The 72,089-nt window shown below is 45.9% G+C and overlaps 1 protein-coding gene across 2 annotated transcripts; it reads left to right on the top strand.

Moving 5' to 3' along the window:
- The first annotated feature begins 48,961 nt into the window (after nt 1-48,961).
- On the top strand, nt 48,962-66,205 carry LOC144766855 (uncharacterized). 2 transcript variants are annotated; one of them, XM_078650570.1, is made up of 5 exons: nt 48,962-49,198; nt 54,452-54,487; nt 60,691-61,128; nt 65,224-65,439; nt 65,889-66,205. In XM_078650570.1, the coding sequence occupies exons 3-5, from the start codon at nt 60,691-60,693 to the stop codon at nt 66,171-66,173; spliced, it is 939 nt and encodes a 312-aa protein (XP_078506696.1). In that variant the 5' UTR covers nt 48,962-49,198; nt 54,452-54,487; the 3' UTR covers nt 66,174-66,205. The 2 variants fall into 2 exon arrangements, with proteins under 2 accessions (XP_078506696.1, XP_078506695.1); XM_078650569.1 differs by lacking the exons at nt 48,962-49,198; nt 54,452-54,487 and having other exon boundaries at nt 60,509-61,128.
- The last annotated feature ends 5,884 nt before the right edge of the window (nt 66,206-72,089 follow it).

The raw sequence follows: 72,089 nt of genomic DNA, 5'->3' as shown, positions 1-72,089 counted from the left end.
AGGAGGGGTGTGGCTAACAGAGGTGCGTAAACGTATCTCGGGTTGGGTTGGGAGGAAGGGTAGAGGCACCGCGTGAATCCCCCCTAGGCCCCTGGTAACCACTGCCCTTCACTTCCCTATTAACCCGGAGCACTTTGGTTTCCCTCACTCCCCTTCCGATTACAGTTACCTGAGTAAAGTGTGTGGACTGACACCCCCCCTCTCTTGTGTTTCCCCCACCGGCGGAGCCTGTTCCACAACGGAGTCTGAAGAAGGAAAGCGGAGGAGGAGTCCGACTCGCAGAAAGGAGGAGGGAATCCTGAGAAAGTGCCGAACGGAAAGGAGCAGATCCCCTTGGAGAGCCGTACCCCGGAAAACCTGCACAGACTTGTTATATCATCAAATAAAGCCTGCCCTAACAAAGACACGTCTCCTGCCTTTTCCTATCCCGCAAGTTACATTGGTGGAGAATGCGGGCAACCCCTCCATCAGCTTGACAAAGATGGACGAAGTCGTGCAGCAATTGGTAAAGGGCCAGGAGCGGCTGGAATGGGTAATGGAGCAGCAGATCCTGGCGGCAGAGGAAGACCAGGAGATAATGAAGGCTGCCGTGACTGCTCGTACCCTCGACCCTCCCCTAGTGAGTGGGCCTGTGACTGTAGGAGGGGCACCTCAGAGCATCAGTGGGGTCTCCCTTCAGAAGTATCAGCCTGGGGAGGACCCCGATTCTTTTCTATTGAATTTTGAGAGGGCCGCCAGGGCATGTGGGTGGCCCGTGGCCAAGTGGCCCTTCTTCCTCGCACCATTGCTTGTAGGTGAGGCCAAGGCCGCTTATCAAGTGGCTAATCCTACGGGTGACACCTCCTACGCAAACATTAAGAGAATCATTCTGGACCACCTGGGACTGGATCAGGAAGCCTACCACCTCAGGTTCAGAAAAGAAAGAGGCGTCCCAGGGGAGACCCCCAAAACTCTATTCGTAAGGCTAAAAATGGCAGCCGACAAGTGGCTAACCCCTAATCTATGTACCAAAGAAGAAATAATGGACCGGGTTTACCTGGAACAGTTCTTGGAGGCCCTTCCTTTTGCGACACAAAGGTGGTTGAGACAGCACCATAATCTCACCACCTCCCAGGCAGCGGACATAGCCACAATGTTCTCCCGTGTTCAGCCACGACCCCCCCCCCTGGGAGACAGAGACAAAGAACAGCCAGCAAACCCGAGAAGAAACCCTTGAAAGCCCTAGAGCCGGTAAAAGCTAAGCCATGGAGACCTGAACCCCCTGCACACAGCGGCCCGCAATGCTTCGACTGTGGTAACTGGGGCCACATAGCCCGGATGTGCCCCAGAAGGAAACCGGCCGAAGAGCCAATGGAGGTCTGATACCTTCCAAGGACTGTATTGTATTCAGCAGAAATGGGACAAGCTTTCAGAGTGAGTGTAAGGGTAAACGGGTCCCCCGTACAAGCCCTCTTAGATTCCGGCTGCCGACAGTCGGTGGTTCAAACCCAACACGTGAGGCCCACCCAAGTTCTCCCCCACGAAAGAGTGAATATCAGGTGTGTACACGGAGATGTTAAACCGTATCCGGTGGCTGACCTTCCCATAGTCCCTCTGAAGGGAGCACCACATACAATCAGAGTAGGTGTGCTGTCATCTCTCCCTGAGGACCTCATAATAGGGACCGATAATCCGGCGTTTTTGGAAATGTTTAGCCAGAGCCTGGGGCCCAACAGAACACTGGCTAAAGAATGTAAGAACAACCGGCCTATACCGGCTTTTGTGACCCCTGATCCGTGGGTGTTGGACCGTAGTTTCCGTTTCTCTCAGGCAAACGACGCCACTCTGTTCAACGCCTGGGAGAGCGCGTATCAGAATCAAGGCCAAGCACCCCAGCAATACCCACGCTTCTTCGTGAAAAACAACCTTCTTTATAGACAGGGACAGAAGGACGATCCGGAACAGCTCCTGGTTCCAGCTCCGTTTCGTGAACAAGTGCTCTTCTACTTACATGCACACTTGGTAGCAGGCCACACCGGAGCAGAAAAAACCACCCAAAACATCCTGAGACATTTTTATTGGCCAGGGATCTATAAAGACACCATGCCGTACTGTCAGGAATGCGAGGTATGCCAGAAGCGGAACATGACCCGACCCCCAGCTGTCCCTCTACAACCTCTACCCATAATAGGGGTTCCATTTGAGAGAGTCGGGATGGATCTTATCGGACCCCTACCGAAGACCAGAAAAGGGCACCAATACGTCCTTGTGATGGTGGACTATTCTACGAGGTTTCCGGAGGCTTTTTCGTTGACCACCACCACGACCAAATAAGTGGCTGACAAGATGCCGGAGCTCTTTTCCAGGGTGGGATTCCCCAAGGAGGTCCTCACGGATCAGGGAACCCCATTCGTGTCAAGGCTGATGAAGGAGGTCTGTCAGCTCTTGAACATCCATCAGATAAGAACCGCGGTATACCACCCCCAGACTGATGGGCTCGTGGAGAGATACAATCGGACCCTAAAGACCACTCTCCGGAAGATGTTGGAGATTAACGAAGCCGAATGGGACCAGGTCCTGCCGCTGGCATTGTATGTTATCTGAGGACAAAAACAGAGTAGCCTAGGCTTCTCGTCGTTCGAGTTATTATATGGGAGACAACCCCGCTCGCTCCTGGACATGATAAAAGAAGCCTGGGAGAACGAGACACCCAAAGAGACCATGAAAACCCTAGAGTATGCCCGGAACCTACGATCCAAGTTAGGAAAGTTGAGAGACCTGGTATACACCAATCTGGAAAGGAGCCAACTGAAGCAGAAAACCATATACGACAAAGGAAAGAAATGGAGAAGGCTACAGAAGGACGATTGGGCCTTAGTTCTGCTGCCCTCCTCTACTCAGATGTTCAAAGCAGAATGGGGGGGCCCCTATCGGATAGTGTCAACCATAGGTAACACCAGTTATAAGCTGCAAATCCACCCAGAAAGACCCAAGTATATCATATCAACATGTTAAAGAAGTGGCTGGGTCCCCCGCCCTCAGGGGTCCATCTTACAACCGCCAAGCCCCCAGAGTCATCGACCACAATAGACTGGCTCGTGATCAACGAGGACCTACGGGCCAAGGAGAAACAAGAGCTGCTGGAAACCCTACATGGACACGCCACAGTTTCCTTGGACCAACCAGGAAGAACCACCATCACGGAACACCGAATACAGACCCAACCAGGGAAGGTTGTCAAAATACGACCGTATTGTATACCAGAATCTCGTCGACGCGATATTCGACAGGAAGTTAACGACATGCTGAAGCTCGGCCTCATACAACCCTCCCGAAGCAATTGGTCAAGCCCCATTGTAATAATTCCGAAGCTCGACGGTACCCGCAGATTCTGCATGGATTTTCGAGCCCTCAATGAGATCTCGTCGTTCGACGCTTACCCTATCCCACGGATGGACAAACTGATCGAGAAGCTAGGGGAAGCCGGATACATTAGTACAATAGATCTAACAAAGGGGTACTGGCAAGTACCCCTTAGAGAAGAAGACCGACACAAGACCGCCTTTTCCACAGAGGGCGGCCACTTCAAGTTTACGGTGTTGCCGTTTGGGCTCCGTGGGGCCCCGGCCACTTTTCAAATCATGTACTGAAGGACCTTGCTACCTTCACTTCCGCGTATTTGGATGACATCGTCGTCTTCAGCCCGGACTGGAAGACCCATCTGACCCATCTACATCGGGTCTTCGATACGCTAGAAAAAGCCGGTCTGAAAATCAACGCAAAAAAATCCCGCATGGCCTTCCAGAAGGTGAAATATTTAGGATATGTCCTCGGACATGGCCTTATCGAACCACAAATGGAGAAGGTCCGAGCCATAGCCGAGACAAAGTTCCCCAGTACAAAAAAAGAGATGAGAGCGTTTCTGGGGCTCATCGGTTACTATAGACGCTTCATCCCTCAGTTCGCTCAGCTAGCAGCCCCCCTCTCTGACACCCTTAAAACCAAAGTCAAACAAACAGACCTCTCCTCCCCTACGGCCGAGATGCAGGAAGCCTTCACTGCCCTAAAGCGCATGATCACATCCACCCCCATTTTGACTTCTCCTGACTTCTCTCGTCCCTTCTCCCTTCACACGGATGCATCCGAATACGGGATAGGGGCTGTGCTATCCCAGACAGGGGCGGACGGATTAGATCATCCTATCCTGTACATTAGAAGGAAGTTATTCCCGAGGGACTCAGGTACCCCACGGTGGAAAAAGAGTGTTTGGCCATAAGGTGGGCGGTGGACAAGTTGGCGTATTATTTGGAGGGCCGCCCGTTTACCCTTTATACTGACCACGCTCCCCTCCAATGGATGGCCCGCAACAGATCTAACAATGCCCGAGTGATGCATTGGTTCTTGACGTTACAGCCGTATACATTCAAAGTCTGCCACAAGAAGGGCATCGACAATACAGGGGCTGACTACCTGTCCAGACATCCACTTCCCGAACGGAAATGTCCAGGGGGGATGGTGTGTAACGTGGACGGGTTGCCTCCGCACCCTAAACCCCGATGTGAGCATTCAACCTGTGACCCCTCCCTCTTGTTTCCACAGCCACCAATGCCCCCTGTGTGGAACATACCCGATGAACGGTACAGTTGTGATAAGGAAGAAGAAGGTACCGGGCCCTTTAATTGGACAAGCATGAGCACTGAGGAGGAGGAGTCTAGTCCTGCCTTAAATGTCGTCAGCGAGAGAGCCCAGGTGTGTCTATACACCGGAGGAGTGGACAGCGTGTGGAGAGGAGCGGTGTGGAGCAAGAGAGAAGACAAGAGCAGACTCGAGAGAACGATATCGGAGGCAGAGGAGACGCGAGGATCATCGGAGGCGGAGGAGACGCGAGGAACATCGGAGGCAGAGGAGACGCAAGGAACATCGGAGGCGGAGGAGACGCGAGGAACAGCTGAGGCGAGGCGAGGAACATCGGAGGCGGAGAACAGAAGAGACCCTTTGGAGGCGCAGGAGCCAGGAGGCCAACGACACTACAGGTCGCCCAGCCACACGCCAGGAGGGGTGTGGCTAACAGAGGTGCGTAAATGTATCTCGGGTTGGGTTGGGAGGAAGGGTAGAGGCACCCCGTGAATCCTCCCTAGGCCCCTGGTAACCACTGCCCTTCACTTCCCTATTAACCCGGAGCACTTTGGTTTCCCTCACTCCCCTTCCGATTACAGTTACCTGAGTAAAGTGTGTGGACTGACACCCCCCCTCTCTTGTGTTTCCCCCACCGGCGGAGCCTGTTTCACAACGGAGTCTGAAGAAGGAAAGCGGAGGAGGAGTCCGACTCGCAGAAAGGAGGAGGGAATCCTGAGAAAGTGCCGAACGGAAAGGAGCAGATCCCCTCGTAGAGCCGTACCCCGGAAAACCTGTACAAACTTGTTATATCATCAAATAAAGCTTGCCCTAACAAAGACACGTCTCCTGCCTTTTCCTACCCCGCAAGTTACAATCTGAGAGATAGAAATTCGCATATCCGAGCAACCACTGGACTTCTTTAACCGACCTGAGACTAGACCAATGAACCAAGGCTTCAATCTTTTGAGGGTCCATTTGAATACCTTAAGGAGAAATAATAAACCCCAGAAAATCAATTTGAGTGGTAAGAAATGTACTTTTATCCAGTTTAGCAAATAATTGGTGTTCCTGTAATTTGCTCAGAATTTTCTTAACATGAATGACATGTTCCTTTTCCAACTGAGAATATATCAGAATATCATCTATATACACTATGACGAAAATATCCAGATATTCTCTAAAGATGTCATTGATGAAATATTGAAACGCAGCTGGCGCATTGCATAAGCCAAATGGCATTACGCAGTACTCATATAATCCAAATTTTGTCCTAAACGCTGTTTTCCATTCATCCCCCTGTTTGACACTGATGAGATGATATGCCCCTCTAAGATCGATTTTTGTAAAGATCTTGGCCCCTCTCACTTGGTCTAAAAGAACCGGAATGAGAGGGAGTGGATACTTGTTCTTGATAGTAACTTTGTTTAGAGCGCGATAATCCAGGCATGCTCTCAAACCTCCTTCCCTCTTGTCTATAAAAAATAAAGGCGAGGATACAGGGGTGGTGGAATGTCTGATGAATCCATTCTTTAACATGTCATCCAAATATGCTTTTAGATACTCTGTTTCTGAGGGGGTGAGAGCATATACTCTGCTGCAAGGTAGGTCTGCCCCGGGTATCAAGTCTATTCTACAATCGTGGCTGCGGTGGGGTGGCAGTCTCGTGGCTTCGATTTCATTAAAAACAGACATAAATTCCTCATATATTTGTGGGAGACATGAAGTGGCAGCACCTATCTGCCCCGCACAATACAATGGAAGAACGTCTTCTCTAGCTTCGTAATAACAATGAATCATACAATACTGGGAGTTTAAAGTTACTGTTCTGGCAATCCAATCTATCTGGGGATTATGAGTCTGCAGCCATGGGTCTCCTAGAATGGCCCCAAAATTCGGGGCATCAATAAGATCAAACGTAATGTGCTCTGAATGCCCATTATCAAACACCAAAACCAATGGGGAGGTTTGATAGGTTATTAATACAGATGATAATTCAGAGCCATCTACAGCTCTGAACGGTTCCTGATGTTCTTTGGGGAGGAAAGGCAATCCTAGCCATTTTGTCAATTGAATATCAAAAAGGTTTCCGGTAGCCCCGGAATCTAACAGTAGAGACATGGTTTGTCTCCCTGTTGCAGAGCATATCAAAGTGACAGTCAAGGTAAAGTGTTTTACTACTCTTGGTTCATTGTTCTTAAGTTTTGAGATCTGAAATGTTCTTGTACTTGAAGAATCGATCACATCTTTCTTCAAGCCATCTAGTTTTCCTGATTCAAGGACCCACTAGCCACTGTCCTTGTAGATACACGCGGACGGACAGGGCAATCTTTTGCATAATGCCCTCCTTTCCCACAGTATAAGCACAAATTGTGTTTTCTTCTCTTATCGTTTTCCTCCAAAGACAGGGGTCCTCTTAACCCTCCTATTTGCATGGGTTCAGAACTATCCTAGAGTTCTTTTTTCTCAGATCGCATCAGTACATATTTGGGAGATCAAAGTCGCGTTTTTTCTCCCTTTCTTTCATGTAAGCGATGATCCAATTTGACTGTCAACTCGATAAAGGAGGGGCAGTCATCAGGAGGATTCACAATCTGGGATAAAAGATCTTTTAATTTGTCGCAAAGTCCTCGATAGAATAAGGAAGTTCTTTTATCCTCTGGCCAATGCGTTTCTGCCACTAACCTGTTAAAGCTAGTGATATATGAGAGGAGATCCTTGGATCCTTGTTTCAAGCTGAGATGGGCATTATCACTAGCCTGCATATGTGTATGTTTTGCAAAGAGACTTTGCATCTTTTCCGAAAACAATGGGAAATTATACAACAATGGATCGTTGTTTTCCACCAGAGGTACTGCCCACTCGGCGGCATTGCCTGCTCAATAGGATATAATAAAGGCCACTTTAGCTGCATCATCCTGAAAAGCAGATGCTTTACACAAAAACTGTAGTTGTCATTGGTTCATAAAAATACTAAATCGTTATCGTTATCTGGGTTTTATATCGCGCCAAATCACCGTCAGGTCTCAAGGCGCTTCTGACAGATACAGCAACAAGAAAGATAGGTTAACAGCGAAACAGATTGTCGGCCTAACTCACAGAGATCCAAAGGCATCTCTGAATAGGAGCGTCTTCAAAGATTTCCTAAAAAGGAGAAGGTTAGTTTCTTTACAAAGGGCCTCAGGTAACCTATTCCACATTTGAGGGGCTTGGATTGAAAAAGATCTCCCGCCTGTGGTTGCCATTTTAAAGCGCGGACATGATAGCAGTTGGGAGTTGGAGGATCTTAAAGCTCGCTTGGGATTATAAACTTCAAGCCTCTCTTTTATATAGGCAGGTGCCTGTCCATAAATTGCCTTATGGGCAATGCATGGGGAAGCATGGGTCTGTCTGGATGATCTGAAAATTAGCTGTGCTGCATCATTCAAAGTGACCTGCAGGCGGTTAATTAGGTTTGTTGGCAGACCTAGATATAATGCATTCCCGTAGTCAATCCTGGAGACTATTGTTGCCGAAACAATGGTTCGGAGCATATTTATAGAAAGTAAGGGGACTAACTTTCGCAACTGCCTAATCAGGTTAGTGCAGGTTCCAACAACGGCGGATACTTGGCTGGTCATTGAGAGCTCCTGGTCGATCTTAATACCAAGGCTCTTTACGCTGGGGCATGGCTTTGGGGTCGGTCCAAGTTCTTGGGGCCAGAACAAATCATTCCAAGGTGAGGTGGCCGTTGAAACTACCAGGACCTCCGTTTTATCGGGATTAATTTTTAGCAGATTCGTCGTCATCCAGCTCACCGTGAACCGTAGTATATTCTGGGCCATGGACTGAGCCGATGTTGTATTGTCGATACTCAGCAACAGCTGAGTATCATCGGCGTAATTAAAGACTTTACAGCCCATGTTCACCAGGGAATCTATCAGTGGCTGCAGGTAAAGATTAAACAGGAGTGGCGAGAGTGCGGACCCTTGCGGGACTCCACACTCCAGAACACCCACCTCAGAGACACGATCTGCTAGTTGGATCCTCTGAGTCCTCTCTAGCAAGAAAGATTTTAACCATTGAAGGGCCTGGTCTTTTATCCCAGCCACAACTAGTCTGTCCAGGAGCAAGGCATGGCTGACAGTATCAAACGCCGCTGAAAGATCTAAAAGTATCAGGGCGCTTGGTTTTTTACTGTCAGCCATGCATCTAAGCTCATCCAGCACCGAGAGCATTACTAACTGGGTGCTATGATGGGCACGAAACCCCGCTTGCCGCTCCTGGAGTAGATGACATGACTCCAGGAAGGGTGACAGTGATTTTAATACATGCTGTTCTAAAATCTTGGGCAGAAACGGTAGCTGGGATATTGGCCTATAGTTCTCAAGCAGGTCGGATCAGCCCCTGTTTTTTTTATCAAGGGTTTGACGCGTGCCTCTTTCAAACTAGCTGGTAATAGGCCTGTGTCTAGTGAGTTGTTTAAAAGGCCTAAGATCTGGTCCTCCAAAACGGGGAGCGCCAGCCGAAAGATTCCAGGGGGGCAAGGGTCTGCAGGGGAGCCTGACTTGGTTGAAATGGCAAGTTGTCTAAGAGTTGTAGAATCTATACTAGGGAATCTAGAGATAGTAGAGGTCGGAGGAATTTGGGGGGCCAGTGAAATATATGGCATATTAGGGATATCCTTCTTAATATCTACCAGAATGGTTGCCACTTTCTCAAGGAAGTAATCTTGGAATGTGTTACAATCTATCACTGTATCTACCCGTTCATCCTTCTTACTTAATTCTTTTAAGATTTTGAAAGTTTCTTTCTGGACATTTATTGCATTTTTTATGCGGGTTTCATAATAGTCCTTTTTAGTTGATACAATACGTTTTTTGTACACCTTCAGAGATGTTTTATAAAGTTCGCGGTCTGTATCATCTTTAGACTTCCTCCAGCATCTCTCAAGGTGACGAAGCTTTCTTTTTTGATCCCTCAAGTTCTGGGTAAGCCAAGGGGCCCCTTTTTCCGCGCCCTTTATTTTCTGTGTCTTTTCCGGGGCTATCTCGTCGATGGACTGTCTTAGACTCGCCACTATGGTGTTATAATTTTGGTCTAAATCTAGATTATTATGTGGGCTCGTTGACTGTTGTACATATTTGGAAAGGGCGTCGGTTAGGGTTACCGAGTCAACTTTTTTCCACTGACGCACTTTTTTAGTTTTTAACGGGAGTTTGGTCTGAGGACTATCCTGTGGGACATCACACAAGAGTAGATGGTGGTCGGACCAAATACATGGTACAATACTCGTGAGGGCCGCCTCCGGAATAGAAGTCCAGATTAGATCAAGGGTGTGGCCTTTTATGTGGGTTGGGGCTTCCACTAATTGTTCAAAGCCTAATGCGGTCATGGAGGTCTGTAACTGGCGTGTTGGCAGGTCTTTGTCTGCCCTGTCCCAATGAACGTTAAAATCACCTGTCACCAGGATTTTCTTGTATCGTGTACATATATCTGATACAATGGGGGAGAAAAGATCATTAAATACTAAAGTACATCGTGGTGGACAATAGACAGTAAGAACAATAAAACAGGAATTATTCAAAGTGATTTTTGCTCCAAGTAGATCTACAGAGTTTATTGTTTCAGCTAAGACTTTAGCCACTGTTAGCTGTTTTTTAAAAATAATTGCTACACCTCCACCTCGAGCATCGTCCGGACGATTATGCCAGATCATATCATATCCACTTGGGAGAGCAGCTATGATGTCGGGGGAGGAGTTTTCGCCCAACTATGTTTCGGTGAGGGTCAATATGTCGATAGTCTCATCCTGTAAGAGAGTGAATATTTCCATATGATGTTTCTGAAGTGACCTAGTGTTTAAGGTGGCAAGCTTCAAAGGAGATAGTTGGCAATTGTCTCTACGACTAGGAACACGTAAGATGTTAAATTCCTTTAGGATGGACAACGTTGTAGAGTTTACAGTACGCCCACCTGAGTCCAGTGATAGAAGGTCATTTGTAGAGTAAGACAAACGCCTACCAGAGTGCCTGGTCCCTGAGCCCGATCCAGCGCGGACGAGCGCAGACGGGCAGGACTCTGGCACGACTCCGGCGCAGGTCCGGCGCGTCCGCTGTACGCGTCCGCTGCGCGGAGTCATCACCGTCTGTTTTTGTAGCGCTGCCAGAGCGCGTCACCAGCCCAGCCCAACCCCAAATGGCCGCCAAAACCGGAGACCCTGCCCTCGGCGTCTACACTCAGCTGAGAGCCGGTCCGGAGGTGAAGGGAGGGGGGAGAAGGAACACAAAGCGCCAGGAAGCGCAGGGGAGTCTACACACTTCTAAAATCAAGTGTGCAAAAACGCCATCAAATATGCAAAGTACGATTTTACACAAATTAAAATGCTGCTGATTAAAAGGAAAGGTAGGAGACCTCCCGGCTTCCGCCTCAGGAGGGGAGAATAGCTGTTGTCAGAATCACTTGCTCCACCGATCTGAGCCCTTTTGTAGCGTTGCCAGAGCGCGTCACCAGCCCAGCCCAACCCCAAATGGCCGCCAAAACCGGAGACCCTGCCCTCGGCGTCTACACTCAGCCGAGAGCCGGTCCGGAGGTGAAGGGAGGGGGGAGAAGGAACACAAAGCGCCAGGAAGCGCAGGGGAGTCTCTACACACTTCTAAAATCAAGTATGCAAAAACGTCATCAAATATGCAAAGTACGATTTTACACAAATTAAAATGCTGCTGATTAAAAGGAAAGGTAGGAGACCTCCCGGCTTCTGCCTCAGGAGGGGAGAATAGCTGTTGTCAGACTAAATTTTGCACTATCTCCTGTAAATCTTTCTGGCATGGTAAGAGGTACCGAACTGGGAGTATGTACCGTAACCTGTACAGGGAGGGGGTTTTCAACATCTTCTCGGGAAGTGGCGTTAGGGTGCGACGAGGGCAATGAAAACCTAGCAGGCTGGATGTAGTTTTTTCGGGTCTTAGGAATAGTACCTGTCTCTCTGATATTTGCTGAGTCTGGGGCATTCAACTGCATCACTTCAGTTTGTAGTCTTTGGTTTTCGCTTCTTAACCTCCCTACTTCTGCCTGTAGATCCAATAAGGCTACTGCTAACTCTTCTACAGTGGGAGTCTGTAAAGCAGAATGGAAACCTCGTTCCAAACTTGCACCAACAGTATTCATCTTCGCTCGGGTGGAGGATAGTTCAGGGGCTTGGCTTTTTGTCAGGTTAGGGAATAGCCAAACTCCACAGGGGCGAAGATAAATCCCCTCAACTTCCAAAAAGCAGCACCCAGAGTGAGCTGTGAAACACACATGCTTAGGAACTGCTCTCCAAAAGTATGAGGGAATAAAAACCAAGGAGTGTCCACCACTCTCCCCATACGTGGTAGAATGGTGTTGATGAAATTAGGTCAGCCAGGAACAGGTGCTGGAAGGAAAAAACAATAACAACACAATTTTCTATTCATATACTCTAACTCTTCTTATACATTGATATGCGTTCAGAGCCTTTTCACTTACCCCACGTCTTTCAGATGCCAAAATATATAGGGGTCTCAGCAGCAGATCCACAGTAGTGTCTTTCAGTGGACAATGTGATCACAGGGGATTATTTAGTATCACAAACTAAATGTACTGATTTTGGGACACTCACACATCATTCATACCAAGAGAACTGTGGTGGAAGATAACAACAAAGAAGAAGTACCACCAACATGGAGATAATGATAGTGGACCTCCTGATAGTACTAAATGATATTCAAGGACAGGGAATAATGGCGACCAATAGACCAGGGGCAGGAATTGAGGTGTTCCGACCGGCTCTACCGACAGGATAGAGCAGAGCAGACACACACTCAAGAGGTGCGCCGTCCGGCTCCGGAATGACAAACGGAGCGGAACAGCAACACACTCAGGTAAGGTTTACGACGAGAGTGGTCCGGCTCTAGAAGGAGGGATAGAGCGGAACAACTCTAACTCTCAAGACGACTTAGGCAGAATCAGTAACAAGGGCTCGAGCAAGGAGTGGCAGCCCTTGATACAAACAGGAAAAGCAGCCCTAACAGGGAAAATATTGCAGCGAGGGAGAAGCGCTGCCAAAAACAAATACCAATCACCAGAACGGGAAATCTTCAGGGTTCGGCATAAGCTGAATCAGGATCGAGCAAGAGGCACAGGCGAGGAGACGCAGAACGCCACTCGGGAAACACAAAGTAAGGAAGGGCGTGGTCACGGACAGGGTCAGTAAGCCAAGCGTCGGCTTACGTGAGAGGCGTCTCCTTACAGGGAATAGGGAGTGTCTGCAAAGTGCAGACACCTTGTGAGCGATCTGGCTCTGAACGCAGTTCAAGGTCTCCCACTTTGCCCCTAAGCCCTAACATAGATTTAATGTACGCGTACCATGCACGTACGGATGACGTATGGTGCAAAGTCTGTAAGTCGTCCCGTAAGCGTACCTAAGCTAGAAAAAATCAATTAAAAAATATATTTTACAGATATCTATCAAGTTTATGTATTTATATGTTGGTTGGTTGTAATGAGACCTTTTCTCTTTATTGGTACTTATAAGTAAGTATTTATGCATCGTCTAAACTTGTTGAGGAGCAGTGTTTTATAGAGTGCTGAAATTTTGACCTCAGTTGACTTTTGCATTATCTATTGGGGGTAGGGTACAAAGTGATGTCAGTTGGAAAGGGTTGAAATATTGAAACCAATAGAAATGTGTGTTTGGTTTTGAATTAATGTGTGAAGGAATTTGATTTGTTATTGCCATGTATATATGTGTAAATTGAGAGGGAAAATATGCCATTCTTTGGTTTTGCTGCAAACACTGAAGTAGAGAGATTCTGTATAAGAGTATCTGCTGTGTGAGTGGCATTCTTCTTAATCTACAAATCAGTTTGAGAGGTGAGTTGATAACTTGTAAGAGATGTACGTGGTGCATTTTATTTTTAGTAAGAGTAATGTGTTTATCCTTCTAAATTTTGTAGAATCATATTCTGAGTTTGTCTGCATTTGGATAACTATTGTGATTAAATTTTTTGGTAAGTTAATGTGTTTAGTGAGTCACTTTTATGCAATAAAGTGCAGTACTAAAAATGTAGAATGTGTGCAGTCACTTTTTTAGTTGTAGAGCAGTTATTAGTGTTGCTTGCTTAGAATTAGACTTGTGTTCTAAATCTACAATTTTGCAGTCAGTATACATACACTGTTGTATACACTCTTGGGCAGATTTACAAGCCCCTTTGTTGTTCTATTGTGTCACTTCTTGGATGTAATGTTGGCAAAAATAATGCAGCAGATTGGAAATGTATTTGCAAAATGAGTCAGGGTTGTCCACTGAAATGTAGTAGTTATATACATGGAATGTGTGCAGTCACTTAAACGTTTTAGTGTAGTAAATGAGTTTTGGTAAAATGTATGGTCTCATATTTTTTGCCTAGAATCACACTGAGCGTCTGTGTACATTAAGGAATTATACTTGCCCCTTTTTCCATAATTTCCCCCCTCTCTCCTCACAGTCTACCTCTCTCTGCTTTTACTTTCCCCTCTCTTCTGATATTCCCCCTTTACTTATTCTTACTTCTCTCTCCTCATAATGCTCCTTGTCCTCATAGCCCCCCTGTCCACATATTTGTCCCGTGTCCTCATTGTCTCCTCTGTCTCCCAATACTCCCCCATCTTTTTATACTCTCTCCTCTGTCCTCTTACTCCTTCCTCTCTCATCATACCTCCCTCTTAACAATTCCCCAGTCAGTATACATACACTGCTGCATACACTCTTGGGCAGATTTACAAGCCCATTGCGCCTCTTTGTTGTTCTATTGTGTCACTTTTTGGATGTAATGTTGGCAAAAATAATGCAGCAGATTGGAAATGTATTTGCAAAATCAGTCAGGGTTGTTCACTGAAATGTAGTAGTTATATACATGGAATGTGTGCAGTCACTTAAACGTTTTAGTGTAGTAAATGTGTTTTGGTAAAATGTATGGTCTCATATTTTTTGCCTAGAATCACACTGAGCATCTGTTTACATTAAGGAATTATACTTGCCCCCTTTTCCATAATCTCCCCCCTCTCTCCTCACAGTCTACCTCTCTCTGCTTATACTGTCCCCTCTCTTCTGGTATTCCCCCTCTTTTCTTATTTTCACTTCTTTCTCCTCATAGTGCTCCTTGTCCCCATAGTCCCCCCTGTCCTCATATTCCTCCCCTGTCCTCATTGTCTCCTCTGTCTCCTAATACTCCCCCTTCTTTTTATACTCCCTTGTTTGTCCTCTTACTCAATCAATCAATCAATCAATCCATTTCTAAAGCACGCTACATACCCGTGAGAGTCTCAAGGCGCAGGGGGGGGGGGTGCTACTGATCGAAGAGCCAGGTCTTGAGAAGTCTTCTGAAGGCCAGCAGGTCCTGGGTCGGTTGTAGGCTAGTGGGAAGAGTGTTCCAGGTCTTGGCGGCGAGGTCGGAGAAGGATCTGCTGCCGGCGGTGGCTTTCCAGATACGAGGAACTGTGGCGAGGGCGAGGTTGGCTGAGCGGAGGCTTCGGGTGGGGGTGTGGAAGCTGAGTCGGTTGCTGAGGTATGTGGGTCCGGTGTTGTGTAGGGCTTTGTGTGCGTGGATGAGGAGTTTGAAGGTGATCCTTTTGCTGATGGGGAGCCAGTGCAGGCCTCTCAGGTGGGGTGTGATGTGGCTGCTTCGGGGGACGTCGAGGATCAGTCGTGCCGAGGCGTTCTGGATTCATTGTAGTCTTCTCAGGAACTTGGTAGTTGTTCCTGAGTAGAGGGCGTTCCCGTAGTCGAGTCTGCTGGTGACGAGGGCCTGGGTGACGGTTTTTCTTGTGTCGGGGGGATCCATTTGAAGATCCTGCAGAGCATTCGGAGGGTGTTGAAGCAGGACGCGGAGACAGCGCTGACTTGCCTGGTCATGGAGAGGGTGGAGTCGAGGATGACTCCCAGGTTGCGTGTGTGGTCTGTGGGTTCCAGGGCTGTGCCTAGCGATGTGGGCCACCAAGAGTCGTCTCAGGCCGATGGGGTGGGTCCGAGAATGAGTACATCCGTCTTGTCTAAATTCAGCTTCAGTCTGCTGTTCTTCATCCAGTCTGCTACGGCCTTCATTCCTTTGTGGAGTTTGGCTTTGGCGGTGTGGGGGTCTTCGGTGAGGGATATGATCAGCTGGGTGTCGTCTGCGTAAGAGATGATGTTGAGGTTATGTTGTCGTGCGAAGTGGGCGAGCGGTGCCATGTAGATATTGAACAGCGTCGGGCTGAAGGAGGATCCTTGTGGGATGCCGCAGATGATCTCGGTGGTTTTTGAGCGGAAGGGTGGGAGGCGTATGCTCTGGGTTCTGCCGGAGAGGAAGGATGTGGTCCAGGCCAGGGCCTTCTCTTGGATTCCGGCGTCATGGAGGCGTGCTGATAGGGTTCGGTGGCAGACTGTGTCAAAGGCTGCTGATAGGTCCAGGAGGATGAGGGCGGCTGTTTCTCCTCTGTCCATCAGGATCCTGATGTCGTCAGTGGCGGCGATGAGGGCGGTCTCGGTGCTGTGGTTGCTGCGAAAACCGGATTGGGAGGGGTCCAGGATGTTGTTTTCTTCGAGGTAGCGGGTTAGCAGTTTGTTGATGATCTTCTCTGTCACCTTTGCCGGGAAAGGGAGCAGGGAGATGGGCTGGAAGTTCTTGAGGTCCTTGGGGTCTGCCTTGGGTTTCTTCTGGAGGGCGTTGATCTCGGCGTGCTTCCAGCTTTCCGGGAAGGTTGCTGTCTCGAAGGAGCTGTTGATTGTTTTCTGGAGGTGGGGTGCGATGGTTGTGCTGGCTTTGTTGAAGACGTGGTGAGGGCAGGGGTCGGATGGGGATCCGGAGTGGATGGAGTTCATGGTTTTGATGGTGTCTTCGTCGCTGACGTGGGAGTTGAAGTGGAAACTGTCGTGGATGTCAGCGATCTTGTGGTGAAAGAAGGTGGCCAGGGAGTCGCACAGGTCTTGTGATAGTGGGATGTCGTTGGTGTTGGAGCTGGGGTTGGAGAGTTCTTTCATGATGCTGAAGAGCTCTTTGGTGTTGTGCGCGTTGTTGTCTAGGCGGTCCTTGAAGGCGGTTCTCTTGGCGGTCCTGATGAGTTGGTCGTGTCTGCAGGTGGCGCTTTTGTGGGCTGTGTGGCTGTCTGCTGTGCGGTCGTGGAGCCATTTCTTCTCCAGCTTCCGACAGGTGCGCTTGGAGGTCCGGAGCTCTTCGGTGAGCCAGGCGGCTTTCTTGTTAGTGTGGTTGATTGTGGAGGTTTTGAGAGGGGCGAGGGTGTTGGTGCAGTCATTGATCCACTGTTTGAGGTTGGTCGCGGCGGTGTCTGGGTCCGTGGGGTCGGCGGGTGGTCTCTGGGCGAGGGTGGTAGTCAGTTGGTCCTTGGTGACCTTGCCCCAGCAGCGGCGTGGCAGCTGTTGGGTGCGGTGGTGTGTGGTGGGTTTCCTGAAGGTGAAGTCGACACATCTGTGTCGGTCCAGTGGGGTTCGGTGGTGTGGTTGAAGGAGACGTGGTGGCTTGTGGAGAAGATGGGGTCCAGTGTGTGTCCAGCGCCGTGGGTGGGTGTCGTCACAAGCTGTTTGAGTCTGAGGTTGGCAAGGTTGTCGAGCAGGGCGGTGGAGTTGGCGTCGTTGTTGTTCTCGAGGTGGAAGTTTAGGTCCCCGAAGAGGATGTAGTCTGTGGAGGCGAGGGCGTGGGTGCTGACGAGGTCGGCGATGGTGTCGCAGAACTGAGGTCATGGTCAGGGTGGTCTGTAGGCAAGTGTTCCTCTGAGGGTGGTGCTGGGGTCGGTGTGGATCTGGAAGTGCATGTGCTCGGCGGTGGTGAGGGTGTCGTCAGCAGATAATACAGCAGATTGGAAATGTATTTGCAAAATGAGTCAGGGTTGTTCACTGAAATGTAGTAGTTATGTAAATGGAATGTGTGCAGTCACTTAAACGTTTTGGTGTAGTAAATGTGTTTTGGTAAAATATATGGTCTCATATTTTTTGTCTAGAATGACACTGAACGTCTGTGTACATTAGGGAATTATAGTTTTTATTTTTTATTTTTTTATTTTTGTGAAACCTTTATAGGCAACAAGGGAAAAGCAATACACAGCTTCACGCCTACAACCTGTGACACCAGGCCGGCAGCAACTATGAAATCGGTTCATAATGTGGTCAGCATTAGAAGGATACTACTACAGAAGTTAGACACAGCATGCCGCCTACAACCCTACCGGGCCGGCCGCGATAAAAACTGGCAGAATTTGATGACATGCAAAGTAGAAAAAAAACTCTGGAAGCACCGTATATTCGGGCAACGTGCTTTGAGGTTTCGTTTGTAATTTTTTGTAAAACACTCAACATAAACATCAAACGAAACTAAACTCCCACATGATATACCACCATATCTTGTGTGTGGACAGGGGGGGGCAATGAGGTGGGGGGGGCTATGCGATTGTCTTAAGGAGAAGGCGATGCCGCCGTCGCCAGGGTTAGTGTCGCTTCACACCAGTGTTGTGCATCAGGCTGATACGGGAGGAGGACGGACAGGGAGGGAGAGGATGAGGGGGGGGAAATCGATGGAACGCTGCAAGTTCAGCTCACGAGGTGGAAACAGTGCCAAGGTCGCAACGGTGGTGATCTGTGCAACATGTCTGTGAGACGAGTATGAAATCATGCAAGGGGAACGTGTCGCAGGGCCTCTCGGGGCTAGGCGTCATAATCGGACAGGGTATGCAGTGCAGCGCTCTGCATGTTAGAACGCCTCATGTATCCGAAGAGTCGTCACTTTGCTCACGAAGAAGATAGGCTAACAGGGGTCCCCAGAGATCTTTGGGGCGGGATATGTGCGGCAGGAGGTCAGCATAATTGTGCATATGTTCTTGCCATGTGATCATTGTATTGAGCCATATTTTGAACTTAGGCGCGCGGCCTCTGCCCCATTTACACGCCACGTGGCGTTTAGCTAACAAGAGTCCTAGTGCAAAAAATGTCCTATGTGATTTCAGCGTCGGGGCTGAGTGACCCAGCAGAGCTATCTTGGGACAGGGAGCGATATCTGCCCCGACTATGTCGGACAGCGCCTCGAAAACTTCACGCCAGTATTCCGCCACAGCGGGACAAATCCATGCTAAGTGAAAAAAGTCATCCCCTTCGCCTCTGCATCTGAGGCAGCGATCGTCAGCGCGCAGTCCGAGTCGGAACAATTTAGAGGGAGTGAAATAGATTCGGTGCAAGAATTTGAAATGCAGCAGCCTGAGACGGGCATTACCGGGGACTGCATTAGTGTGGGAGCAACTTTCCTCCCACTGTTCGTCCGAAAGCGGGGCGTCCAGATCGGCACCCCAGTCTCTGCGGGATCTGAGTGGGGGGGGGATGGAGCTGGCTGTGCATGTCGGTATAGCATAGACACAACGTGCTTCGGGGAGTCTGCCTGTAGGAGCGTGTGGAGGGGGGCCATTGTATCTGGCTCGTCAGGGAAAGAAGGCGTAACCGCCTTAACATTTTGACGAAGCTGCACATAAAGGAAGGTGTCCATTACAGAGGGGGTATGTTCTCCAAAAACTTGTGCCGCCGTTCGGAATTGCCCCTGGAGGTAAAGGTCACCCCATGCGTGGATTGCCAGTTTCACTAGCAATTTTTGGCCGATCTCTTCACAAGCCACACGTAACCGCGGATCGTGTGCTAGGGGCATAAGCGGAGAGTAGAGGAATGCGATTCCCATGTGTTTTGCTAATCGCTGCCAAGCTAGAACCGTGCAGTCAACCGTGGTCGGGTCACGGTCAGTGACCCGGGGCGAGGTGTATAAGTAACCCGATGGCTGCTCAGGTCTCATATAACCGTCCTCAACCGCCAAGTGGGCCATAAAGGGGGGGGGGGGGCGAAGCCAGTAGGCAGCAAAGTGACCCTGGGCGCAATCGTAGTAGCGCTGAAAGTTTGGCACATCGAACCCGCCTTGGTGGTATGGTAGCATGAGTGTCTGTAAACTAATCCTGGGCTGCTTGCCGCCCCATATGAGGCGTGATAATTGGGAGTTAAGGGAACGGAAAAAGTGTGGTCCCGGACTGTACGGAATGTTGGTGAAGAGATACAGAAATTTGGGAAGGATGACCATCTTGATGAGGGATATACGCCCCGCCATGGAAAGTGGAAGATGAATCCACCTAGTGATAGTATCAGTCAATTTATCCAGGACTGTACCATAGTTAGCCCAGATGAGTTCCTCTAGGTTTCGGGAGACGATGACGCCCAGGTATTTAAGCTCCTCCGATTCCCACACCAGGGGGTAGTCAAGGGGGAACTCCACAGTCTTGTCCGTCAAGGGGAAGAGAGCGGATTTTGACCAGTTGATCTGTACGCCCGATATGGCTCCAAATTTAGTAATTTCGCGCAGGACATGGTACAGTGCCACTAGCAGCTGACGCTCTGGGTATATCAGGGAGCGGTGATTGTGGTGTTGCCGAAGTTTAGCCGCTAGCGGTTCGATGGCGAGCGCAAAGAGGACAGGGGAAAGGGGGCAGCCCTGTCTAATGCCTCTATGAATGACGAAGGGAGCCGACCTAGCACCGTTCAGTAGGACTGAGGCACATGGGTTATTATATAGTAGTTTGATCCAATCTAAAAAGCTGTACGGAATCCCCATCCGCTCAAGAAGAGACAGGAGGTAGTCCCATTCAAGAGAATCAAACGCTTTGGTAGCGTCGAGGAACACAGCAGCTGCTTAGCAACGGGGAGTAATGTCCTGGAGGACAGCTTGAAGGGTACGTAAGTTATGGGAGGTCGCCCTGTTGGGGACAAACCCTGCTTAGTCCGGTAAGACCAGGCGCTCCATCAGCAGGTTGAGGCGCGTTGCAAGCACCTTTGCTAATATTTTAACATCAGCATTGAGCAGCAAGAGAGGCCTGTAAGAGTCACAGCTATCAGGCGGCTTGCCAGGCTGCAAAAGAGATGCTATAAGGGCTTCGCGCATAGAGGGCGGCAGGGTACCGTCTTCAAGGGCAGCGTAATACACCTGTTGTAAGAGTGGGGCAAGTAAATGAATGTAGGCCTTGTAAAAGTCGATTGGTAACCCGTCAGAACCAGGCGCTTTGCCTGATTTCATGGACATGATAGCGTCTTTTATCTCATCTAGCTCAAGAGTGTGGTGTAGAAATTTTTGCTGGGTTGGGCCTAGCCATGCGATGGCGGTGTCATCTAGGTATTGGTGTAGATCTATAGGTGTCGATCTATGAGACGTGTATAGCGTGGAATAGTGATGTGTGAGTATGCGGAGTTGTTCTGTGAGGTCTCTTTGTGGAGTGTGGTGTTCATCCAATAGGGTGGCAACAAAGTTGTTGTACCTAGGGGGTTTGACAGCCGATGCAAGTGCCTTGCCAGGCCTGTCTCCCTCGGAGTAAATGCGCGCAGTTTGCTGTTTGCCGAGGAACTTGCACTCCTTATCTGCCGCCTCCGTATATTCAGATAGTTTTTCCCTAAGCAGGGCATCAGTAGCATTATCGTGGGAGTTGCGGGTTCTATTCCGTTCTAGGTCTCGAAGCTCGGACTCAAGTTTACGTAATTCGCCCCGTAGTGATTTAAGAACGCCACCTCCCTTCGCGATGCACCAACCTCGCACCGTAACGTTAAAGGCCTCCCAGACTGTAGTGAGATCTGAAACCGACCACACATTACGCTCAAAGAAGTCCTGAATGTCTTGTTCCAGTTCAGCTCGGAAAGCAGAGTCTGTGAGGTGGGCAGGGTTGAGGCACCAGCTCAGGTAAGGGGAGATCTCAATGGGTATACGCAGTGATATGAGGACTGGGGAGTGGTCAGAGAAAGTCCTAGCAAGGTGTAGGGTGCTGGTTAGCCAGGAAGTGAGACCAGCCGAGAGGAACACATAGTCCAGCCGGGCCCAAGTGGAGTGTACAGCAGAGTGATGAGTACCCTGCTTGAGGGAAGGGTGCAAGTGTCGCCATGCATCTACATAATGGTGTTCAGCAGTGATAGAGGCCAGTGCGCGTTGGGTATGGGAGAAGTGCGCTGCCTGGGGGTGAGACCTATCGTGGGACGGATCAATTGCAGTATTAAAGTCTCCACCCAGTATGACGTGGCCTATTCCCAGTGTTTGAATCTTGCCCCACAGCAGAGGGGAGGTGTCATCAGTGTTGGGGCCGTAATAGCATGCAAACAGAACGGTATGTGAATATAATTGCCCCTAGATCATGCAGTATCTGCCACTGGAATCCGCCTCCGTCCCAGCGGGTGTAAACTTTAGCTCTCGCCGAACAAGGATCGTGACCCCCCTGGCATAGTCAGAGTAGGAAGAAAAAACTTTACAGGAGGCCCACCTGGACACAAAGAGGGGAGAGCTATCTGGCAGTAAATGAGTTTCCTGAAGCATGGCGACTGACACCCCTTGTCTGTCTAGATATCCCAAGATTTGCCTCTTCTTTCTGGGGTTATTCAATCCGCGAACGTTCCACGACACTAGCCTTAACTGTTGTGATGGTTGCAGGTTGTCTACGTCACCCATTCAAAAACATAACAGATTCTATGACATGTTATACTGTAGATAAGTACCTTGGCACAGTTAGCGATATGGCAATAAACCCTCCCTCCCAGTACCCCCCAAGTAGCCCTCCCAATGACCACACATTGAGCACATTAAGGACAGTGGTACATGTGTTGAGGTTCGTCCCACCCACACTGGCAACCCCAACTCGCCGGGAATACATCACCCACCCTTCTACCCAAACCCATAATAAACCAAAAACTAAAACTAGTTCGACATCGGCCCCTACCCGCAGGTGGGAGGGGGCGTGCAGGGGGTCGCCCAGTGGGGAACACAGAACTAGGGGGCACCAGACCCACCAACCACCTCCTTACTTGCACCCACAGACACCAGGTAATCCTGGGTATCCCTCGTGGGACGGAGGTGGGTGACCAAGCACTCAGTATGTCCATGGACCGGTAAGTGTAGTACAGTTAGAGCACCACAGCTGCTGTATGGAAGGAGCCTGGAAGTGCACAGCCAGTAGCCAAGAGCGGAAGGTGACAAGGGTTAGTGTCTCGCTGTTCCCACTCAGTCTTGTTGCAAAAGGGGTGAGTGAGATCTGGAGCGGCGGTCGTGAGGGTCAGCAGTGTCAACATCGCCCCGATCTCTCCCGCCACGTTTGAGAAAGTCCTCCACTTGTTGCGGGTTTTGGAAGAAATGCTGCCTACCCTGGCACGTCACCTTCAATTTGGCCGTGTATAACATGGCATATGAGAGCTCCAGCGCCTGAAGTTTCTTTTTTACCACTGAAAATTTGCGTCTGGCGTCCTGGACGGAGGCAGTAAGGTCCGGAAAGAAGGAGAGAGACGTGTTGCAGTAGTTCACAGTACCCAGTTCTCTCGAACGTTTCAGCACCGCATCACGGTCTCTATAATTCAGAAAGCGCGCGATAATAGGGCGCGGTGGAGCCCCAGTGGGTGGGCGCGCTGCCAGAGACCTGTGGGCCCTTTCAACAATGAAGTGCGGAGAGAAGGATTCTTTCCCAAAGAGTTCTATGAGGAGATTCTCCACAAACGTCTCCATTTTGCCAGTGTTGGTGGTCTCCGCAAGGCCCAAAATGCGGACATTGTTGCGGCGGGACCGCGCTTTTCTAGGTCCTCGTTCTTGTCGGCGATGATTTTGAGCAGCCTGTCCATCTGGGTGACCTGTTTATGGGAGGAAGTGGCTCCGTCCTCCAGACTAGATATCCTGTCCTCAGCCTCCTTGATGCGAGTGTCGTGCTGACCCAGCTTGGCCACTACGCTGTCCATGCGCAAGTTCATGGTGTCTATTTTGGCGTCAATCGTGGAGAGACTTTGTTTCATGCCCAGTAGTAAAGCCTTCCAGTCCTCCTCCTGAGGGGCCGAGGCCACAGGACCACCCTCCGACTCCCGCGTGGCTCCGGTGGATTTTTTGGATTCGAATGGAATCTTGGACTGTTGGGCATCGGCGCGCCCCATGTTGCGTCTGGGCGTCAGCGATGTAGGTGGGGAAATGGGCGCCAGCTCGTTGTAGTGCCGATGTGGATATAAGGGGGAAGGAGCGTCCCAGGAAACTTCACCGGAGGTGGTACAGAATTGAAAGCAGCTGCAGCCGTAGAAGCCCAATCGTCAAGGCTCCAGACAGGGGGGGGGGGCAGGCCACCCTGCAGGCACTGATACCAGGACCGCTGTGGCTCCCCACGTTGCAGGGCGGTCTCATATGGCGCAGGACATGGGCAGCGCCGGAGTGATCGAGCGGCCCCGGGGCAGCAGGCAGGAGAAAGCCCGGAAAACAATGTGGCGCCTTCCGTGGGAAGAGAGGGGGACCACGGGCCAGTGCGCCGTCGGAGGGGGGGGGCAACCACAGCCCTCGGGACCCAACACAGGTGAACAGTGCAGCCACGGAGCTTTGCTGTGGATACGATGGCACAGGTGGCTGTGAGGTAGAGGGCATGCGATGGTAAGTCCCCGGAGGTCGAGGAAGCAGGCACCAGGTGTATTACCATCCCGGCGGACAGGAAAGTGGTGGGAGCGCTGCCGTGGAGGGGGGGCGCCGCCGCTCCCTGCAGTGTCTGACCGTGCAGTGCGTGGGTCAACGGCGGCGGCGTTTACACAGCCGACGTCCGCCTTTCCACTGCAGCACAGCTTGTGCGGCCGTTAAGCGAGCCTCACCAAGATGGCGGTTGGCGGGAGAATCCCTCAGACCGCTGGTGCGTCAATGTGGCGGCCTTGTGCTGGAGGGACAAGGGCAGGGACGCAGCGGCACCCCGCAGGCAGCGCTCACCTGGTGCTAGTAGCGTGGAGTCTCCCTCAGGCACACGATGCGGTCTCTGGCCGTCCGAAGACGGATCAACCCAGTGATCTGGGCTCCACCAGCAGTGTCGGGGAAGGCCTCTGAGCACCGGCCTTTCCCAGCAGGGTGAGCCGGCGGGCGAGGACTGCCGGGGCAGCGATGGGTCCGCTCAGATTTCTGCGGCCGCTAGCTCCGCGCTCAATGGGGCTCTCCGGGAAAGATAGACACCGCCGTGATTCGCTCGGCAGTGCGAGGGCAGGCAGTCGGTTTTTGGGGCTATGCGCCCGGTCAGGATCGCTGCAGGATAGGGGAGAGTGCTCGGTCGAGCGGGAGCCTCACTCCAGTGCGGCCATCTTGGTCCAGCGCCACCTAGCGCCCCCACATTAGGGAATTATAGTTGCCCGTTTTTCCATAATCTCCCCCTCTCTCCTCACAGTCTACCTCTCTCTGCTTATACTGTCCCCTCTTCTGATATTCCCCCTCTTTCCTTATTCTCACTTCTCTCTCCTCATAGTGCTCCTTGTCCTCATAGTCCCCCCTGTCCTCATATTCCTCCTCTGTCCTCATTGCCTCCTCTGTTTCCTAATACTCCCCCTTCTTTTTATACTCCCTCCTCTGTCCTCTTACTCCTCCCTCTCTCATCATACCACCCTCTTCATAATTCCCCAGGCAGTATACTTACACTGGTGCATACACTCTTGGGCAGATTTACAAGCCCCTTGCGCCTCTTTGTTGTTCTATTGTGTCACTTTTTGGATGTAATGTTGGCAAAAATAATGCAGCCGATTGGGATTGTATTTGCAAAATGAGTCAGGGTTGTCCACTGATATGTAGTAGTTATATACATGGACTGTGTGCAGCCACTTAAACGTTTTAGTGTAGTAAATGTGTTTTGGTAAAATGTATGGTCTCATATTTTTTGCCTAGAATCACACTGAGCGTCTGTGTAAATTAAGGAATTGTACTTGCCCCTTTTTCCATAATCTCCCCCCTCTTTCCTCACAGTCTACCTCTCTCTGCTTATACTTTCCCCTCTCTTCTGATATTCCCCCTCTTTCCTTATTCTTACTTCTCTCTCCTCATAGTGCTCCTTGTCCTCATAGTCCCCCCTGTCCTCATATTCCTCTTTTGTTCTCATTGTCGCCTCTGTCTCCTAATACTCCCCCTTCTTGTTATACTCCCTCCTCTGTCCTCTTACTCCTCCCTCTCTCATCATACCTCCCTCCTAACAATTCCCCAGTCAGTATACTTACACTGCTGCATACTCTCTTGGGCAGATTTACAAGCTCCTTGCGCCTCTTTGTTGTTCATTTGTGTCACTTATTGGATGTAATGTTGGCAAAAATAATGCATTAGAACAACATGGACAAGAACTCAAGCAGGTATAGGTCAAGGATGATCCCCTGTCACCTGGTCATAAGATATTAACAACAGATTGTTGTTGTTAAGAAACCCCTCACCCACCTACCTGGTAGGTGGCATGCTTCATCATCGGGGCCCAGCTGGATCACCGAATGTAACCCAGCTGTGCTACAACGCCTGTCTACAGCGGAGCGGGATTTCTTGTGAAAGAGAAAGTGCTATGTGTAGTGATTTTATGTGTTAAAAATGCCTATAGGAAATGCCCTTTTAAATGTTTTAATAGAAGGGTCCTATGGCATGGGTAAAAACATAGGCGGGATATATTAGAGGTAAAAGTGGGCCTCTGTATCCCTTTTGGAAAGTGTAGGTCGACTAGTTTCAGCCTTCTACGTTACTCGTGAGGCTTTCTTCAGGACCGTAAAAGTGAGTGGCCAAAATTGCTGGACTGGCCACTGTGGTGTATGTTATATCAGCACGCACCCTAAAGCACGCTGTGTATATGGTGGATCAGCATACTCACAGATCCTGCATGTAAAGTATCTGCAAAGAAAACAGTAAAAATGCCAAGCATATAATCATAATCAGAATCGTTTATAACGTGCATGTGGTAGGCGAACATTATCCAGATGATGATACCTGCTTATTTCATGCAGCATGCATGTCCGGAGTTGGTGGGGCATGCATGGGAACGCTGTAAAGAACCTTGCGTGGCTACAATGTGCCAAGGTGTAGATTTATAAACTTATCATGAATGTTACATGCTCATATTTTGCCTATAACTATATCTGTAACTAAGGCACATCCTGTGTTTAGGTAGTAATATTCAAAAAAGACGTTTATACTTTAAGAAAAGTGAAATATGGCGCGTGATTTTAGGTAGAAATCCATATAGCATGTGCAAGGACAGACAGGACTAACAACACTTAACATAAAGAAGACACTCACATTATCTTTACAAGTGTCTGGATCCATGGATCCCGTCACACGTTGATTTGCTAGGGGACCCTGTGAATATGTTTAAAAGCACAGGTCTTAATGGTCTCTGGTTTTAGCCGTAGGGAAACAGCGTATCGTAATGCTGGGGTCCAGATGCCTAGCATGGGTACAAACCGTCCGAAAACGAGGTCGGGGTAGTTTACTCATGTTTTGTCTCCTCTAGCGGCAAACAGTTACCTAGTACATGGAGCAGGGCCCGAAGACTGAAGGGTCGCGGGTACTGTATGTAATAGATATGCTTGGGAGGCGTGTCATCGAGTACGCGAGACACGTGGGTTAGAACGCTAGACCGCTGACTAGGAAGGACGTGGAGGCTAAAGGGAATCTCCCCCTCTCTCCTCACAGTGTACCTCTCTCTGCTTATACTGTCCTATTTCTTCTGATATTCCCCCTCTTTCCTTATTCTCACTTCTCTCTCCTCAAGGTCTTCGTTGTCTTCATACTCCCACTTGTCCTCATATTCCCCTCTCTGTCCTGGTACTCCTTGCTTTCTCCTCATATTTCCCCTTCTCCTCATATTCTCCACTGTCCTCATAGTCCCCCTCTCTGTGCTTATACTCCGTCCTCTCTCCTTATATTCCTCCTCTGTCTTCATTCTTCCCTCTCTCACCTTATACTCCTCCCTGTCTTCATACTGTCCCCTCTTTTCTCTTACTTCCTCCTCTCTCCTCATTATCCCTTTTGTCCTTATATTTCCTTCTGTATTCATACTCCTCCTCTCTGTGTTCATACTCCCCTTTTTCTCCTCATATTGCTCCTCTTTACTTACTGTTTCTCCTGTCTCTTAATACTCCCCCTTCTTTTTATACTTTCTTCTCTCTTCTTTTAGACCTCCCTCTCTCCTCATATCTTCCTGTTAACAATTTCCCAGACAGCATACATACATTGCTGCATACACTGTTGTGCATATTTACAAGCCTCTTGCGCCTCTTTGTTCTATTGTGTCACTTTTTGGATGCAATGTTGGCAAAAATCATGTAGCAAATTGCATATGTATTTGCAAAATGAGGCAGGGTTGTGCACGATAATGTAGTAGTTATATACATGGAATGTGTGCAATCACTTAACCGTTTTAGAGTAGTAAATGTGTTTTGGTAAAATGCATGGTCTCATATTTTTTGTCTAGAATCACACTGAGCGTCTGTGTACATTAAGGAATTATACTCGCCTCTTTTTCCATATTTTTCCCCCTCCCTACTCAGTCTCCCTCTCTCTCCTTATACTGTCCCCTCTCTTGTGATATTCCCCCTCTTTCCTTATTCTCACTACTCCCTCCTCCCTCCTCATAGTGCTCCTTGTCTTCATACTCCCCCTTGTCCTCATATTCCCCTCTCTGTCCTGTTAGTCCTCCATTTCTACTCATATTCCCCACTGTGCTCATAGTCCCCCTGTCTGTGCTCAAATTCGCCTCTTATTCCATATTCTCCCCTCTCTCTCTTCACACTCCCTCTCTCTCTCCTCATACTCTTTCTTCTCTCCTCATACCCCCCTTTTTCCTGTTACTCCACCCTCTCTCCTCATTTGTCCCCTTTTCCTCATACTCCGTCCTCTCATTATACTCCCTCCTATTTTCTGATATTTCTTCCTCTTTCCTCATAGACATCCCTGTCTACTTATACACATCTGTGTGTTTTTATACTCCTCTATTTCTTCATTCTCACTCCTCTCTCTTCATATTTCTTCTCTGTTTCCTCATACTGTCTGTGTGTCCTCATACACGGACGCACTTATAAATTCAGTCAGGCACTCTCCTTACAGAAGTGTAATCTTTTAGTCAGTATTTAAGTATTGATGCAGTGAAGTAGGGCTTAGCAAATTAACTGTTTATTTTTTTATAACGTTATATATATTTTTAATAACAGATTCTATTTATCAACAGTAAAAGAAATTCATCATGCCTTCAAAAAGTGAAAAGAGGAAACAACGTAATAAAGCTTATTATTTAAAGAGAAGTCATCCACAAGATTTACCTGAATAACAATGTGTGAACAAAAAGAAAAAAAGTTCTGGTAAGAGAACGAAGATTATTTGAACAACTTATCAAGTACTAGGAGTAGTGTGCACAATATCAAAAATACTAATTGTGTATCTGCAACTAAAAAGAAAAGCAAGAGAAAAGAAAACAACCATGGGAATTTATCTTGTTAAAAACAGTGTATAGTAAAAGGAGGAAGAATAAATTTCAGGAAATTAGAAAAAGAATGTTTTATAATAGAGTTTTGTCGAATTTGATCAAGGAAGTGAAGAAATGTAAAAAAAACAGCATTTTATAAGAAGAAAAAATGTATAGAAAATGTAGTTGAGAAAGCTTTTGAATTGAAAAAAAGTTGTTTATTTTAGTAATCAATAGAATTTGATCACTAGTTAAGCCAATCCATTTAATGAAGGCCAAAAGTAAGTGTAGAAGAGAAATTAACAGAGGTAATTTTTCAGAGGTTTTTTTTGGGTGAATGGAAACATAGTTCAAGTTCTGAGCCTTTTTTTAATAAAGAGAGTTATTTTCAGAGTAATGATTTGTTGCATGCAGTTGACACTAGTGGTCGTGCTTATGAGGTTAGAAATGGTTGTCCTATTGAGAAAGAGAAAATTGTTCCTAGAAATGCAGAAGAGGTGTTAGCTGATGAAGTTTAAGGGAAACGCCCTAAAGCTCCAGTGTACACTTGGAATTGTAGTAGTATTTGTAGTGTACGGCAGGAATCTATTGATTTTTTACGCAATTTATTATGTAACTATACTAAGAAAATTGTTAAACAAAATATTAAGATGTTGCAAGGACTAGACCCTTGCAGAGTGAGAGAAAATACTGGTTTGCAAGATCATTCTCTGGCTTGTCTTTCTAAAAAAGTATGTCAAAGTGTTTTTCACCATTTCAGGATGTTAGCAGTACATCATACTCAAATGAGGAAATTAGTCAGAAGATTGTATTATGCAAAAAGTCCAGCAGTAATGTTAAAACAGTTGAACAGTGCTCTTTTGCGTGGATCTGTATCAGATGTAATGAACATTTGTGATGAAATTCAGGTTAGTTACTTTGGTCCTGAGGAAGACAGTGCAGAAATTGATACATTAATAGAAGGAAATGTGGAAGAGAATGTACAACATTGTAGTACAGAAAATTTTGAGCAAGAAATTTTAAAATTTAAGGTGATTTCAGGTGAAAGGCCAAATTATTCTTGTATTTGTTGTCGACGAACTAATTATAAAAATCAGACTAGGACTGTTGATCTGTATTTAAAAAGTGAAAAGGAAAATTATAATGAGTGGATGGAATTTGCAACTTATTTGTTGGTAGAGAATTGTTTTGATTTGAGTTCTGATCAGCATATTTGTAAATATTGTAATAACAAATTAGATGGGAACAAAATGCCTGCTAGAGCTGTGCATAATATTCTTGAGTTGGTAAATATTCCTTCTGAACTGTTGGATTTAAATACCAATGAGTCTATTCTTATTCAATGACTGTATCCATTTCAGGCTATTGTTCGTATGGAGCCTAAGCCAGGAAAATTGCCTCCTTCAGATTTACAGAGAGGATTAAAGGGAAGAATTGTATATTTGCCTCTAGATTTAAAGAAAAATATTGAAACAATTGGTGTAGAAAATGTAGAAGATGAACCTTTAGTTATTCTTCTTAACGGCGTTCCTACTAAGAGTAAGACAATCTGGCAAGAATTAGTGGATGTTAGGAAAGTGAAAAAGGCAACGTTGTATCGGATAAAAAATAATCAATATTATAAAAATGTGTATGTGAGAGAAGAAGAAATAACTGTAGAAGAAGATAGTGACTCGCCATCTAAACAAATTGAAAAAGTGGATGTGTTCAGAACTGAAGAAATCTACAAACATTACAGTGTTCATCCACTTCATTCTAAAGAAGTGATGGGGAATACTATAGAGTTATTCCAAATGAAAGAAGCAAAGGGAAGTCCCATTAGTGTATGGGGAAAAAAGCTTGGAAGCTCGTTGTTTCCCCCAGTTGTTTCCCACAGGAAAAGGAGGACGATTTGATGAACGACCTCTGCAGATTCCTGCATCTGAATACCGGACATCAAGATTGTATGCAGAAGATCCAAGATTTCGACAATGTATTCCGTATTTGTTTCAGCTTTTGTTTGAGAGTGATTTGTCTGGACTTTCTTATGCAGTAAACCATATATTGAAAACAGGTGTACATCTGCAAAATGTTTCGACAAACGAATTTATGGATAAAGTATAGCAGAAAGATAATGTTTTGGAATCTCAGCTAATTAATCTCATGGCATGTCAGCGTGGTACTAATGAGTACTGGTACCGTCGTCATGGAGAACTAAAATGTATGTTAAGGAACTTAGGAACTCCTACATGGTTCCTTACTCTGAGCTGTGCTTAATATGCTTGGGATGATTTACTTCAATTTCTTCGAGGCGAATTCAAATATACTAAAAATTTAATACAAGACACCTGGAGAATTATGCTCTTTGGATCCAGTTAATGTATGCAGGTATTTCAATCATATATTTGAAGCTATTTATGTCTTTTATCACCAATAAAAAAAATCCTCCTCTTGGAGAGGTTCTGGATTTCTTTTGGAGAAAGGAGTATCATGCAAGAGGTGCTCCTCAGATGCATATGCTAATATGCATCATAGATGCTCCCAAATTTGGAACAGATTCAGATGATACTGTGTTGTCTTTTATTGAAGAATATGCTACATGTGATATACCCAAAAGTACACAAGATAAGGGCTTAAGACAATAAGTCTTACGATTCCAAAGCCATCGTTGTGGGAAATACTGTCGTCGAAAGTACAAATCTAAGGAGAAATTCTACACCAAATGTCGTTTTGGATTTCCACGTCCTGTAATATCGAAAGGAAGAGTGAACAGTTTTATGTCATCTTTGCCACATACTATCACAAGAAAGTCTCCCAAAAATACCTACAACTTAAGAAGAAATGAAGAGTCAAAATACATAAATGACTACCACCCAATCATTTTGTCCATGTGGAATGCTAACACGGATATTCAATATGTTGCAGGACAATTCTATTGCTGTTGCTCGATATGTAACCTCCTACATAACAAAATGAGAAAAGACGGAATTGAAGGAAATGTGGGAAGAGATTTCCCACGAGAAGAGTCTAAGTAAGAAATTATATAGTTACAGTTTGAAGATGTTATTTCATCGAGAAATTAGAGCATACGAATGCTCGGACCGCTTATCATCTGCAAATCTATACTCCAAATCTAGAAGAATAATTTGGGTGAGTCTAGGTCTTGCTGCAACACGAAATCGAGTACTTAAATCTGTACAAGTAATTGAGTATTTAGCTGAAAAAGAGCCAGAAAGTACAGATATTGTGAAAACTAATATGTTGGATACATATTATCCAAATAAAAGTCATCATCTTGAGAACATTTGTCTCTATGAAGTACTGCAAAACTATATTTTTAAACGGAATATTACAGAAAACATCAATAATGGTATATATGCCGTGATTGGTTCTGAAGGATGTTTGGTAAAACAAAGCAAAGGACATTTGATTAATCACCGTAAACTGAGTTGCAAAACTCCTGGCAAAAGGGAATTTTACTACTTAGCTTTTTTGCAACTTTTCAAGCCATGGCGTTCAGAATTGGAATTACTTGGAGATTTTGAGAGCTATGAAGATTCCTTCAATGCAAGTAAATATACTATAGAATGTCCTGTTTTTGCTAATTATGTGAAAATGTTGAACGACGAAATTGAGCAAGAAGCTACAATTGCAGCTGAGATTGCTAGAGACAGTTCTCAAGACAGTCAAACTTCTGCTCCGTTGAGTCAGGATCCACTAGGAGAACCAATTGTTCAAAATGAAGCACCAACTGCTATGGAAGAGGTGGAAACAGCAATGTATCAAGCTCAAGAAGATGTAACAAACTTAGGAAACTTGGAAGAACAACTAAATGTTGAGCAGAAACAAATATGTGAGCAAGTGAGAGAACAGATTAACCTTGCATTACTTCATTTCTCCCTATCCAAATGTACGTGAGTGTACAAGCTGGAACTGGAAAAAGTTTTTTAATTAAAGTAATTGCAACTTATCTACAGAAAACAACTGAGTCGCATTTGTCTTTTGTTGTCACTGCTCCAACTGGGTTGGCGGCACACACTATTAAAGGAATTACTTTACATCGTTCATTAATGCTACCAGTAGTGCATGAAAACAAATTGGAATACCACAAGCTATCTGGAGAAGCTTGTTGTGAAGTTTCAAGAGTGTTGAAGAAAATGAAACTTCTCATTATTGATGAGGTAAGCATGGTATCAAACTTAATGCCTGCCTTTGTGCATTTAAGAATGCAGCAAATTCTTAAAACAGAGTATGACGTATTATTTAAAGGAAAGCACGTCATAGTTTTTGGAGGTCTAGTACAACTTACTCCTGTAAAAGGACAACCAGTGTTTGAAACACTGGAGCATGATGATACCAGAAAGTCTTTGGGGAGCATTGGAAATGTTAACATTTGGTCATTTTTTGAATATAAGGAATGTATTACAAATATGCGACAGGCAAATGATGCAGATTATGGAAGTATTCTTCAAGATATAAGAATTGGAAAAGTGACAGAACATGGCAAACAAGCTTTACAGAGACGATTACTTTCCAATTTGTTTCCAAATGAAAATATTGTTCCTGAGAAAATATATATGAGAATTGCAGAAAACAAATCTGTAATCTGCTTAATGCCAACACTGCGTGAATGTGCTATATTCAATGAAGAAATTTTAAAGTTGGAAAATGAAGAAATTATTAAATTGGAAGCTATTGATAAAATAGAACATGAAGGAATCACTGTTATTTTGACCGAAAAGTTGAAGAGGAAATCGGATTCTTTAGAGAAATCGATAAGTAAAACTGCTGGTTTAGAAAAGAATTTATATGCATGTGTAAACTGTAGGGTCATTTTACGACGTAATTTGAATGTAGAAAAAGGTTTAGTAAATGGAGCAATGGGTAAAATTGTTGATTTAGTTAATTATGTAAATAGAGATAGTATTGAAGTTTTGCAAATCAAATTTGATGAAATTGAAGAAGTACAACAATTTAGTCGTTGTTTAGCTCGGTTTTTGCTAGTAAAAGATTTGTATGTTCGCAGAAAACAGTTTCCTATTTCTTTGGCGTATGCGGTGACCATTCATAAATCTCAAGGTTTAAGTGTAGATAGTGCTTTAGTGAATATTGGAAGTACCGTGTTTAAAGAAGGTATGGCATATGTTGTTTTGTCTCGAGTGAGAACTTTATCTGGATTGTACTTGATTGATTTTGATGAGACAAAAATTAGTGCAGATGTGAATTGTGTGAAAGAGTATAATAGGTTAAGCAGAGAATATGCACCCAATTTAGGTCAATATCCAGTATGTGAAAAGCGTGTGGTAGGTAGAAAAAGAAGATTTGAGAATATCTGTAGTGAAGCTGTAGAGAAAAAAATAAAACAAGATGAAGTTGTGATTGCAAGCAAAAAGAAAAAGCACAGTGTTGAAGACAATGTTGGTTATCAGTTTGAAAATAGTTCTGGTGTCAACTGCTATGCTAATGTAGTTGTTAATGTTGTTTTTTTTTCTTGAAAGTTTGCAACAGCAAATTGTTGAAAATCGGGAAGAAAGATTCTGTTCCTTGTATTCTGTTTATGAGAAAGTAGTAGTGATAAAAGTAAATTACAAAGTGTTTCTGATATTCGAAATGTTTTGGACATATTTTCTGGTTGTACTTAATTTTTGCAGAATATTCAGCAAGATTGTCAGGAATTTCTAACGTATATGCTTGTTGTATTAGAAGATGAAGGTATACATATATTGAAAACCTTTTTGGCCTTTCTTATAAATTGCAACATGACTGTGAAAATTGTTTGTTTACATGTAGCACTAACATAGACAGTGGAAGATTTATATATTTGAGTTTACCAGACTGTGAATCAGTGTCTTTTAACAATCTAGTTAGAGGAGCAAGTCAAAACATGGAGTGTAGCCAATGTAAATCAGAAATGTCATCACCATTATTTATACAGAGATATGGACAGTATGTAATTTTAATGCTGCAACGTTGTAGAGCTGATTGGTGAAAATTTGAAACTTTAATTAACATTTTTGTAGCTACTCAACTATCAATATGAGGAAGAACTTTTGTAGCTATAGCAATTATTTTTCATGATGGACCTTCTACAACATCTGGACATTACACTGTTTATTTAAAATGTCTGAATGGTTGGATACATTGTAATGATAGTCAATTGGTATTTAAACAACGTTTGCCTAAAGAGTTACCAAATTCTTAGCTAATATTTTTAAAGCAAAAATTTTAGGAACAAAATTTGGCATTTCAGGATTACTGCTGTTAAGGTAGGTTGGTCTGGTGTTGTAGAATACTTTGTAAGTGAGGGTGAGGAGCTTGAATCCTCTTGTTGACGTGAAGCCAGTGTAGATCTCTCAGGTGGTGGGTGATGTGGCTGCGACAGGGGACATTAATGATCAGTTGGGCGGAAGAGTTTTGGAGTCGTTGTAGTCGTTGTAGGTGTTTGTCCGAGTTGAGATTTAGAGAGTTGATCCTTATGCAGTTGGTTACGTCTTTCAGTGCTATGTGGCTCCTTGGAGAGGACGAAGATGAGTTGGGTGTCGTTGTCTTAGCAGATAATGTTCAGGTTTTGATGGCGGGCCACTTGTGTGAGGGTGCCATGTAGATGTTGAATAGCGTCAAGTTGAGGTATGAGCCCTTGGGGACGTTGCAAATGATGTCGGTGGTTTTGGATCAGAAAGGTGGGAGACGGATGCTGAGGATTACTATTAAGGAACTTCTGAACTATGAATTTGAGATATACTATTTGGCCATGAGGAAAAGTATGTAAAACTATTAAGGACTATTTGTTGTGTATTTTGTCAGCATATATTCAAAAGTAACTTTGTTTTCAGTGTATGAAAATTAATGATAGTGTTTTGGTATTCTAAGATTGTTTGAGATATCTCGTAGTTACGTAAGAAATTGCTGTTAGAAAAAAACATTTAACATATGGATTATTTCTATTTTTTAGATTGTTATTGAAAATGTTGAATGTTTTTTTTTAAGATAATCTTATTGATTGTCTTTTTTTGCCCGCTGTTATGTAATGAGTACTATTGAACTCACTGTTTCTAGTGAAGTTCAATATATTCTGAGAACAGCAAAAAAGGCAAAGGAAATGCTTTACAAATTATTTTGTGTTGTGAAATATATATTGTAATTGTATTTTGTTTGTCTTCCACAGTTGCTAATTTTATAATATATCATTTTTTTATTATTTAGTATGTTTAAGGTAAGTATAAGTAACTGTTAAAAATGGCCGATGGAATGTGCTTTTACAGAGCTGAAGTAACAAACCATGGATGGAGTACATAAGTGTGCAAAGATGGTTTGTATCTTTTAAAGACATTTGACAAAAGTAATATATATACTGAGTGTTCCAGTATTCTTTGCATTTTACTACAACACATCTACTTTAAGTTGAATAGACATATTGTACTTTTTTTAGTAGTGCATTTTATTATAACAGCCCGAGTTTTTTCCTATAGTGATAAGGAGTGACTGGTTTGAAAATTTAAGAAAATGTAAAAACTGAACATTCATATAAATAATTATATTTATATAATCTTATAAAGTAGTTGAGAAAGGTATTTGTATAATATTGTTTAAAGGGCAAAATAGTTGATAAAGCTAGTTTTGTGTTATGTATTAGGAAAAATGATAAAATGAAGTGTTTATGTTTTTGTACAATGACCTACGACATAAGAAATTCACTATGGAAAATCAACAAAAAAATATGGAAGACGGTTTCGAAATTAGTAACAGTGTCATAGAAGAACTGAACATACCTTTCACAAGCAGCGAGAATGAAGAGGAAGAAATGAATGCTGCAGATATCAACTGTGATTTTCTAGACGAAACCTTGGATGCTGATTTTGTGGAAGCATTAGATGAGTTCGAGTTTGATCATATGACTTTTGAAATTGATAACCAGGAAAATGAAATACCTGATGAAATTATTTTAGAAGCTCTATAAAATTATGGGATGTTACAAGAATACATTTATTATTATATAATAATAATGGTTTGAGACACTCTCCTTACAGAATTTTAATCATTCAGCTAGTACCCAAGTACTCATGGTGCAAAGTGGGCCTTAGGGCATGGACTGTTTCAAACCCCTATAGACTATGCATGCACTCTTCTATGCACCGGCAAACTTGTCTTTTATAGCTTCTATTCCCCAGTCTGTATCCTTACACTTCCAGCAAACTCTCTGTGATTGCTGATTCAGTATTGTACTGAGCTATTCAGCAGAATGTCTTTTTCTATGCACTGTGCTAAACATGAAGCTCTTTTAAATTCAGTCAGACACTCTCCTTGCAGAACTGTAATTATCCAGTCAGTACCCGAGTAATCATGGAGCAAAGTAGGCCTTGGGCCATGGACTGCTTTAAACCCCTATTGACTATGCATGCAGTCTTCTATGTACCTGCAAACTTGTTTTTTATACCTTCAATTCCCCAGTCTGTATCATTAGACTTTCACCAAACACTCTCACACTACTGTTTCAATATTGTAGTGAGCCATTCAGCAGTATTTGCTTATCTATGTAGTGTGGCAAAACTGAAGCTGTTATAAATTCAGTCAGGCACTTACTTTGCAGAACTGTAATCATCCACTCAGTACCTAAGTACTCATGCAATAAAATAGGCTTTAGGCCATAGACTGCTTCAAACCCCTATAGACTTTGCATACAGTCTTTTATGCACCGGCAAACTTGTCTTTTATACCTTCAATTCCCCAGTCTGTATCCTTACACTTCCAGCAAACACTATCACCCTACTGTTTCAGTATTATAGTGAGCCATACAGCACTATGTGCTTATCTATACACTGTTTTAAAAGTAGAGCTGCTATACATTCAGCCACACACTCTCCTTGCAGAATTGTAATCATTCAGACAGTACCCAAGTACTCATAGTGCAAAGTGGGCCTTAGGGCATGGACTGCTTCAAACCCCTATAGACTATGCATGCACTTTTCTATGCACCTGCAAATTTGCCTTTTATATGTTCAATTCCCCAATCTCTATCCTTACACTTCCACCAAACACTCTGTCACTCCTGTTATAGTTTTGTAGTGACTCATTGATCAGTGTGTAGTAATCCAATCACTACATTAAAACACTAATCAGTAGATGTACAATAAGTGGTACATCCCCAGAGATATGCCAGTTATTGTGCACTGTGACATCACCACCATGGATGCACCGTATTTACAATGTGGTGTATTATGGGGCAAAAACGGCACAGATATGTGATGTATTTGTGTTGTGAAGGTGGTGCATTGCTTGACTTGCGTTGGAAGCGCATCGCAGCTCCAGCAGTGCTCTTGGGGCCCTATGCTCATAATGCTTTGTAAATCCTTACACCTTTTTCAAGCAGGTGCAGGGTTTTGACGCAGCATAAGCTCAAAAGTGACTGAATTAAATCTTATAGATTTCACTCAGTCACTTTTAGGAGGCGTTCCTGTGCCAGAACACCCCCCCCCCCCCAGTGCAGGAAAGCCTCCTTCAGGCACAGGGCTTTACAATGTGATGCACCTTCCATATGCGTCACATTGTAAATACCACACACCATGGCACATCTTTTGCACCAGCGCTGCATCACAAAAGTGAGCAATGGCTGTGTAAAAGAGGCACAAGGGGGGTTGTAAATCTGCCCCTAAGACATACAAATTCACCCAGGCAGTTTCACCAGCAGTGCAAATTGAAGCATAGACTTGTAACATACTTATGTGCATATGTTACATTCCTTATAGTTCTGCACTTTCACATTCACCATACACTACTAATGTATTCATTCATTCATTTATGCACTACACATTCATTCAGACAAAGTTTTCACACTATCATAGAAATATAGCTATTTCTTTGACCAGTGGAGGTAGTTCTGAGAAGAACTGTTTTTTTTTGTCTTTTTAGCTTTTTGGTTTTTTTAACAAGTTTTTTGTTGGTGTTTTTTTTGTTTTTTTAAACAAAAAAATGAAACTAGAACCAACAAAAGTGTGGAACATCAACAAAACAGTAAAAAAAAAAAAACATTGCCGAGAACAACGGTGCTCCCGTTTCTTGCGGAGAATGAGGTCAATGGATTGTTCCCCATAGCACAGTAGTTTGTTGCAAAATTTGCAACGAAAAATCAAATCTGCAAATTCTGGTTGTATATTTGCGTGCATACCACTCGGTGCTGGTGGTGGTGGTGCACTTGATGTACTGGGAAGAGCAGATCCATTGTCCTCCTGCAACCTCTGAGTTTGAACTCTGGCATAGATGTTTGGATAAAGATTCTTTACATGGCGCACCATGCTTGCAGTGCCAAAAGAGTACTTTTTAGGTCTCGCCTGTCGATGCGCATGCGCATCGAGCAAGCGAGACTATAGGGGCTCATCCAGACTTTATCTAACTTTCAAGGAATCGTGGCGATTCCTTGCAGTGCCCGTGACTTTTAAGCTCAATGCGCATGTGCATTGAGCTTAAAAGCGCGTGCACAGCCGCCCGCATTCCTCCGACACCTTTGAAGTGAAACTTAGCTTCACTTCAAAGGCCCGGCTTGTTCACACCCACATGCCGCTCTGCCCCGCTCCGCCCCCTCCCCTGAGTCATCCTGCCTGCCCCTTCCCGCCGTGTCGCATTTCTCCTCCCCCCTCCCCTCTCCCCTCTCCCCTCTCTTCCCTCCGTCTTGTTTTCTTTGATGCTGGTATTGCTGGCAGCGGCATTGCGCTTGGAGGGAGAGCAACAACATAAAACTGACCATGAAGTTAATCACAGGACCCTGCAGCCGAAGGCTTCGTGCACTGAGCCCTCCCGGCATACACATAATTTTATCGCTCTCTTTCTCTCGCGCTCTCCCTACATCTATAGCTCCCCCTCCCTCTCTCCTGTCTTCCTCTGTCTCACTCTAACTGTGTTCCTCCCTCTGTCTCACTCCCCCTCTCTTTTTCCTCCTCTCTCCCTCCCTCTCCGTCTCGCAGCTTAGATTCACGTTTCTGCCTGTTTCACTCTCTCTTCCAACTCTCACCCCCCTCTCCATTTACTTACACAAATCTCGCAGATACCCCAAGCAGCGGTGCACGCAGTACCAATCCTTCTGTTATGCCACATCTCGCAGCTTAGATTCTTTCGCTCTTTCTTTTAACTCTCCACGTTTCTGCCTGTTTCACTCTCTCTTTTAACTCTCACCCCCCTCTCCATTTACTTACACAAATCTCGCAGATACCCCAAGCAGCGGTGCACGCAGTACCAATCCTTCTGTTATGCCACATCTCGCAGCTTAGATTCATTCCCTCTTTCTTTTAACTCCCCACGTTTCTGCCTGTTTCACTCTCTCTTCCAACTCTCACCCCCCTCTCCATTTACTTACACAAATCTCGCAGATACCCCAAGCAGCGGTGCACGCAGTACCAATCCTTCTGTTATGCCACATCTCGCAGCTTAGATTCATTTGCTTTTTTTTTTAACTCTCCACGTTTCTGCCTGTTTCACTCTCTCTTTTAACTCTCACCCCCCTCTCCATTAACGTTTCTGCCTGTTTCACTCAGCCACGCAACGCCACTCAGGCACGCAACGCCACTCACGCACGCAACGCCACTCAGCCACGCAACGCCACTCAGCCACGCAACGCCACTCACCCACGCAACGCCACTCAGCCATGCAACGCCACTCACCCACGCAACGCCACTCACCCACGCAACGCCACTCATGCACGCCACCCACACACGCAACGCCACGCACACATGCAACGCCACTCAGCCACTCACTGCCACTCTGCCACGCAACGCCACTCAGCCACGCAACGCCACTCAGCCACGCAACGCCACTCACCCACGCAACGCCACTCACCCACGCAACGCCACTCACCCACGCAACGCCACTCACCCACGCAACGCCACTCACCCACGCAACGCCACTCTGGCACGCAACGCCACTCTGGCACGCAACGCCACTCTGGCACGCAACGCCACTCTGGCACGCAACGCCACTCTGGCACGCAACGCCACTCTGGCACGCAACGCCACTCACCCACGCAACGCCACTCAGCCACGCAACGCCACTCAGCCACGCAACGCCACTCAGCCACGCAACGCCACTCACCCACGCAACGCCACTCACCCACGCAACGCCACTCACCCACGCAACGCCACTCACCCACGCAACGCCACTCACCCACGCAACGCCACTCTGGCACGCAACGCCACTCTGGCACGCAACGCCACTCTGGCACGCAACGCCACTCTGGCACGCAACGCCACTCACCCACGCAACGCCACTCACCCACGCAACTCCACTCCCCCACGCAACGCCACTCCCCCACGCAACGCCACTCACCCACGCAACGCCACTCAGCCACGCAACGCCACTCAGCCACGCAACGCCACTCAGCCACGCAACGCCACTCACCCATGCAACGCCACTCACCCACGCAACGCCACTCACCCACGCAACGCCACTCACCCACGCAACGCCACTCACCCACGCAACGCCACTCACCCACGCAACGCCACTCACCCACGCAACGCCACTCACCCACGCAACGCCACTCTGGCACGCAACGCCACTCAGCCACGCAACGCCACTCACCCACGCAACGCCACTCACACACGCAACGCCACTCACACGCAACGCCACTCACACGCAACGCCACTCACCCACGCAACGCCACTCAGCCACGCAACGCCACTCAGCCACGCAACGCCACTCAGCCACGCAACGCCACTCACCCACGCAACGCCACTCACCCACGCAACGCCACTCACCCACGCAACGCCACTCACCCACGCAACGCCACTCAGCCACGCAACGCCACTCAGCCACGCAACGCCACTCACCCACGCAACGCCACTCACCCACGCAACGCCACTCACCCACGCAACGCCACTCACCCACGCAACGCCACTCACCCACGCAACGCCACTCACCCACGCAACGCCACTCAGCCACGCAACGCCACTCAGCCACGCAACGCCACTCAGCCACGCAACGCCACTCACCCACGCAACGCCACTCACCCACGCAACGCCACTCACCCACGCAACGCCACTCACCCACGCAACGCCACTCACCCACGCAACGCCACTCAGCCACGCAACGCCACTCACACACGCCACTCACACACGCAACGCCACGCACACATGCAACGCCACTCAGCCACGCACTGCCACTCTGCCACGCAACGCCACTCAGCCACGCAACGCCACTCAGCCACGCAACGCCACTCACACACGCAACGCCACTCACACGCAACGCCACTCACCCACGCAACGCCACTCACCCACGCAACGCCACTCACCCACGCAACGCCACTCACCCACGCAACGCCACTCACCCACGCAACGCCACTCACCCAAGGAACGCCACTCAGCCACGCAACGCCGTTAGTATGTATAGCATTGCACCTAAAAAACAGTTAATATTACAACCCACAAACGCCAGCACCTCTCCCCTCTGTTCCCGTACACATCCAGGCTCGCAATTCAACTCCCCCTCCCCAGACGCCAGCACCTCCCCTCTCTGTCCCTGCACACAGCCAGGCTCTCAGAACACAAAAAGACTTGAAATTGAAATCGTCTACAAAATGAAATAATGACAGACGCATTACAAGCTACATGGCCTTGTACATTCCCTAATCAGCAGACCTACTATTCCCACCCCTCCCTCTACAGCCTGCTACGCCAAAAATAGCGCTTGTATCTATAGCATTGCACCTAAAAAACATGTAATATTTTGACATGTTTATAAACGGAATGAAACACACAGAGTCAGTTCAATTCAACGGGCCTACTATTTCCCTCCTCCGACACAGAGTGACATCACAGAGCCTCTAGCACATCCACGTGACTAAACAGTCCTCGCAACCCGCCATAACCCCCAACAATACGACGGACCTGCTGGGACCATTCTTTAATACCATTTACATGAACACAAAGCCAGGCCACAGACTCCAAGGCTTTCGTTACCAAAACTCCAGGATGCTAGACTACTTTAAGCGCCGTGTTCAAGATTGTAATCACTTGTGAAGTTCCTTTGGGGATGTGCTAATTTAGAACAGCAGGATGCGAGCCGGGTGTTACCTCGAGAACAACAAACCCCCCCAAAAACAAAGTCACTGGAAGAAAATACTAACACTAGAAACGTGATGCTTTTTCGCTAAACTTAAACAATCCCACTGAACGAAAATACTAACACTAGAAACGTGATGTTTTTTTAACAAAAATTATTTACTTCACATAAGCATGTCTAGTATTTCACAACTTCCCTCTACAGCGTGGTATTTAAAAACGGCCTATTCTACGTCGACGCTTGTACAGACTAAAGATTTCTTATGTTGCCTTCAGTGGAACATTTCCGATGTTGCCTTCTTTTGGATAACTACCATATTTCTTATACACACACATTAAGGGGCGCATCCGCAGCAGCCTCACCCTCACTCACCCTCACTCACCCTCAACCCCTCATGCTATTTTGAAGGGTAACTTGGAGCAGACAGTTCAAGTCGAATTACGGTAAGGCCACTCAGCCACGCAACGCCACTCAGCCACGCAACGCCACTCAATGCCACTCACCCACGCAACGCCACTCACCCGCAACGCCACTCACCCACTCACCCACGCAACGCCACTCACCCACGCAACGCCACTCACCCACGCAACGCCACTCACCCACGCAACGCCACTCACCCACGCAACGCCACTCACCCACGCAACGCCACTCAGCCACGTAACGCCACTCAGCCACGCAACGCCACTCACACACGCAACGCCACTCACACACGCAACGCCACTCACACACGCAACGCCACTCAGCCACGCAACGCCACTCAGCCACGCAACGCCACTCAGCCACGCTTCGCCACTCAGCCACGCAACGCCACTCAGCCATAACACTTCACGAGCAGTCCCGGGCTTTTAGCTACAACATTGCATTCTGGGACTCGTAGTTTTGTTTCTTTTAGTAATAAAACGCTAGCAAATAATGGAAGGACCGGCTGAATGCGTTACACAGATATCTCAAAGACCTCGTTAGAATAACACCGCTCCAACAATACGTCATAGCACACCGTCATGCACTGCCTATGGAACCAATTCATACCGTGCTTGAAAGTGTATTAAAGCCAGTCTTAACACAGGGACATCAGAACAGCAAGCATGTTGGCCCAGCAGCCCGCAATGTGCATTTCTCCTACACCCCCTCCCCACAGCAATGCCCTCCGTCTGTTTTACAATTTGAAGAGGTGCCTCCTCACATTTCACTTCACTGCCTTCCAACCTCATGTTTGAAACTTTAGTCACCATCTCCTGTTTGTCGTACCCCAAGCAGCGGTGCACGCACTACAAATCCTTCTGTTATGCCACATCTCGCAGCTTAGATTCATTCCCTCTTTCTTTTAACTCTCCACGTTTCTGCCTGTTTCACTCTCTCTTACAACTCTCACCCCCCTCTCCATTTACTTACACAAATCTCGCAGATACCCCAAGCAGCGGTGCACGCAGTACCAATCCTTCTGTTATGCCACATCTCGCAGCTTAGATTCATTCGTAACGCCACTCACCCACGCATCGCCACTCAGCCACGCAATGCCACTCAGCCACGCAACGCCACTCAGCCACGCAACGTCACTCAGCCACGCAACGCCACTCACCCACGCAACGCCACTCACCCACGCAACGCCACTCACCCACGCAACGCCACTCACCCACGCAACGCCACTCACCCATGCAACGCCACTCTGGCACGCAACGCCACTCTGGCACGCAACGCCACTCTGGCACGCAACGCCACTCAGGCACGCAACGCCACTCAGGCACGCAACGCCACTCACCCACGCAACGCCACTCAGGCACGCAACGCCACTCACCCACGCAACGCCACTCAGCCACGCAACGCCACTCAGCCACGCGCAACGCCACTCAGCCACGCGCAACGCCACTCACACGCGCAACACCACTCACACGCGCAACGCCACTCACCCGCGCAACGCCACTCACACGCGCAACGCCACTCACACGCGCAACGCCACTCACACGCGCAACGCCACTCACCCGCGCAACGCCACTCACCCACGCAACGCCACTCACCCACGCAACGCCATTCACCCACGCAACGCCACTCACCCACGCAACGCCACTCACCCACGCAACGCCACTCACCCACGCTACACCACTCACCCGCAACGCCACTCACAAGCAACCCCACTCACAAGCAACCCCACTCACACACGCAACGCCACTCACACACGCAACGCCACTCACACGCAACGCCACTCACACACGCAACGCCACACACACGCAACGCCTCTCACACACGCAACGCCACTCACACACGCAACGCCACTCACACACGCAACGCCACTCACACACGCAACGCCGTTAGTATGTATAGCATTGCACCTAAAAAACAGTTAATATTACAACCCACAAACGCCAGCACCTCTCCCCTCTGTTCCCTTACACATCCAGACTCGCAATTCAACTCCCCCTCCCCAGACGCCAGCACCTCCCCTCTCTGTCCCTGCACACAGCCAGGCTCTCAGAACACAAAAAGACTTGAAAGTGAAATCGTCTACAAAATGAAATAATGACAGACGCATTACAAGCTACATGGCCTTGTACATTCCCTAATCAGCAGACCTACTATTCCCACCCCTCCCTCTACAGCCTGCTACGCCAAAAATAGCGCTTGTATCTATAGCATTGCACCTAAAAAAAAATTATTATTTTGACATGTTTATAAACGGAATGATTAAATCAAAAAGAGACTAGCTCAAGTTACTTTAGGGGAGGGGGAAGACTCTGGTATGTTTTGTCACGGAGTGTGAACACCCAGCAGGTGTGTTCAAAAAGCCCTCACCCACCAACCTAGTTGGTGGCATGCTTCATCATCGGGCCCACCCAGTGGCACCTAGCGTGCCCCGGGTGTGCTTCAACGCCTGACTACAGCGGAGCTGGTATTTTACTGAGTGTGCGGTGAAGATAGTTAAGGAAGTGATGTTAAAACGGCTGAACGGTGGTCCCAGTACCCGTAGGTAAAATTAGACTTTAATACCTGGGCCTCCGTCAGCGGTTAAAAATAAGGCAAGGGGATGTAAGGGGCGAGTTACGACCTCTCACATCCAATGGGTCAACATGTTTCAGCCAGTGCCTTATGACTAGACTGGCTTTCTTCAGGACCTAAAATAAGTGAGTGCAAACTACCTAGTGGGGGTGTAGGGGAGACTATGTGTCTACACGCCCTAAAGTGTATCTACGTGTGAGAGGGGTATTCCCTTCTCAAGACCACGCAAGTTATTTGCTCAGTCTGACCTCAAGGTTGGGAGGTGGCAAAGGCTTGACCAGTACTTCTGGGTTGAGCCTGCTCTGGACCTGTAGTGCCTCCTTCGCATACCGGTCATATAACGGAATGAAACACACAGAGTCAGTTCAATTCAACGGGCCTACTATTTCCCTCCTCCGACACAGAGTGACATCACAGAGCCTCTAGCACATCCACGTGACTAAACAGTCCTCGCAACCCGCCATAACCCCCAACAATACGACGGACCTGCTGGGACCATTCTTTAATACCATTTACATGAACACAAAGCCAGGCCACAGACTCCAAGGCTTTCGTTACCAAAACTCCAGGATGCTAGACTACTTTAAGCGCCGTGTTCAAGATTGTAATCACTTGTGAAGTTCCTTTGGGGATGTGCGAATTTAGAACAGCAGGATGCGAGCCGGGTGTTACCTCGAGAACAACAACAAACCCCCCCAAAAACAAAGTCACTGGAAGAAAATACTAACACTAGAAACGTGATGCTTTTTCGCTAAACTTAAACAATCCCACTGAACGAAAATACTAACACTAGAAACGTGATGTTTTTTTAACAAAAATTATTTACTTCACATAAGCATGTCTAGTATTTCACAACTTCCCTCTACAGCGTGGTATTTAAAAACGGCCTATTCTACGTCGACGCTTGTACAGACTAAAGATTTCTTATGTTGCCTTCAGTGGAACATTTCCGATGTTGCCTTCTTTTGGATAACTACCATATTTCTTATACACACACATTAAGGGGCGCATCCGCAGCAGCCTCACCCTCACTCACCCTCACTCACCCTCAACCCCTCATGCTATTTTGAAGGGTAACTTGGAGCAGACAGTTCAAGTCGAATTACGGTAAGGCCACTCAGCCACGCAACGCCACTCAACGCCACTCACCCACGCAACGCCACTCACCCGCAACGCCACTCACCCACGCAACGCCACTCACCCACGCAACGCCACTCAGCCACGCAACGCCACTCAGCCACGCAACGCCACTCAGCCACGCAACGCCACTCAGCCACGCAACGCCACTCAGCCACGCAACGCCACTCACCCGCGCAACGCCACTTACCCGCGCAACGCCACTCAGCCGCGCAACGCCACTCAGCCGCGCAACGCCACTCAGCCGCGCAACGCCACTCAGCCGCGCAACGCCACTCAGCCGCGCAACGCCACTCAGCCGCGCAACGCCACTCAGCCGCGCAACGCCACTCACACGCGCAACGCCACTCACACGCGCAACGCCACTCAGCCGCGCAACGCCACTCACACGCGCAACGCCACTCACACGCGCGACGCCACTCACACGCGGGACGCCACTCAACGCCACTCAGCCACGCAACGCCACTCAGCCACGCAACGCCACTCACCCACGCAACGCCACTCACCCATGCAACGCCACTCACGCAACGCCACTCAACCACGCAACGCCACTCACCCACGCAACGCCACTCTGCCACGCAACGCCACACACGCCACTCACACATGCAACGCCACACACACGCAACGCCACTCACACATGCAACGCCACTCACACATGCAACGCCACTCACACACGCAACGCCACTCACACACGCAACGCCACTCACACATGCAATGCCACTCACACACGCAACGGCACTCACACACGCAACGCCACTCACACACGCAACGCCACTCACACACGCAACGCCACACACACACCCACTCACCCACGCAATGCCACTCACCCACGCAACGCCACTCACCCACGCAACGCCACTCACCCAAGGAACGCCACTCAGCCACGCACCGCCACTCACACGCAACGCCACTCACACACGCAACGCCACTCACACACGCAAGGCCACTCACACGCAACGCCACACACACACGCAACGCCACACACACACCCACTCACCCACGCAATGCCACTCATCCACGCAACGCCACTCACACACGCAACGCCACTCACCCAAGGAACGCCACTCAGCCACGCAACGCCACTCACACGCAACGCCACTCACACACGCAACGCCACTCACACACGCAAGGCCACTCACACGCAACGCCACACACACACGCAACGCCACACACACGCCACTTACGCAGCAATGTTCACGATTTTCATAATAAAACGAAGAACACAACTTTTATGGCAAACATTGCATCCGGCCTCTGACCCGTTCAGCACCACACCTGTCTTTACATTTATTTTTTGCCAAAGAAAATCATCGACCATCTTTCTCATTCACCCAATGTATTTTCACGTTGGCACACACACATTTATGGACGCATCCGCAGCAATTTTCAGTATTTTCATACTAAACATAAACGCCACAACTTTGAGCCAGTATATTACAAGAGTTGTATGTTTAAAAGTGAAACTTTGTATACTTTGGATGCTTTATATATGCCATTTTTAAGTGTAACTTCGAGCAGACAGTTGAAGTGTCATTACACTAACGTAAAAAAAAAAAGGCCCTTTGCTTTGTCAGTTCCGAGCAAAATCTTATGTGGCCTTAAGGGAGTTGCCCAGGGAAGTCTACTGGCGCGCCAATGTCGAAACTCCATCTGCATACACATTCAAACATTCACACTTCCAAGTCGCGCACATCAGCTAGTGTGACTTTTCCTTGGGGCAAGGGAAGGACTAAAAGCTTTGATCCTTTCTTAAACCAAAAAAAAATATATATATTCTTGCATCGTTACCCCCTATTTAAGCAGAGGGACGGGTCACTTTAAGTCATACTCTCTTTTTACCTGCGAGGACAGAACTTCGACTTACAGAACGGCGCTGTACTTGCTGCTATCGACCAACAGCCACTGAAAATTTACGGCATTCAATCTTAGAACGTAAGTGCATGCAAGTTTTATTTCTATACATCTAAGGGACAGTATTGATACATTTACTTGCGTTTATTACAACTGTTACTATATCAACATCGCACCTCTGTTAAATTATTCTGCGACATGTTTGTTTGCAAATCTACATTTTCTATGGTAATACTTAGCAAAGGACTACGTAATTTCTCAAACAGGTCATACCTTTGTTTAAACCAACCGATACATATTGTTTTTTTTATCGTTATCTCTTGTAGGTTATTGGTACGCTTTCAACATTTCCTTGATAGGGGCAAAGAAACTGCGCACCAACATATATCATGTAAGTACAGCCAACTGTTCACTCTTCTACACAATTTTTACTTCCGTTCCTAACACTCCGACTCGCCACACAGAACATTCCTTCCAATAATTCAAGGCACAACATAAGTTTGACACACACCCATTCTTTCTTATATTTAATGCAACACAGTAACTACTCCTAATTACAACATGACACACACACCTTTTTACGTCTGTTACTAGTACCTTTTCACGCACACACGGTTAAGAACACATACTATATAACACGCACGGCGAATTGAGTGCAACCACAACAGAACACTCCTTACTATTTTTTTCACTGCTTCACAGCAATACAGTAAACAGGATGATCGGACTGAACAGTGAACAGAGCTCCAGCTTACACTACTCACACACACCTTGTCAGATTATCTGTCAAGATTACATGCATACCGCTTCCATTCTCTGATTAAATGTAACACAGTAACCAGTGCAAGTTACAAGATGACACATACCCACCCTTTTTTTTTACATCTATTACTATTAACTTTTCATGCACACACTGTTAGGAATACATACTATATCACACGCACGCCGAAATGAGTGCGACCACATTAGAACACTCATTATGCTTTCATTTACAGCTTCATAGCAAAACAGTAAACTGGATGATTGTACTCAAGAGTCAACAGAGCTGCATCTTACACTAATCACACACAGCCTGTCACATTAGGCAAAACACTGACTGCCACCCTTATACAGCACGTGCGACTCAAACGCAATCTAAGATCATAGCACTTCGCCACTACAGCACCAAACTTTCAGGAACAACTTCAAATTGCACATTTATTTGTACGCAAACAGGCTACACTTTACAACATTCACCCGCAGCTTTACTGGCACACATTAAGTAATCCAAGTTACTAGCTGACACACGAAAACATCCGCTCGTACAACTACTAGTATTACCTTTCCACAAACACGCACCCAATAACACATTAGCCAGGATTTGCGGCCTACAAAAATAAACACTTCACTTTACAGTTACTACACTATTCCCAGGCACATTGTATCATTCGCGAGAATAGTACAGCCATAAACCGTTCGCAACACTTCGCCACACCACAAAAAAATTTTCATGCACACATTCCACGAACAAGGGCACTTTCACACACACCATCTATTACATGGCTACTCACAATCTTTCTCTCAGGGGACAAATTTAATGTTTACTTTGTGTCCAAGGACCGCATCGGTGGGGGCAGGGTCAGTGGTTAAGGGTCGGGTCTACAGCAACAACATAAAACTGGCCATGAGGTTAATCACAGGACCCTGCAGCCGAAGGCTTCGTCCACTGAGCCCTCCCGGCATACACATAATTTTCTCGCTCTTTCTCTCTTCGTCTCCCTCCCTCTCTATAGCACACTAATCACACACACCCTGTCACATTAGGGAAAACACTTCATCTTACACTAATAACACACAGCCTGTCACATTAGGCAAAACACTGACTGCCACCCTTATACAGCACGTGCAACTCCTACGCAATGTAACATCAGAGCACTTCGCCACTACAGCACCAAACTTTCAGTCAGAACTTATAATTGCACATTAATGTGCACGTAAACAGGCAACACTTTACAACATTTACGCAGAATGCATTCATTCGCAGCTTTACTTGCACAGTTAGTAATCCAAGTTACAACCTGACACACGGAAACAGCCGCTCGTACAACTACTAGTATTACATTTTCACAATCACACATCCAATAACACATTAGCCAGGATTAGCTGCCTACCCAAAATAAAACTTGACCTTACACTTAATACACTATTCACAGGCACATTGGAACATTAGGGGGAATAGTACAGTCATAATCCGTTCGCAACACTTCGCCACACCACAACAAACTTTTCATACACACGATCAAGGGGAGTTTCGCCCACACCCTCTATTACATGGCTACTCACAAGCTTTCTCGCAGGTGAATAATTTACTGTTTACTTTGTGTCCAAGGACCGCGTCGGTGGGGGCAGGGTTAGTGGTTAAGGGTCGGGGCGACAGCAACAACATAAAACTGACCATGAAGTTAATCACAGGACCCTGCAGCCGAAGGCTTCGTGCACTGAGCCCTCCCGGCATACACATAATTTTATCGCTCTCTTTCTCTCGCGCTCTCCCTACATCTATAGCTCCCCCTCCCTCTCTCCTGTCTTCCTCTGTCTCACTCTAACTGTGTTCCTCCCTCTGTCTCACTCCCCCTCTCTTTTTCCTCCTCTCTCCCTCCCTCTCCGTCTCGCAGCTTAGATTCACGTTTCTGCCTGTTTCACTCTCTCTTCCAACTCTCACCCCCCTCTCCATTTACTTACACAAATCTCGCAGATACCCCAAGCAGCGGTGCACGCAGTACCAATCCTTCTGTTATGCCACATCTCGCAGCTTAGATTCTTTCGCTCTTTCTTTTAACTCTCCACGTTTCTGCCTGTTTCACTCTCTCTTTTAACTCTCACCCCCCTCTCCATTTACTTACACAAATCTCGCAGATACCCCAAGCAGCGGTGCACGCAGTACCAATCCTTCTGTTATGCCACATCTCGCAGCTTAGATTCATTCGCTCTTTCTTTTAACTCTCCACGTTTCTGCCTGTTTCACTCTCTCTTTTAACTCTCACCCCCCTCTCCATTTACTTACACAAATCTCGCAGATACCCCAAGCAGCGGTGCACGCAGTACCAATCCTTCTGTTATGCCACATCTCGCAGCTTAGATTCATTCCCTCTTTCTTTTAACTCCCCACGTTTCTGCCTGTTTCACTCTCTCTTCCAACTCTCACCCCCCTCTCCATTTACTTACACAAATCTCGCAGATACCCCAAACTGCGGTGCACGCAGTACCAATCCTTCTGTTATGCCACATCTCGCAGCTTACATTCATTCGCTCTTTCTTTTAACTCTCCACGTTTCTGCCTGTTTCACTCTCTCTTTTAACTCTCACCCCCCTCTCCATTTACGTTTCTGACTGTTTCACTCAGCCACGCAACGCCACTCAGCCACACAACGCCACTCACCCACGCAACGCCACTCACCCACGCAACGCCACTCAGCCACGCAACGCCACTCAGCCACGCAACGCCACTCAGCCACGCAACGCCACTCACCCACGCAACGCCACTCACACACGCAACGCCACTCACCCACGCAACGCCACTCACCCACGCAACGCCACTCACCCACGCAACGCCACTCACCCATGCAACGCCACTCACCCACGCAACGCCACTCACCCACGCAACGCCACTCAGCCACGCAACGCCACTCACCCACGCAACGCCACTCACCCACGCAACGCCACTCACCCACGCAACGCCACTCAGCCACGCAACGCCACTCAGCCACGCAACGCCACTCACCCACGCAACGCCACTCACCCACGCAACGCCACTCACCCACGCAACGCCACTCAGCCACGCAACGCCACTCACCCACGCAACGCCACTCAGCCACGCAACGCCACTCAGCCACGCAACGCCACTCAGCCACGCAACGCCACTCACCCACGCAACGCCACTCAGCCACGCAACGCCACTCAGCCACGCAACGCCACTCACCCACGCAACGCCACTCACCCACGCAACGCCACTCACCCACGCAACGCCACTCACCCACGCAACGCCACTCACCCACGCAACGCCACTCACCCACGCAACGCCACTCACCCACGCAACGCCACTCAGCCACGCAACGCCACTCACCCACGCAACGCCACTCACCCACGCAACGCCACTCACCCACGCAACGCCACTCACCCACGCAACGCCACTCATCCACGCAACGCCACTCAGCCACACAACGCCACTCAGCCATGCAACGCCACTCACACACGCCACTCACACACGCAACGCCACGCACACATGCAACGCCACTCAGCCACGCACTGCCACTCTGCCACGCAACGCCACTCAGCCACGCAACGCCACTCAGCCACGCAACGCCACTCACACACGCAACGCCACTCACACACGCAACGCCACTCACACACGCAACGCCACTCACCCACGCAACGTCACTCACCCACGCAACGCCACTCACCCACGCAACGCCAATCACCCACGCAACGCCACTCAGCCACGCAACGCCACTCAGCCACGCAACGCCACTCAGCCACGCAACGCCACTCACACACGCCACTCACACACGCAACGCCACGCACACATGCAACGCCACTCAGCCACGCAACGCCACTCAGCCACGCAACGCCACTCAGCCACGCCACTCAGCCACGCAACGCCACTCAGCCACGCAACGCCACTCACATACGCAACGCCACTCACACACGCAACGCCACTCACCCACGCAACGCCACTCTGCCACGCAACGCCACTCAGCCACGCAACGCCACTCAGCCACGCAACGCCACTCAGCCACGCAACGCCACTCAGCCACGCAACGCCACTCAGTGAATAATTTACTGTTTACTTTGTGTCCAAGGAACGCGTCGGTGTGGGCAGGGTTAGTGGTTAAGGGTCGGGGCGACAGCTACAACATAAAACTGACCATGAAGTTAATCACAGGACCCTGCAGCCGAAGGCTTCGTGCACTGAGCCCTCCCGGCATACACATAATTTTATCGCTCTCTTTCTCTCGCGGTCTCCCTACATCTCTATAGCTCTCTCTCCCTCTCTATAGCTCCCCCTCCCTCTCTCCTGTCTTCCTCTGTCTCACTCTAACTGTGTTCCTCCCTCTGTCTCACTCCCCCTCTCTTTTTCCTCCTCTCTCCCTCCCTCTCCGTCTCCCTCCCTATCACCCTGCATCTCACTCCCTTTCTCTTCCTCTCCCTCCATTTCCCTTCCTTTCCCTAACTTTCCCTTCCTCTCTGTTTTTGTATATAACTCTCCATTTGTCTCCCCTTTATTCCCTCTCTATCTTTCTACATTACTTGCACACTAACTGGGTACATTTTCAATATTACACGCACAGCGCATTCATTCTCAGATTCAATGCAACACATTAACCAGTCCAAGTTACAAGATAACACACACACATTTTTTTACGTCTCTCAGTATGAACTTTTCACGCACTCACTCACTCTCTCTCTGTCCCCCTTTTCCTAACACTCCCTCTCTCTCCCTCTATCATCTCACCCTGCCTGTGTGCCACCCGTGGCGCATACACTCACAGCAGCACTAGAGCTCTTAACAGGTCTTTAAAACACTATTTACATGTTAATGTGCCCTTTATGTGAAAAATTCGAAAAAATCTCTTCTAAACATTATGTATTTTTTTTCTCCTTTCAGATTATTAAAACAACAACAAAAGAAACAGAAGTTAAGGTAAATACTACTTTGCCACTTAGTTTAAAAAATTTTAAAAGTTCTGACCTTACAGTCCCCAAAAAAATGTGTTAGTTCACAAACCTTCTTAATTTACATTTGTTGATAACAACATTTCAGTATAACTTATAAAATGCAGAGATGCTTGAAAGCAAGTTACCATCAAGGGAATAGCAAATTTAATAGCAAATCACAAGGTAAGCAATGCTTACCAAATAGTGCTTTTGCTGTCTTGCACAATTTATGCAAGCCAGTAACTACTTGGAACTCTAATGATCTGCATTATATCATGGACCGTGGGGACGCTTTATATCTCCAAATGCATTCTATTAACAACGAAACACTTATGCATCCAGATGACCTGCCAAGGTATATAGACCACAATCAAGAGATATATTCACTTTTGCTACGGAATGCTTACTACGGTGATGTCCTTAAACGTTTTGATAAAGCCTACCCAGATATTAGCACAGCATTAAATGTTACTATTAATAAGCACTGTGGTGTTCTACTTTGTATGAATGTTTATGTAATAGCTATTTTCAAACATATGCAATCATACTTTGTATTTGATTCACATAGTAGGGACCATGAAGGCATGCCTCATTCAAACGGAACATGTGTTACAATTGCATTTAATTCGTTTGAAGGCCTAATTCAATATGTTATGAAACTAGCATATAACTTTACACATCAGGCTGAGCAATGTGTCCAATTTGAATTAACACCAATAGATATAAAAGTCATTCAAAGGAAATCCTTTACAAAAGCACTTACTGTGCATAAAAAAAATAGTCACCTACCGCAAGAAAGAAAAATTTGGGTACATACTACTGAATGTACTCCTAATCAGACGATAACATCAACATCAATGTCTTCTGATGATTTACTGAATAAAAGTAAGGGAGGGAATAGCAATAGTAATCATTTAGCACAATTACCAGGTAATAGTAAAGCTATACAGGGAACAAATAAACAGTCTCGGAAAAGAAAAAGGGATTCAAGTACATGTCCAACTAAAGTTGTACAAAGAAAAAAAGTTAATACAGCTGAAGAAGACATTACCAACAGTCAACTAAGTGCTACTGATAATAACATCCCCATCTTCACGCAGGGCCAAAGACAGAAACGAGGTAAACAAATCCATACAATCATTCGCAAATTCCACCGGGAAATATTGCATGGCCCAGAGTACATTTGTACTCTTTGCAATCAACTGTGGCATAAACAAACGTTGCAAAATATACGCAGTGTTAGCCAATCTGAAATTTTCAAGAAGTGTAACATTAGTAACAAGAAAACCAATTTTATATGTAAGACTTGCTATTATTACATTCGCAAAAACAAAATACCACCATGTTCTATTGTAAATGGCATGGGCTTCCCAAATGTACCAGTTGAATTAGAATTATATGATTTAGAAGAAAGATTAGTTTCACCTAGGATACGATTCTTACAAATTCGGAGTCTGCCACGCGGTTTTCAAAAATCATTATCAGGAGCAGTAGTTAATGTACCTGCAGATGTTATGACAACTGTTACAATTTTACCAAGGCAAATTAATGACGCCATGACAATCCCAGTGAAATTAAAAAGGAAATTAATCTATAAATCATATACACATTATGAGAATATTAGACCAAATACAGTAAAAAAGGCAGCTACTTGGCTAGCTAAAAATAGTACAATGTTTAATGAATATGGTGTTACGATTAACCCTGACTGGGAGTATATACCTCCAGAAATAGAATCTCACAATGAGACTTCTGAGACAAACAATTCATCTGATAGTTCTGACAACATAGAAGCTGGGAATTTGGATACTATGTTAACTAATGAAACTATTACTAGTAATTCGCTGAATGTGTTAAGTTTCGCTCCAGCTGAACATAACACGCCAAGAGGTTTATATGAGGATAAAGATTCAGAGTTTTTGGCTTTCCCTACAATTTTTTTGTGGTGAACGAAGGCCTAACAATAAGGAAAGACACATACCGGTACATTATAGTACTATTTGCCAAGCAGAGTTAAGGAGTTATGATAGAAGAGTCGCTAAATCTATTAGTAATATGTTTTTTAAACTGAAGAAATTACATATTAAGCAGATCCATGGTAAAATCAACATTTCCATCAGAAAACATTTTACAGATGGGAATAAAATAACTGCTAAAGACATTAAATGTAATATTGCCAATGTTTTTCAGTTTAATGAGGGGTACAAAGTATTAAAAACTATACGCAGTTCACCTCCATATTGGGAAGGTTGCAAAAAAGATATTTTTGCAATGATAAGGCAACTTGGCATACCCACTTTCTTTTTGACTTTATCTGCTGCTGAAACAAAATGGCACCATTTAATAAATATACTATTGAGAGTTAGAAACTTAAAGGAATGTACAGAGGAAGAATTCTTAAACATGTCTTGGGAAACTAAAAGTAAATTAATACAAGAAGATCCAATAACATGTGCAAGACAGTTTGACTATCAAGTTAGGAAATTCTTTAATTGTGTTTTGCTGAATGGCACTAATCCAATTGGGGAAATAGTAGACTACTTTTACAGAGTCGAATTCCAACAAAGAGGTTCTCCACATATACATGCATTACTCTGGGTAAACAAAGCACCATTGTATGGTGTTTCACCAGTCGAAGAAGTCAATAGCTTTATTGACAAATATATCACTTGTCATAAGTCTGAGGACCCTCTTTTACAACCGTTAATAAATCTACAAAGGCATGGTCACACCAAAAATTGCAGACGTAAACAGCAACGGACATGCAAATATCAATATCCCAAATATCCAATGTCAAGAACGCTCATATTAGAGCCATTAACACTTGAGGAGACAAATAAGCAATGGCAAGATAATATGAAAATAATACATGAAGCTATGAATAATACTACTTTTAATACACTTTCTTTTGAGGACTTTTTAGAGTTCATTAAAATGGATGATAAAGAATATATTACTTCTATACAAACTAGCTTACAAAAAACAACTATTTTTTTAAAAAGAACACCAGGCGAATGCTTCATCAATAACTACAATAGTACTCTTTTAGAAGCTTGGCGAGCAAACATAGACTTGCAGTTTATACTAGACCCTTATGCTTGTGCAGTCTATATTATCTCATATATCAGTAAATCGCAAAGAGGAATTAGCAAACTTCTAGCGCAAGCTGCTAAAGAGGTAACAAGCAATAGTAATATCAAAGATCAACTTAAACACATAGGAAACAAATTCCTCAACTGCACAGAAATTAGTGCTCAAGAAGCAGCATATCTAATTCTTCAAATACCATTACGGAAAAGCTCACGATCATTTGTATTTATTAATACTAGCCGTCCAGAGAAAAGAACTTATTTAATGCGCGATATCGAAACTATTAATAACTTGCCCGAAAATTCAACTGACATTCAATGTGAAAATATTATTATTAAGTACTGCAAACGGCCACAATCATTAGAGATGTGCACGTTAGCAGACTATGCGGCTGATTTCAACTATGTGAAGAAAAAAACACATGGGAAAGAAATAAATGATTGCGAAGATTTACTTGCAGAACAAAACTTTTACAGCTCAGATGAGGAAGAATTAGAAATAGAATGTAGTCACGGAAATAAACAACAAAAGAAACAGAATTATGATTATGCTTTAAATAAGCGCAGACAAGGGAAAATAATACGCTTTTGCAGATTTAGCAAAAATAATGAACCAGAAGAGTATTATAGAGAAATATTAATGTTGCACTATCCATGGAGGGAAGAAGAAAAAATACTAATCAACAAGGAAACTTACTATGAGAGGTATCTGGAAGTTAAATCATTTGTTGACACACAACTAAAAATCTATAACAAACAGCATGGCGAAGTTACAAACATTATTCATGAACAGTGTCATGAAAATGTAATTTCACCTCCTCTATCACCAACTGTTAATATACAGACAGAAGACCAAAATCCAGAACATAATAATAGATATGATTTGGCTCTAGATTTAGGAATTAGAACTACAACTGAAGAACAAAGCTTAACTAACGTTATTTTACCCAATGAAAAATACCAACAACTTATGCAAAACTTAACGGAGGAACAACTTAATTTTGTTTACCATCACTTGCATTGGTTTAAAACTACAAGCACTCCATGCTATACTTTTTGCACTGGAGGGGCTGGTGTTGGGAAAAGTTTTGTAATATCTGCACTATATCAAACTTTACTACGCTATTATAACACTAAGGCCGGTGAAAATCCAGATAATGTTTATATCTTACTTACTGCTCCAACAGGAAAGGCTGCCCATAATATTAATGGAAAAACACTGCATAGCACTTTCAAAATACCTGTGTCGCAAAGTTTGACTTATAAACAACTGAGTCATGAACATAGAACTGCTCTACAAATGGAAATGATGCATGTTAGAGTTGTTATTATTGATGAAATTTCAATGGTAGGACACAATATGTTGAATTTTATACATAACAGGCTTCAAGAAATTAAATCATCTAATGAACCATTTGGAGGAATTTCTATTTTAGCCATTGGTGACTTTTACCAATTAAAACCTGTATTTGACAGATACATTTTTCAGGATTCTACACAAATGTATGGTCCTTTAAGTGCTAACTTATGGAAAGAACATTTTAAAATTTTTGAATTAACAAAAATTATGCGCCAAAAAGAAGATCTACAATTTGCTGAATTACTAAACCGATTGAGAGAAGGCAAGCATACTGAGGAAGATATTTCACAAATTAAGCAAAGGGAAATACAACCTGATGAGACTTTATTAGAAACAATTCCATATATCATGTCAACTAATCTAGAAGTTAATGAAATTAACCAAAAGGTTTTAGAACAACATTGCAAAGATTATCCAGTCTACATAACAGTAGCAAGCGATACCGTCAGTTCAGATTTGTCTGAAAATGTGAAAAAAACCATTCTTAAGCAACTGCCCAAAGATCCACAGAAAACAATGGGCCTTTCACATACATTACACATTGCCTTACAACTTCGTTATGATTTAAGTTGCAATGTGGATGTCAATGATGGTTTAACAAATGGCGCAACTGGTGTTGTACAATTAGTTGAATTGATTAACAATACACCTATTATCGTTTGGTTGTTATTTGACAATCCCACTATAGGACAAACAACCAGACAACAATATAAACACTTATTTCATTCACAAATACAAAATACATGGACACCAATACATGCTATAGCTAGACATTTCCAATACACTAAAAAATTTATTACCATTATACGCAAGCAATTTCCTTTACGCCAAGCATCAGCACGCACTATACATCGCACACAAGGTGCAACTCTCGAACCACTTTATATACACTTTAATAACAGCAAGATTCATCATTTGCATTATGTTGCTATTAGCAGGGCAAAATCAATACAAAATGTATATGTACACAATTTTGATGAACGTAAAATTGTAGTACATCCACAAGTTAATGAGGAAATGCACAGATTAAGGACAGAAATGCCACTTGAAATACATATCCCACAGTTACATACATACAGTGCACATTTCAATATCATTGCACACAATATCAGATCACTACAGAAAAATTTTCCATCTATGGTAGCGGATAGCAATATATTACAAGCAGACATTATTTGCTTAACTGAGATCAACACTACAAGAAATGCTACAGCTAATGATTTCACGATAGAACAATATCATCACATTATATTTGATAAATTTCATACATACAACACAAACCATGGAATGATTATGTACTACAAAAAAGATTTATTTATATTGCCTATTTATGAGACACTTGAAGGGATTGACATTTTACATTTTACTCTACAGATTGGTAACACAGATTTCCTTATTATTATTTTATACAAACCACCCCTAAAAAGTATAACTTCTCTTTTTGATTTCATCACAAATATTACGGATTTTTACCCCACACACAAATTCATTATTATAGGTGATTTCAATGTGGATGTATCTCAACAAAATGCAAACAGCAAGCAATTACTTGGATTCTTTGAAACGCAATTACAATGTCAACAACTCATTAACAGTTACACAACTAACTACCAATCCATTTTAGATCATATATATACAAATGTCCAACTACACAACTATGGTACTTTAGAATGCTATTACAGTGATCATAAAGCAATATGGGTTTGTATTTAACATGTTATGTCACATTTTCTATTTCAGATGATGTCTATTGAAGAAATTATGAACATTAATACCGATGACAACAAACCATACCAGAAACCAATAAGAGTTAATGTCATCAACTGCTCAGGGAAAACTACGTACAAAAATGCTAAACAAGAGCAGAAAATTTTATTCCATTTGGCTTTAGCAGATAAAACTGGAACAATAAAATGTACTTGTTACCAAGAAAATTTATATGAGCAAACGAAAAATAACTGTGGACTACTGATACGAAACTTTATTATCAAAAACAAAACAATTTTAATTACAAAACAAACTAAAGTAACCAAATTTCCTGCAATGGCAATCGAGGATGGCCTGATCCAACAAGCAAACAACATTTTGCATCCGCCTGCACCATCGGCTTCTCCCATCAAGGAAATAAAACGGGCAAGTCTAAAAAGCCTGATGACCGTTTCAGGGACAATAATTGCCGTAAGTATGAACACAAACATGTCATCATGTCAACTAAAAAAAAATATTGTCTCGCATTTGAAAAGTTGGACTTATTAGTATTGTAAATGACATATCTTATTTATTTTTTACTTTTTTAAATTGCAAGTCTAAATAGCACACCTATGTCATGTGACAGGCAGACCTGCTCTTAGGGCAGGTATGCTTGCCACATGGCACCTGTGCCCTTTTTGGGGATGCCAGAGGGTGTCAAAGTGACACCCCCTGCACCCTTCTGAATTCTTTAATTACCGATTCGGTAAATAACAAATCGATAATGCCTAATCATTCCTATGGGCTTCAAAGCCCATAGGAATGAATGGGCATTACCTATTCGGTATTTACCGATTCGGTATTTTAAGAATTGTTAAGGATTCGGTACGAATACAGATGTTGGGACCTACATACCATTTACCCATTTTTAAATACCAAATCGGTATTATTCGGTATTTCAAAATAGGTAAATGGGATTTACCTACATCGTGCCCTTAGTAACTTCACTAACAAGCTCAAAAAAGGTTGCATTATACACTCTTTCACACTATGTTGAAAGTAAGAGTTTTGGGAAATATAATAGGCCAGTGCTTTGGGCTATACTACAAATTCAAGTACTCTCCACAAAGCCTTTTTTAAAAAAAAAAAATGCAATATGGTAGAAAGGATGTTCATTTGGGTCGTGAAATCTAATACATTATATTGCCAGTCATACAACGCATCTACTACTATGTGGTTTTACTGTCAGTATTTTATAGATTTGCTCTTTTTGGGTGTCCCAAAAGAACGCAAAGACTGTCTTTACATCAATGCCTCACCCTCAGTCACCCTGACTCACCCTCAACACCCCACCCTCACTCTCCCTCAACACCTCACCCTCAACAATTCACCCTTAATGCCTCACTCACCCTCAATCTCACTCAACATCAATCACCCTCAACACCTCCTCCTCACTCACCCTCAATCACCCTCACTATCCCTCAACACCTCACACTCAAAAACTCTACACTTCTCCCTCAACTACTCACTCACCCTCACTCTCACTCAACACTTCAACACCTCAGCCTCACCCTCAACATCAATCACTCACCCTCACTCACCCTCATCCTTACTCACCCTCAACTTCTCACCCTCACTCACCCTCAACACCTCACCCTCACTCACCCTCAACACCTCACCCTCTACAATTCCCCCTTAATGCCTCACTCACCCTCAATCTCACTCACCCTCAATCACCCTCAACACCTCCCACTCACTCACCCTCACTCACCCTCACTAGCCCTCAACACCTCCCCCTCAAAAATTCTACACTTCTCCCTCAACTCCTCAGTCACCCTCACTCTCACTCAACACCTCAACACATCAGCCTCACCCTCAACAACTCACCCTCACTCAATCACCCTTACTCACCCACACTCACACTCATCCTTACTCACCCTCAACTTTTCACCCTCAATCTCTCACCCTCAACACTCCCTCACTCACCCTAAACACCTCACCCTAACTCAGCCTCACTCACACTCACCCTCACATAACACCTCATCTTCACTCATCCTCACTCACCCTCAACCCCACCCTCACTCACCCTAACCCTCACTCACCCGCAACACCTCACACTCAATCACTCACCCTCACCCTCACCCTCACTCATGTCATCATATGTACTAAAAAAATGCATACTTGCCTTACACACACAGTACACCCAAGCAGCGGTGTACGCACTACCAATCCTTCTGTTATGCCACATCGCGCAGCTTACATTCCTTCGCTCTTTCTTCTAACTCTCCACGTTTCTGCCTGTTTCACTCTCTCTTCCAACTCTCAACCCCCTCTCCATTTACTTACACAAATCTCGCAGATACCACAAGCAGCGGTGCACGCACTACCAATCCTTCTGTTATGCCACATCTCGCAGCTTAGATTCCTTCCCTCGTTCTTCCACGTTTCTGACTGTTTCACTCTCTCTTTCAACTCTCAACCCCCTCTCCATTTACTTACACAAATCTCGCAGATACCCCAAGCTGCGGTGCACGCACTACCAATCCTTCTGTTATGACACATCTCGCAGCTTATATTCCTTCGCTCTTTCTTCTAACTCTCCACGTTTCTGCCTGTTTCACTCTCTCTTCCAACTCTCACCCCCGGCTCAATTTACTTACACAAATCTCGCAGATACCACAAGCAGCGGTGCACGCACTACCAATCCTTCTGTTATGCCACATCTCGCAGCTTAGATTCCTTCGCTCTTTCTTCTAACTCTCCACGTTTCTGCCTGTTTCACTCTCTCTTCCAACTCTCACCCCCCTCTCCATTTACTTACACAAATATCGCAGATACCCCAAGCAGCGGTGCACGCACTACCAATCCTTCCGTTATGCCAGATCTCACAATCTTCCATCACACATGGAGCTGGTACAGCACAGGCAACGGCAATGCAAGCTTCACTCAAACACGGAGCAGGTACAGCACAGGCAACAGCAGTGCAATCTTCCCTTACACATGGAACAGGTACAGCACCGACAGCAGCAGTGCAAGCTTCCCTCACACACAGATCAGGTACACCACAGGCAGCAGCAGTGCAAGCTTCCCTCACACATAGATCAGGTACAGCACAGGCGGCAGCAGTGCAAGCTTCCCTTACACATGGAACAGGTACACCACCGACAGCAGCAGTGCAAGCTTCCCTCACACACCGTCACACACCCTCAGCTTCACACACCCTCACTCACCCTCACACACACACACACACACACACACACAACAACAAAAAGAAGAATAGAAATTAACTATCCTAATCCACACTCTAACTCCTAGATTTAAATCCTGAGTCCTAATTCACCCTACAAATACACTCTTTCACTCTATGTAGAAAGTACGCGTTTTGAAAACTATAATATGCCAGCGCTTTGCTGTATACTACAAATACAAGTACTCTCTACAAAGCCATTTTTTGCAAAAAATATTGCTATCATTTAGGAAGGATGTTCATTTGGGTCGCTAAATATAATACATTATATGGGCATTCATACAACGCACTAATAATATGTGTTTTTACAGTCACTATTTTATACAATGCTTACTTTTTCTTTAGGAAGAGAACGCAAACACTGTGTTTACCTCAATGCCTCACCCTTAGTCACCCTCACTCATCCTCAAAACGTCACCCTGACTCACCCTCAACACCTCACCCTCAACACTTCAGCCTCAACGCCTCACTCACCCTCAATCTCACTCACCCTCAATCACACTAAACTCCTCACCCTAACTCACCCTCACTAGCCATCAACACCTCCCCCTCAAAAACTTTACCCTTCTCCCTCAACTCCTCAGTCAACCTCACTCTCACTCAACACCTCAGCCTCACCCTCAGCCTCACCCTCACTCACCCTCAACACCTCACCCTCACTCACTCACCCTCACTCACCCACACTCCCCCTCATCTTTACTCACCCTCAACTTCTCAACATCAATCACCCTCAATCGCTCACCCTCAACTCCTCACCCTAAATGACACTCACTCAGCCTCACTCACACTCACCCTCATCCTTACTCACCCTCAACTTCTCACCCTCACTCACCTTCAATCTCTCACCCTCACCCTCTCACCCTCGCTCACCCTCACTCACCCTCACTTACATTCACCCTCACACTCACGTAACACCTCATCCTCACTCACCCTCACTCACCATCAACTCCTCACCCTCACTCACTATCAACACCTCACACTCAATAACTCACCCTCACCCATGTCATCATGTCTACTTAAAAAATGCATAGTTGACTTACACACACATTACACCTTTAGTAACTTCAATAAGTAACTCAAAAAAATTAGAATTATACACTCTTCACACATAGTAGCAAGTATGACTTTTGGAAACTGAAAGATGGCAGTGCTTTGGTGTATACTACAAACACAAGTACTCTCTACAAAGCCATTTTTTCAAATAAACAATTCAATCTTTTAGAAAGGATGTTCATTTGGGTCGTTAAATGTGATACATTATATTGCCTTTCATACAAGGCACTAGCAATATGTGTTTTTACAGTCACTATTTAATAGAATGCTTTCTTTTTGTGTAGGAAGAGGATGCAAAGACTGTGTTTATCAATGGGCAAGATACCCCACTCAAATCGATTACAATAAAAGATGCAACTGATGATATAAAAGTGACACTGTGGAGAGAAGCGTCACAATTTAAAATACATATTGGGAAATATGTTACCCTGACTCACGTCACTGTACATGAATTCAATTGCCAAAAAATATTGAATACAACGCGCCATAGCAAAATGGAGGTAAGCACAACAAACAAAACTTTTGTCAACTATCTCTGCTCAGCCACTCTTGGACTTTCACCCAGTCTTGCCCTTTCACCCACTCTGCCCCTTGCACCCACTCTGGACCTTTTACATTTCACCCACTTGGGACCTTTCACCCACTCGGGAGCTTTCACCCACTCGGGAACTTTCACCCACTCGGGACCTTTCAACAACTCTGGCCCTTTCACACACTCTAGGCCTATCACCCACTCTAGACCTATCACCCACTCTAGACCTATCACCCACTCTCGACCTATCACCCACTCAAACCCTATCAACAACAGGGACCCTTTCACCTACTCAGTCCATTTCACCCAATCTGGCACTTTCAACCACTCTGTTCCTTTCACCCACTATAGGCCTTACACAAAACATAAAGTATACAAATTTAAAAACTAATTGTTGCTTTTGTTTTCTCTCAACAGGTAACAGCCCCACCAGAGGAAAAGATGGACATTCTAATTTATGGTGTTGAAAGCTCTACAGAGCAAAATAGTATTATCACAATAAAAGTGACAAACACAGACGAATATCAATCTATGCCCATCGAAAACCAGATCTTAATTAAATGGTTTATGTTAGATGAGGAAGTTGACAACATCGGAGATGCCCTTGTCCACTTTTTGCCACAAACTTTTGAAGTTGTCTTTTGTAATGGCCAAATCATAAAGATTCTGCACGAAAAAAACGATGACATATGTTCTGACTAAATTTTGCATGTTGCCAGGATATCTTATTTTTGTACAAAGTTAAACAATAATTTTTTTTTTTTTTTTTTAAATAAATAAATAAGTGTGGGATACAAATTTTACAACTTCTATGGTATTTTTTGCTCTACAAAAGGCAATTTGTAAGTAATACACTCAATTTATACAACATAGTCACACCCACATACAACATTCAGCCTATCCATTTGACATTACAAACACATATACAAAATACACATACTTTGTAGCTTGCACGCACTACAGTAGTATGTATGAATGAGACTGTTGTTGTGCTAAATACGCCTGTGCTGGTGCCGAGTTATGCTGTGTTGTTGCTCAATGTTACTGTGGGGGGGCCGAATGATAAGGTGGTATTGATGCGTGTTGCATTGGTGGACATCACAAATTAGGTTGTTGTGAGAATTGCACATGTTGTTGGGATGAGTTATGCTTTGGTGGTAATAGTTGAACACTAACAAACCACAACTCATCATCAACACATCACAACAACAGCATTAGGAAGCACCACACTAACATCACTCATCAACACACCAACATCACTCTACACCACCACAACAGCATCATTCTACTACAACAACATACAATAACACTAACACACTTCACATAAAAATAACTATTCACACATGCAAAACACTCACATTTGCCAATCACACCCTCACTCACACTCACTCAGCCTCAACTCATCACCCACCCTCAATTACACTCACTCACCCTCAACACCTCACCCTTACTCTCCCTCAACACCTCACCCTCACTCACCCTCAACACATCACCATCACCCTCAACCACCTTCAATCACCATCAACACCTCACCCTCACTCACCCTCAACACCGCACCCTCAAACCTTCAATCACCCTCACTCTCAACACCTCTCCCTCACTCACCCTCAACGCCTCTACCTCACTCACCTTCAGCCATTCAACACCTCACCCTCAATCACCGTCATCCTCACTCACACTCAAGACTTCATCCTCACTCACCCTCAACACATCTGCCTCAATTACCCTCAACCACACTTACCCCCAACACACTATCACACTAAAACAACACACAAACACCACCACTGCACCACTTCACTCACCCTCAACACCTCACCCTTAAACTCTCACTCAAACTCACTCTCACTCATCCTCAATAACATACAACACCTCAACCACACTCAGCCTCAAATCCTCAATAACACTCAGCCCCTCACCCTCACTCACCCTCAACACATCACCCTCAATTACAATCAACACCTCACCCTCACTCATCCTCACTCACCCTCACTCACCGTCAACACACTATCACACTACAACAACAAACAAATACTTACCACCACAGCAACACTTCACTCACCCTCAACACCTCACCCTTAACTCCTCACTCACCCTCAATCTCACTCATCATCAATCACCCTCAACACCTCACCCTCAACACCTCACTGTCATACTCACTCACCCTCAATACATCACCCTCATTCACACTCACTCACCGTCAACACACTATCACACTACAACTACAAACAAACACTTTCCGCCACAGCAACACTTCACTCACCCTAAACACCTCACCCTTAACTCCTCACTCACACTCACTCTCACTCATCCTCAATCACCCTCAACACCTCACCCTCACTCACCCTCAACGCCTCACCCACACTCACCCTCACACCCTCATCCTCAGCACCTCACTCTCTCTCACCTTCAACGGCTCACCCTCAACGCCTCACCCACACTCACCCACAGCTCCTCACCCTCAACACCTCACCCTCACTCACCCACAACGCCTCACCCTCAGTCAACCTCAACACATCACTCACCCTCACTCTCACTCATCCTCAATCACTCAACACCTCACCCTCAACACCTCACTCACCCTCAGCCCCTCACCCTCACTCACCTCCTCACCCTCACTCATCCTCACTCACCCTCAACACCTCCCCCTCATTCTCACTCACTCTCACCCTCTCATCCTCATACTCACTCACCCTCAACACACTATCACACTACAACCACACAAAATAACTATTACCACCCCAGCACCACTCATCACCACTGCAGCAAACAAAGGTCATACAATAACAACATGTACGCTTTTAACAGTCACACACACAACAACAGCTATCAATGGCCACTTTCACCAGGCATACACACACAACAGTCATCAGTACTGCAGTATTATGTCTAAATGAGACTGTGGGTGTGCAAAATACGGATGTGAAGTGCAGAGTGAAGCAGTGTTGTTGCTCAATGGTACTGTGGGGCTGCAGAAAGATAAAGTGGTATTACTGCATGTTGCATTCGTGGACATCAGTGATGCCATTGTTGGGAGAACTGCAACTGTTGTGGTGCTGAGTTATGCTGTGGTGCTAAATATTAAACACCATCACAACGCCACTCATCACTAGCACAGAACAACACATCACAAATACAGCATTACTAAGCACCACACACTCACATGCCCACACGCTCACACACCCCCACCCTCACACACATCCACACTCACACACTCTCACACATCCTCGCACACCCACTCACATTCTCAATAAGCCTCATAGCCTCACGCTCGCCAACAATCACTCACTCTCACCCTCACACCGTCACCCTCACACCATCATCCACTCACCCTCAACACCTCACCCTCACTCACCATCAACACACTATCACACTACAACCACACACAAACACTTACCACCACAGCACCACTCATTTCCACTACAGCATTACTCAGCAGACAAACGACATACAATCCAAACATGTGCGCTTTTAACAGGCACACACACTAATAGCTAGCAATGGACACTTTCACAAGGCGTACACACACAACAGTCATCAGTGCATCCTTTCACCATGCATACACCCACACAAACAGCCATCAATCCACGCTTTCAACAGTCACACACACCACCAGCCTGAAGTGCACGCTTTAGAACAACTTTTTGTACGTTGCACACACAATTACAGCTATACAAGCATGCTTTGGTGCTGTACAGTACTGCAGTTCTATGTCTAAATGAGACTGGGGGAGTTCTAAATACGGCTCTAATGGCAATGAGTGATGATCTCATGTTGCTCAATTGTAGTGTGGGGTTGCAGAATGTTAATAATGTGCTATTGCTGCCGAAATGGACATAAGGGATGCCGTGCAAGAGAAAATTACTACACACAAGGAAAGTGCGACCGAAAAACACGTACGGCAAAACGAAACTCAATCCATGCCAAAGAATAAAACTAAATAGCAGCCATTGATAAAATACTAAACACACTCTAATGAGAGGAGCCAGACAGAAAATACGTGCGAGCAAAGCAAGAACGAAAACAATAATTACATTACACCTCACACTCACTCTCCCTCAACACCTCACCCTCACTCACCCTCAACACATCACCATCACCCTCACCCACCTTCAATCACCATCAACACCTCACCCTCACTCCACCTCACTCACCTTCAGCCCCTCACCACCTCACCCTCAATCACCGTCATCCTCACTCACACTCAAGACTTCATCCTCACTCACCCTCATCACATCTGCCTCAATTACCCTCAACCACACTTACCCTCACACTATCACACTAAAACAACACACAAACACTTACCACTACTGCACCACTTCACTCACCCTCAACACCTCACCCTTAAACTCTCACTCAAACTCACTCTCACTCATCCTCAATAACATACAACACCTCAACCACACTCAGCCTCAAATCCTCAATAACACTCAGCCCCTCACCCTCACTCACCCTCAACACCTCACCCTCAATTACACTCAACACCTCACCCTCACTCACCCTCACACATCCTCACTCACCCTCACTCACCGTCAACACACTATCACACTACAACAACAAACAAATACTTACCACCACAGCAACACTTCACTCACCCTCAACACCTCACCCTTAACTCCTCACTCACACTCAATCTCACTCATCATCAATCACCCTCAACACCTCTCCCTCAACACCTCACTGTCATACTCACTCACCCTCAAAACATCACCCTCATTCACCCTCACTCACCGTCAACACACTATCACACTACAACTACAAACAAACAATTTTCGCCACAGCAACACTTGACTCACCCTAAACACATCACCCTTAACTCCTCACTCACACTCATCCTCAATCACCCTCAACACCTCACCCTCACTCACCCTCAATGCCTCACCCACACTCACCCTCACACCCTCATCCTCAGCACCTCACTCTCTCTCACCTTCAACGCCTCGCCCTCAACGCCTCACCCACACTCACCCTCAGCTCCTCACCCTCAGCCTCAACACCTCACCCTCACTCACCCACAACGCCTCAGCCTCAGTCAACCTCAACACATCACTCACCCTCACTCTCACTCATCCTCAATCACACTCAACACCTCACCCTCAACACCTCACTCACCCTCAGCCCCTCACCCTCACCCACCCTCAACTCCTCACCCTCACTCATCCTCACTCACCCTCAACACCTCCCCCTCATTCTCACTCACTCTCACCCTCTCACCCTCATACTCACTCACCCTCAACACACTATCACACTACAACAACACACAAACACTTACCACCACAACAACACTTCAATCACGATCAACATCTCCCCCTCAACCCCTTACTTACCCTCACTCTCACTCATCCTCAATCACCCTCAACACCTCACCCTCACTCACCCTCAACGCCTCACTCACCCTCATAGCCTCACCCACCCTCAACGCCTCACACTGACTCACCCTCAATCTCACTCACACTCAACGCCTCACCCTCACTCACCCTCAACACCTCACCCTCACTCACCCTCAACACCTCACCCTCACTCACCCTCAACACACTATCACACTACAACCACACAAAAAAACAATTACCACCACAGCACCACTCATCACCACTGCAGCAATCAAAGGTCATACAATAACAACATGTACGCTTTTAACAGTCACACACACACAACAACAGCTATCAATGGCCACTTTCACCAGGCATACACACACAACAGTCATCAGTACTGCAGTATTATGTCAAAATGAGACTGTGTGTTTGCAAAATACGGATGTGGAAGTGCAGAGTGAAGCAGTGTTGTTGCTCAATGGTACTGTGGGGCTGCAGAAAGATAAAGTGGTATTGCTGCATGTTGCATTCGTGGACATCAGTGATGCCATTGTTGGGAGAACTGCAACTGTTGTGGTGCTGAGTTATGCTGTGGTGGTAATTATTAAACACCATCACAACACCACTCATCACTAGCACAGAACAACACATCCCAACTACAGCATTACTAAGCACCACACACTCACATGCCCACACGCTCACACACCCCCATCCTCACACACATCCACACTCACACACTCTCACACATCCTCGCACACCCACTCACATTCTCAATAAGCCTCATAGCCTCACGCTCGCCAACAATCACTCACTCTCACCCTCACACCGTCACCCTCACACCATCATCCACTCACCCTCAACACCTCACCCTCACTCACCATCAACACACTATCACACTACAACCACACACAAACACTTACCACCACAGCACCAATCATTACCACTACAGCATTACTCAGCAGACAAACGACATACAATCCAAACATGTGCGCTTTTAACAGGCACACACACTAATAGCTAGCAATGGACACATTCACAAGGCGTACACACACAACAGTCATCAGTGCATCCTTTCACCATGCATACACCCACACAAACAGCCATCAATCCACGCTTTCAACAGTCACACACACCACCAGCCTGAAGTGCACGCTTTAGAACAACTTTTTGTACGTTGCACACAGAATTACAGCTATACAAGCATGCTTTGGTGCTGTACAGTACTGCAGTTCTATGTCTAAATGAGACTGGGGGAGTTCTAAATACGGCTCTACTGGCAATGAGTGATGATCTCATGTCGCTCAATTGT

This window comes from Lissotriton helveticus, chromosome 7 (assembly GCF_964261635.1).
Source record: "Lissotriton helveticus chromosome 7, aLisHel1.1, whole genome shotgun sequence".
NCBI lineage: Eukaryota > Metazoa > Chordata > Amphibia > Caudata > Salamandridae > Lissotriton > Lissotriton helveticus.
The sequence above is the reverse complement of the archived record's forward strand: the minus strand, read 5'-3'. Positions and strand labels throughout refer to the sequence as shown.

Coding starts and splice junctions, on each gene's coding strand:
- LOC144766855 (XM_078650569.1), top strand. CDS start 60,670: ATGTCACATTTTCTATTTCAGATGATGTCTATTGAAGAAATTATGAAC. Junction 61,129..65,223: donor TTTCAGGGACAATAATTGCC/GTAAGTATGAAC, acceptor CTTTTTGTGTAG/GAAGAGGATGCAAAGACTGT. Junction 65,440..65,888: donor CGCGCCATAGCAAAATGGAG/GTAAGCACAACA, acceptor TTCTCTCAACAG/GTAACAGCCCCACCAGAGGA.